The sequence below is a fragment of the Neofelis nebulosa genome, chromosome 18, assembly GCF_028018385.1.
Source record: "Neofelis nebulosa isolate mNeoNeb1 chromosome 18, mNeoNeb1.pri, whole genome shotgun sequence".
In the NCBI taxonomy this organism is placed as follows: Eukaryota; Metazoa; Chordata; class Mammalia; order Carnivora; family Felidae; genus Neofelis; species Neofelis nebulosa.
In genome coordinates this window covers 41,086,347-41,138,782 of record NC_080799.1, presented here as the reverse complement: position 1 = coordinate 41,138,782, position 52,436 = coordinate 41,086,347, and the positions used below count along the sequence as shown (strand labels likewise).

The 52,436-nt window shown below is 50.1% G+C and overlaps 1 protein-coding gene across 2 annotated transcripts; it reads left to right on the top strand.

Annotated features, from left to right (window-relative positions):
* Window positions 1–6,846: 6,846 nt before the first annotated feature.
* On the top strand, window positions 6,847–52,191 carry SEC14L5 (SEC14 like lipid binding 5). Of its 2 annotated transcripts, XM_058710243.1 has the most exons (16): window positions 6,847–7,091; window positions 7,849–7,962; window positions 23,412–23,561; window positions 23,963–24,094; window positions 26,729–26,857; window positions 27,514–27,706; window positions 31,688–31,800; window positions 33,618–33,807; window positions 36,363–36,451; window positions 36,543–36,613; window positions 38,075–38,246; window positions 42,890–43,024; window positions 44,072–44,206; window positions 44,568–44,795; window positions 45,700–45,878; window positions 48,425–52,191. In XM_058710243.1, exons 2-16 carry the CDS (start codon window positions 7,900–7,902, stop codon window positions 48,531–48,533), a joined length of 2,088 nt encoding a protein of 695 aa, XP_058566226.1. In that variant the 5' UTR covers window positions 6,847–7,091; window positions 7,849–7,899; the 3' UTR covers window positions 48,534–52,191. The 2 variants fall into 2 exon arrangements, with proteins under 2 accessions (XP_058566226.1, XP_058566227.1); XM_058710244.1 differs by lacking the exon at window positions 44,568–44,795.
* The last annotated feature ends 245 nt before the right edge of the window (window positions 52,192–52,436 follow it).

Here is a 52,436-nt window from a genome sequence, read left to right as displayed (position 1 = left end):
CCCCCTGCAACCTAGGAATGTGATCTTATTTGGAAAAAGTTCGTTATAGATGTAATTAAGTTAAGATCTCAAGATGAGATTTCCTGGATTTAGGGTGGGCCCTGCATCCAATGACAGATGTCCTTATAAAAGAAAGGCAGTGCTACCAGCACAGAGCCCGACGTGGGGCTCAAACTCACAAAACTGTGAGATCGTGACTTGAGCTGAAACCAAGAGTCGGTTGCTTAACTGACCGAGTCACCCAGGTGCCCCAACTTGTGGGTTTTTAAAAGCCACTAAGTGTGTGGTAATTTGATAGAGCAGTAGTGGGAAATCAATACAGAAGTTTCCTTCTTCCCAGCCCCACAGGGGGACTTTGTGCTGCCAGCAAGGTAAGTTGGGGCCTATGGAAGGTCATGAGTGAAGGCAGGAGAGTAGGGGCTGGGGAGTGCCCACTCTGCCCCCTCCACTCCCAGGCACGTCCACCCTGGACACTCTCCCATCTTAGGGACCCATAGCATAGGGCAGCCTGCTGGTGGCCTCCCACAGGCCAACAAGGTGACGCAGCTCCAGGGAGAATTTCTTGCACGATACTTCCTGACTTGTGGTGTGTCCAGGCAGTTAGTATCAGAATCGAGTTGAATTATAGGACACCCAATTGGTGTCCAGAGATTCGGAGAACTGATTGTTGAGCAGAAACCCCCCCGGCCCCCCACATTTGGTGTCAGAAGCGTCGTGACTAAAAACAGTTCAGCCATACCGACGCCTGCCACAACGCGGAGGAATCTTGACGACATCATGCTCCGTGAAGCAAGCTAGGCACAAAAGGCCATGTTGCATATGATTCCATTTATATGCAATGTCCAGAATAAGTGAATCCATAGAGACATAAAGCCAATCAGTGGTTGCCAGGGTAAGTTATGGGGGTGGGGAATGGGGAGTGACTGCTAAAAGTTATGGGATTTCTTTTGGGGTGAGGAAATGTTCTAAAAATTGGTGGTGGTTGTTGCACCATTCTGTGAATATATTAAAAGCCACTGACTTGTATGCTGTAAGTGGGTGTACTATATGGTGCGAGAATTATGTTTTAATAAAGCAGAGTTATCATTTTCCTACATTGCACTCTCTCAAATGCCACCCCTCTCAAAAACGTTCCATGGAAAATGGTCCTTCTCTTCTGACATGATTTATCCACCCACCCCCTTTTTTTTTTAACTTTTCCAATGTGATTTTGTTTTAAATGTTTACATATTTATGTTGAGAGAGAGAGAGAGCATGTGTGTGCAAGCAGAGAATCCCAAGCAGGCTCCACACTATCAGCACAGTGTCTGATGTGGGTCTCGAACCCACAAACTGAGATCATGATCTCAGCCAAAATCAAGAGTCAGATGCTTAACTGACTGAGTCTCCCAGGCACCCCTCCAATTTGATTTCTTTAATTATTAAGGTCAGCTATACATAATAAAAACTTACAGTGGCATCTGGGTGGCTCAGTCGGTTAAGCGTCTGACACTTGATCGTGGCTCAAATCATGATCTCACAGTTCGTGGGTTCAAGCCTCTCTCTCAAAATAAATAACCTTAAAAAAACACACACACACACAAAACACCTTACATTTTACTAACTGGAATTAAAATAAAAACTTGAAAAAAATGTACCATTTTAACCATTTTTAAGTGTACATTTCAGTGCCATTAAGTACATTCACAATGTTGTGCTGCCCTCACCACCATCTGTCCCCACAACCTTCTTTCTCATCTTGCAAAACTGAAACTCTGTCCCCATTAAACATTAACTCCCCATACCCCCTCCTCCACCCCCACCCCCACCCCCACCCATCCACTTTCTGGCTCTATGAATTTGAGGACTCTGGGCACTTTGTATAACTGGACTCAAACAGTATTTGTCCTTTTGTGACTGGTTTCTTTCACTGAGCATCACATCTTCAAGGTTTATCTACATTGTAGCATGTGGCAGACTTTCTTTTTAAGGCCTAACAATGCCCGCATTATCCCCACTTTATTATTTTAAGTTGAGTTATGTATTTTGAGAAGAGAGGGGGAGTGGAGAGAGAATCCCAAGCAGGCTCCGAGCTGTCAGCACAGAGCCCCGTGCAGAGATGGATTCCATGAACTGTGAGATCATGAGCTGAGCTGAAATCGAGAGTCGGTTGCTTAACCAACTGAGCCACCCAGGCGCCCCCATGTGATCCCCACTTTAGAGGAAGGGACACTGTCGTTATATACACTGCAGGGACACTACAAGGTAGCAGGGCCAGAACTCACACCCAGGCTGACCTGACCCCAGCACCCACTGCTCACCACTCTGCCACCCAGCCCCCTTCCAAGCACCGCACTGACTCCCAGTGCACCCTACCTTTGCTCCGTCTCCCGGCCCTCCTCACTGAAAGCTCCTGGGGCTCAGATATCCTTTTACTCACCTTTGGACCTTGGCCCCACCTTTAGGGCATGGTGGAGTCCCAAAGCTTGTGTGGAAGTGACTAGACCTGGGGGCAGGGTTGGAGGGTCTAGGTGGGCAGGGTCTGTCTGTGTAGCCTCCAGGATCAGGCCCCTCCAGACTCAGCCTCTTGTTCCATCAAAATTGCCCAAAGACAGAGACCACTGCAAAGAGTTGTGCAGGTTACAACCTGCACACCTGTACATGGCCGCCCTGCCAAGGGCCCCTATGGCCCTCGAGATTACCAAATCCAGGAGGTTCCTGAGCTTCACTCGGAGGAGGGAGAAGGAACTTAGAGGCAGCCCCGGGACAAAAGAGATGTGGTGCAGAAAGCAGATTGGGGGTGGCCAGGGGCTGAGGGAGGCAGAAAGGAGGAGTGACAACTTGAGGGGATGATGAAAATGTTCTGGAACTAGATAGTGGTGGATAATTGCACAAACTTGTGAATGTACTAAAAACCACTGAATTGTACGCTTAAAAATGGTTAGGATGGTAACTTTTATGTTATGTGTATTTACCACAATAAAAAAAACAAAATGCCCCACCGTCTCCAGCTTCAGCATTGTCCCGGGGCCCTTATGTATTCCAGGGCCCAGATCAAGGGCCACTTGTGTCCCCACAAGGGTCTGGACCTTGGACCCTCTCACTCCCAATCCCCTTCTCACACCACCTGTTCTTGGTGTCTTACTGAGCTATTCAACTGAGGATATTTCCCTATAGGATGCATTCTGAGGACATCTGCAATTGAGCCCAGTGTTTTTTTTACTCAAATAAATGCATTACTAATGGTTGAATTTCCTGTGGCAGTGGCCTATCTGTGGGGGAGATATTCAGAGTTGTGAGGTGGTTTCTGACATCTTCAAAAATTACCTCACAAAAGGCAGCTTTGGTAGGAAGCAGCTGATAGAGGCTGAAGCTCCTGTCCCTGAGACTAACTTCTCAGAGCTTCCAATGGAATCAGTCCAGCCTTCTGGTACCCCCTTAGTCCAGAGCCAGATGCCTGGATATCTTTGCAATTCAGGCTGGAAAACCATATCTTCTGGGTAATTCAGCTATAGTCCCCGGCAGAAGAAGGCATAGTAGAACCAGAATCCTGGGTCTGAAGTCCTTAGTAGCTGTGTGACCTCAGGCAAGTTACTCAGTCTCTCTGTGCCAAACTTTCCTTGTCTTTAAAAGGAAGATTAAAATAGTTTTGATCTTAAAAGTTTTTTTTTTAATTTTAAAATTAACGTTATTTATCGGGGTGCCCGGGTGGCTCAGTCGGTTGAGCATCCGACTTCAGCTCAAGGCATGATCTCACAGTCTGTGAGTTCAAGCCCCGCGTCGGGCTCTGTGCTGACAGCTCGGAGCCTGGAACCTGCTTCAGATTCTGTGTCTCCCTCTCTCTCTGCCCCTCCCCTGCTCATGCTCTGTGTCTCTTTGTCTCAAAACTAAATAAAAACATTAAAAAATATAAAATTTAAAAATTTAAAATAAAAAATAAATTAAAAAAATTTAATGTTTATTTATCCCCAAGACAGAGAGTGAGTGTGGGAGGGGCAGAGAGTGAGAGGGAGACACAGAGTCTGAAGCAGGCTCCAGGCTCTGAGTTGTCAGCACAGGGCCTGATGTGGGGCTTGAACTCACAAACCGTAAGATCATGACCTGAGTGGAAGTCTGACGCTCAACCGACTGAGCCACCCAGGTGCCCCTTAAAGGTTCTTTCAAAAAAAATTTAGGTGAGGTGGCTGGCTGGCTCAGACCATGTGACTCTTGATCTTGTGGTCCTGAGTTCAAGCCCTGCCTTGGGTATAGAGATTACTTACATAAATAAAACTTAAAAAAAAAGATTAAAAAATTAGGTGATAGTCATATAACATAACCATTAACCATTTTAACTTAACATTAACCATTTTGATGCAAACAATTCAGTGGCATTTAGTGCAACCACCACCTCTATGGAGTTCCAAAGCATTTTCATCACTACAGAGGTTGTTTTTGAAGATCTAATGTTTGTAAAGCCTTAGAACGGTGCCTGGAACAGCCCGTGCCAAATAAGTGCTCGATAGATGGTAGGAATAATTAGTAAACAATGCTCACAACAGGTAACACGTGCTGGGAGGTGCTATTATTAATTAATTCTCTTCCCTTGAGCTGGAGGAGGAGGGAGTTAGGTTCTCACTCCACTTTGGGCAGCATTTTCCACTTTGAGCTCTCCGTACCCAGCCGGCTGGGCTGTCGGTTGTCCCCCACCCCGGGCTCAAAGTCCCATGCTCGCTCACCGATTGGAGGCAGGGGAGGCGCTCATGGTAGCAAGGAAACTTGGGGTCTCCCCCGCAGTCTCAGGGCCTTCCCTCTGCTCCTGTGGCTCTTCCTGGCCCGCTCCCTGCATCTCCCACGCCCGCTCCTGCTCCCCCAAGCTGTCACCTTCTGTGGCAAAGGAGACACGTGTGTGGGTGGGTAGCCGGGAAGATTCTGGCAGAACGGAAGGGAGTGAATTGGAGTGGAAACACGCCCACGTCTGGGAGGAGCTCTGGCGAGCGGACCGCCCCCGCTTTTGAGCGCACCACCTCCCCCTCAGGGTCGACATTTTAGTCCGAGCCCTCTGGTATACCTAAGCACTTGGAAGGACACCCCCCGCCCCCGCCCCCACCCAACTCCAAGATCTGCCAGTCAGCACTGCCAGACCTGTCGACTTTGAACAATCGCTTGGGGAACTTGTTAAGCAGGTACATTCCTAGACTCCTCTGAGCGATGCCCGGGAATCTGCCTTTTAACGTGCACTCTGCTGTAAGGAGTCTTAGGAGCTGGAAAGTTTGGGACAGACTGCTCGGCCCCATCCTTCCAGGTGCAAGCATCCCACTCTATGAATACTTAATGCCAACTTAACGCTTTCCGTGCTGTAACAACTACGTGCTAAGGCTCACTACGCGCCCGGCACTGACGCCCAGGACAAGCATGCTGGTTTCCTTGCTGAGTGCGAGGTACAGCGAAACATTTCTGGACCCCATCTCCCCCCAAAATTCCCCTCGGTGTGCAGACCCTGGAGCCGTGGATTGTCGTTTGCTGCCACCTTGTGGCAGAGATAGCAACTTTGTGCTCCACGTCCATTCTTGTTCATCTTAGTTGAGAAAATGCACTGCACACTAACTATTGTGTGCCCGGTACCTAGTAAGATCATGGGGACCAGGGGGGCAGATGAATAAGCCAGACACAGTCCCTTTGTCACGGAGCTCACAGCTCCCGGGATATTTAATAACGCACAAATAAATAAAATGCGTGAATAAATGATTACAGAGTGTGGCTAGAAAGGAAACAAACAAGGGCTGGTTATCATAGGATGCAGAGACCTATGTATTTGCTAAACAGAGCACTGTCTGTCTCCCTGCACACCTTTTCCCTGCCCAGGACTGTGGGCCACGCGAGGGCAGGCGAATCTGTTGATTCCCCCTTGTGATGGGTGAAGTCACCCAGTGCTGACACATAGTAGGTGCTCAGTAAGTGTCCAGTGAATGAATACATGGGTTATAAGGCTGTCCAGAGCCAGCTTGTTGGCTCTTCCAGGCCGAACAGATGGGGAGCGGGAAGGGAGGGCTTTGGAAGGGAGGCTGGTTCTCTAGGGATCTTGGGAGGGCTAGACGGTTTGGGTGTGAGCCAAATGTCACCCTCCCTGGGAGGCGCCAATCCACCCTGTCTTAAATTGTACACTCGCTCCGTTCACTTCTTGGACCCCTTCCCTGCTTATTTTTTTTTTTTTTTGTCCTTGGTGTTTTTCACCATCTCACATACTGTATATTTGCCTTATTTACCTCACGTCCGGCCCCCAGGAATGTAAACTCCGGGAGGGCAAGGATTTTTGTGTTTTGTTCACTTATGACTCTCCAGCATTTGTAAGAACCTGACACTTAGCAGGTGCTTTGTAAACGCACACAGAGTGAATGAATGATGCATGGGCGGGGCTTGGGGCAGAACCAGAAGGTCTCTAGGTGTGGCCCATGGGAGGCGCGGGGCTCTGAGACTAGGCAACCAGGTCTGGATGGGGTTGGAGGTAAATCTTACGGAGAAGGGAGGGGCTGGGAGGGGCAAAGGTTCGCGGACCTTTCGCGGGCAGAGCAAGGCTCGGGGTGGGACCTTGGGGCAGGGTCTTTCCAGGGCTGGGCCGTTTCCAAGGAGGGGTGCCTTAGGGGCGGGACCAGTATAGGGGCTCGGCCTACCTGAAGCGTGGCCAAACTGGAGAAGGGCCGGGCAGGGGCGTAGTCAAACAGGGAATATATATATATATATATATATATATATATATATATATATGAGAAGGGCGGGCTAATGTCGGGGCGTGGCTAGGGAGGGACCAATCAGGGGCAGAGTAAATCTGGGCGGGGCCGTAGCAGGGAGGCAGGGGCGGGGCCAGATCAGGGGCGGGGCCAGGCCGGATTCTCCGCTGTCCCAGGTCCTGGAGCACTCCCGCCGGGCAGGTCTGGCTCCTGCCCTGCAGGCCCCTCCCTGGCTGGCCCGGCCCCAGGGTGAGCACGGCCGGACGCCCCAGGCTGGGCGGCCGCGGTCGGGCCTCGCCCCAGAAGCTGCGCTCCGGGCCAGGCGTCCGCGGGGGGGCCCGGCGGACTCAGCGCCATACTGACCCCGGGGCTGCCTCCCGGGAGGTTCCGAGGGCGAGGGCGAGGGTGAGCAGGGTTGCGGGGGCCTGCGAGTCCATACATGTGTGCATGCTTGTGTGTGTGTGCATATGCATACCAGTGTATGTACAAGTGTGTGGACGTTTGTGCTCACCAGGGGAATCGTGTGCGTGTGTGGAATTGGGTGGTGTGAGGTCCAGGGAGCTGAGTGTGTGGGCAAAGTTGCATGTGTGTGCAAGGGTGATCCTGTGTGGGAGGTGGGTCATGCATGTGTGTGTGCGTGTGTGTGTGTGTGTGTGTGTGTGTGTGTGATAGAGACATTGCATGTGAAATTTAGTGAAGACTGTGTATGTCAGGGTATCTTGGAGGAAAATGGAAGGGCAGGTGCAATGATACTTGGGGGGGGGGGTCTATAGAGGACGTCTGTGGCAAGCTGTGGGGTGTGTGGGTGGATGGTGAACTGTGAGAGTGTAAGAGTTGCAAACGTGGGTTTCCATGTGACTAGCAGTGAGGGGTGCTTCTGGGGGCCTCAGTGTGAAGGAGTGGAGACCAAGGAAAGTTTGGGAGTACTGATGGCTCTTGGAGGGATGAGTGTGGCCTGGAGCAGTGGGTAATGGTCAGGGCAGGTGTTTGGGGCATGGCCCAGAGAAATTTGGTGATCACATCAGCCCTCTTGCTTTGAGGGCTGGGGAGATGTGTGGGCAGAGCATGAGAGGGCGGGCTTGTCCCTTGTTTGGGGAAGCAGTGGGCAGGGTTATGCTTCAGGTGGAGGGAGCTGCTACCTTACCAGTCACCTGTCACCCAGGTTTTGTGCTCACTCCTGCCTGGGTGCTTCTGTTGGCGCTCCTGCGAGAACATGGTGCAGAAGTACCAGTCTCCTGTCCGCATCTACAAGTACCCATTTGAGCTGGTCATGGCGGTGAGTGACCCCTGGTTCTCCAGCCCCTTGCGTGATGTTTAGAGGGACACAGGAGGTCAGCTGTGCAAGAATGAGAGGGAGCCCCTCAGACTCCCAGATGAGAAGGTAACTGGTGAGTCCAGTTTCTCCCTAGTGACCCTCCACCCAGCCACCCCAGCCTTCTCCACATCTTCTGGAATCCTTGTCCACTGACCACATCACAAGATCTTTCTTTCTCCTTGCTGAAGCAGACTTGTTCTCTCATCTCAACCTCCTCTGACAGAAAACAAGGATATCATGGGCCAAACCACTGCTGTCACTTTGTGTAATGCTAATAATAGTAATAGTAAATGTACTAATGATGATGAGAGTAGCAGCCATTCACTGAGGGTTTCCAGTGCCAAGTCTTTACATATATTGTTTCATTATTCTCATTTTACTTCCGCTAAACTGTAGCTTGGACAGGTAAAGGTGGCCCCAAGTTCTGCGGCTGATAAGAGGTGGAGCCAGCGGGGTACTCTGGAGCCATGATTTTTTTTTTTTTTTTGCCATATCCCCCTCCCTCCTGCCCAGGGTCTTCCTTCAGTTTGCACATCCCCTCTCCTTTCCTTCAAAGAAGCTGACAGGAGGCGAGTGAGCAGCAGGGGTCCAGGAACAGCCATTTTCAGGGTAGCTTCAGACTGACTGTATGTAAATCAAGTAGCCACTTGCTCCCAAGCTCTTAGCCTCCTGGATCAATAATCTTTGCACCATGGGGCAGATGCTGCAAACAAGCAGATGTAGCTTTCCTTCTTGGGGCCATCCTTCTGCCTCTCAGAGGTCCCCTTCCTTGGGAAAAAAGGGGCAATGCTCTGGGGTTGTGTTAGGAGTGAATGAGATAATGTGCAGTGCCTCTCACCCAGTGCCTGACACACAGTAGGCACTCACTAAATGTGGTTGTCCCTGTTATCACACCACATGGTGTTATAAATGATTGTGTTGAAAGTGTAAGAAACATTGGAATCCCCCCACATCCTCCCTATCCTAACCTATTACTTAATTTCAGCCTTTGATCCAAGAACTTTCATATCAATTGGTACCTCCATGGATATGTGTCCCGACTGGTCTTATTCTACAAATCTACTTACATATGTGTTTATAGTCACATAATGGGTTAAAAAAATTTTTTAACATTTATTTATTATTGAGAGACAGACGCAGAGCATGAGCAGGGGAGGGGTAGAGAGAGGGAGACAAGGAGTCTGAAGCAGGCTCCAGGCTCTGAGCTGTCAGCACAGAGCCCGACGTGGGGCTCAAACTCACAAACATGAGATCATGACCTGAGCCGAAGTCAGTCGCCTAACCAACTGAGCCACCCAAGCTCCCCCTTAATGGGTTTTAAAACATCACTGGAATCATTCATACATGTTGTGCTGTTATGTGCAGATGGTTCCAGGGCAAGAGGCAGGGGCTAGTATTGACTAGCTGGGTGACCTTGGGCAAATTATTTAACCTCTCTGAGCCTCCATTTCCCATCTGTAAAATGAGGAGTACCAATCCTGGTTTCCAAATCCTGGCACTGTGCATGGATTAAATGAGTCAATATACATAAAGCTCCCAATGCAAGGTCTGGTACAGACCAAATGCTGTTACTGTTATTGTTGCTGCTGCCTGTGGCTGTGTGACTTTCCCGTATTTGTAATGAGGGTCAGACACCAGGGGATGGCGAAGAGTTAGAAATGCTGGGTCCTTGCTACTGCTCTACTGTGCTCTGGCTGTGTGCTATTTAAAAGCCACTGAATGTATCTGAGCCTTGATATCTTCATTCATGAAATGGGGATGGTTATATGCACTTCATAGGGTTGTCATGAGGATTAAAGATTTTATATATATATAGGTGATAAATACATTTATATATACATTATAATGTGGAAGGAATAGGGGGGTGAGGGGCAGGTGCCCCATGCAGGTCTTGGTCCATACCAAATAGACAATAAATGGCAGCTAAATATAAATATTTGTCCGGTAAGGTTCCAGGCACCCTACTTAGTCTAAGACCCTAGGGTTCATTCATTCATTCATTCATTCACTCATTCATTTAAAAAAAGAGAGATACTATCCCAACCCTTTTGGGACAACCCACAGTCTAGGGACCTATGGTTCTCTACCATGAAGCTGAGACAAATAACTGTAAAATGGAAGACTAATCCTTTTTTTATAATTGCATGAGCTTAATAAATGTAAATTTAATTTAGCATATTTGGGATTCTCCAAAATATTTACAACCATTACACTTTAAAACATGCCCGCTAAAGGAGCACTGAAAGCTGTATTAATAAGGCTGGTAAAGTATTCACATTGAGTTTACTGGAGTATGTTAAGCATATTTTGTAAGCTTCCTGTTCCATAAATGGATGCAGGACTCTGCTTACTCCTCTACCTGTTAACAGTCCCTAGATGTTGTTGCATAGAGGCTTGTGGGCACAGCAGGAAACAAGGTTTTCAGATATTCATTTTCTGTATCTGCATTAATTTAAGTTATTTGGGACAACCATGCCCATGTTTCCTTATCTTCCATACAATCCTTATTGGTGAAAGGGCCCCAAGGCTCTGCAATGTTAGTGACAAAGCCACTTTACCGACTGTTTACAAAACATCATTGTCCCCAAAATAGCTGCATAACTCAACATAACTTGCATGCTGTGTGGGCACAAAAGGGTTTTTCTGCACTTAATGTCTGTCATTGTTTCTCAGCTAAACACTTGCTCTCAGTTTGGGTCAGATGCCAGGGAAGTTTCGGATGAACTCAGCTATTTTCACTGCATCCGAGTGACTAGATGGGCTGGCCTTTGGTTTTTCTGTTTAACAAAACTGACTTGAGAATTAAAACATTGCTTGTTTCAGAAGGCCACCAGCAACAAACACAAAATGACTAAAACTGGGCTCAAGGAATTGGTTATAAAATAGCACCGAGGCAACATTTCCAGACCCAGGTTAAACAATTAAAAAAAAATTTTTTTTTCTCTTTCATCTCAAAAATGTAACTAATCCAGTGAATGGGCGTCTCTCTCCTTGGGCCAAATCCCCTGGCAGGAATTCTGTTTCTGAAGGGTGGGATTCCAGGGACCTTTGTTTTCTTCTTTCTTGACTATGTTCTGTATTAATTTGGTTCAAAACAGTCAGCTCGTATTATCTTGGTAAACAGAGGGAAACAATTAAGACAATGGAGGCAGCTGGTATAAGATTGGAGAGGGTCTTTGGTCCCTTTGTATGTGGGGTCCCTGAAGGTGGTGATGGGGGTCTTTGTACATAGAACACAAAGGCCGTGTCTTGCACTTCAGACTGTGGTCACTTGAGCATCGAAGGCCACTCTCTGGTCAGCCTACAGCCTGTTGTGAATGGTTTCTGGGTTCTGGCCTCTTCTCCCAGATGGATGGTTGCTAAGAGGCAGATCCATCATCTGGGTCCCTGATCTAGTTTCACACCTGGAAAATGGAGGTCATCAAGGCTCCCATTCCTCATAGAGTTGAAGTGAGGATTGACTGAAGGGACAGGAATGCCCGGGCAGGGCCTGGCACATTGTTAATGCTGGTGAAATATTGTTTAGGGTTATTGTTATTATTTATTGTCTTCATAGCTTTATTGAGCTATAACTCATATACCCATTTGAAACGTATGGGTCAGTGGTTTTTAGGATTCATAGAGTTGTGTAACTATGACTACTGTCAGTTTTAAAACATTTTCATCGACCCAAAAAGAAACCCTGTACCCATCAGCAGTCCTCTCCGATCCCCACACCCCAGCACCTGACGACCACTAGTCTACTTTCTGTCTCTGTGGATTTGCCTGTTTGGGACATTTCCTATAGGTGGAACCGTACAACATATGGCCCTTGGTGACAGGTTTCTCTCATTGAGCATCATGTTTTCAAGGCTCATCCATGTTGTATCATATCAGCACTTCATCCCTTTTTATGGCTGAATACTATTCCATTGCCTGGATCGACCATATTTGTTTATTCATTCATCATTGTTTCCTGTGTTGGTCTGTTATGAATAACACCGCTATGAACACAGATGCACAAGTTTTTGTGTGGACATATTCTTTCCAAAGAAATCCCTGCCATGAATTGTAGTGATTATTCGGCAGGTTTAGGCAAATTTTATTTTTAAAATTTGATTTAACAAGCATGTTCACGTCCCAGACACTGTTTTGAGCCCATCCAAATATTAAGTCAAGTACCTCTCCTAAGCATCCCATGAGACAGGTTCTGTGGGTGGCACCATTCTACAGAGGAAGAAACCGAGGCATGGGAAGGATGAATGGATTACCCAAGGCCACAAAGCAAACATGAGATGGCTGGGGACTTCACTGCAGGCAGTTTAGCTCCAGAATCCACATTCCCAATCATGAGCTCTGCCATTTGTCAGAGCTGAGGATCTCAACTTTTTGAGGTAGATCTGGGCGCAGGGAGCAGTCTCGTAGGGATGGTTACCACCAAAGCTGTGCCCCGAATGCCTGTATTCCATCAGGACACCACAAAGGGGAGCACAGCCAGAACCCACAGACCCTGGCCTCCTGGGGGGCAGCAGATGCTGACAGAGCCTGAAAGCAGTTACCAACCCAATGCTCTGTGTGTCCAGCCCTGAGACTTGCTCAGAGTCAGGTAGTTTCATAGCAGCCTTAACTGCAGAGGAAGGAAAAACAAAGGCTTTCAGAGCGTAAGGCAACTGTCCCCTGGTCAGTGTATTCATATGCTAGAGCTGCGTAACAAAGCACCACAATGGAGGTTGGTTTAGAACAACAGAAATCTAGAGGCCGGACATCCAAGATCAAGGTGTCAGCAGGACTGTGCTTCCTCTGAAGGTGCTTGGGAGGGGCCTGTTCTGGGATTCTCTCCTGGCTTCTGGCAGTTCTTTGGTTTGTGGGAGCATAACTACAAACTTCACCTGGCATATTTCCTGTGTGTGTGCCTCTGGGTCCAAACTTCTGTTTCTATAAGGACACTAGTTGTACCAGATTTATAAGTACCCTCCACTGACCTCAATTTTAACTTGATTGACCTCTGTAAAGACCTTCTTTCCTAATAGGGTTACATCCTGAGGTACCTGGGGCCTAGAACTCCAACCATACCTTTTTTAGGGGGACGCAATTCAGCCTATTTATGCTCACTAGCTCAGTAAATGACATCATCAGTAAATGGCAGAGATTTTAATTTAGGGAAATCTGACCCCATAGCTTGCACTCACAGCCAGACACTCCAGATTCTGGCTCTGACGTTCAGTAAACACCTGTGCACCAGTGGCCGAGGCAGCTTCAGGAATGACCTGGCTGCCTCTTGTCCGGGCACTGCCCTGGGATCCCAGTGGGGCTCCAAAGCCCCGTGACTTGAGCTCATCTCAGATTCTGCAAATCTAAAGAAGGAACATGGCTCGGGGTAGAATTTCTTCAGCAATAGGCTTTTCACACAGAGGAAGGGTTATGGAGGTGAGGGCTGTCATCAGCAATTAAGTGTTAAAATATTTAAAGACCTGGCCTTTTGTATTGATAAACAGCTTGTAATTTAGCAAATGGGTTATTAATAAGGAGCAGCCTCTGGAGGTAAATCCTTGCAGCTCAGGCCAAGGGTAGTTACAGTTGGACTGGTTGTTATGGACGTAGTTTTAATAAAGCAGCAGGGGCCTCATTTAAATGAGTTTAAATTAGTTCCCTGGAGCCCATCATATGATCCTGTTGCTAACAGATTAAGGGAAGCGACATTTTCCACCCTGGATTGCTTACAGGACCTGGGAGAACAGAAGTGATCCATCACCCAGCAAAGTGATCTTCTGTTTTCAGAAGTACATTTTAGGTCCTTACTCATTAGTTAATGCAAATATTAATTCACGCACATGTTCGTGTATGCATCCTACAAATATTTTTTTTTATGTTTATGTATTTTTGAGAGAAACAGAACGTGAGCAGGGGAGGGTCAGAGAGAGAGGGAGACACAGAACCGGAAGCAGCCTCCAGCTCTGAGCTGTCAGCACAGAGCCCAACACGGGGCTTGAACGCACCAACCATGAGATCATGACCTGAGCGAAGCCAGACGCCTAACCGACTGAGCCAGCCAGGCGCCCCCCTACAAATATTTTTTAATGTTTATTTATTTTTGAAATGAAGAGACAAGGTGCAAGAAGGGGAGGGACAGAGAGAGAGGGAGATACAGAATCTGAAACAGGCTCCAGGCTCTGAGCTGTCAGCACAGAGCCCGATGCAGGGCTTGAACCCACGAACCACCAGATCATGATCTGCTCCAAAGTCAGGTGCTTAATGGACTCAGCCACCCAGGTGCCCCTGCATCCTATAAATATTTATTGAGTTTCATTGTATCCCAAGCAGCATGCTGAGTGTAGGGGCTACAACATAGTTGATTCCTAGCACTTGTTGAAATGCATCATGATTCTGTTGGTTTCCTTCCTTGTTTATTTATATGGGCCTTTCTCATAAAAGTAAGTTTCAGGAAGGTGGAGACTATGTCTATCTTGTTCTGGTTCTCCCGACATAATCCCTTCCTGCCCTCAGAGAGCTTGCAGTGGTGTGGTGTGGTGTGTGTGTGTGTGTGTGTGTGTGTGTGTTTCCCAGAGAGAGAGAGACAGAGAGAGAGAGAGAGAGACAGAGGAACCAGGCAAATGCTGTGTAGCTATGTATGTAGCTACGTATGCTAATTCATAATAGGGAATGAACAGAGTATTGTAGGAACAAGGGAAGGGGACAGTTAAGGGTCTTTTAAGTCATTCAGGCTGAGCCTTGCCAAGGGGTGGAGGGCCCACTGTGTGCAGAGAAGGAGTAGACCTTCTCTCTGAAGAAAGAGATGTGGCTCATATGAGCTCCAGTGTGAGTTAGAAAGTGATTGGCAGGGTCAATTCAAGTCTGTTCAAGGACCTTGGGAGCTTTGGAAGGTTTAAGCATGCGTGACACGGTCAGATTTCGGGTTTAAGTAGATCGGAGGGGGTTTTCCATCCCAGAGGCCAGGAGAACATGGAGAAGCAGAGGTGACAGAGGCTGGGCACATTCCTGAGACACTTGAAAATCTAAAATAGCGTTTCCCTCCCATCAAGATCCTGACATACCGCTAAATGTCAGGACGCTCTAGGCGGGCGTCTGCCTCTTTGTCCCTCCCTGAACCACCAAGGGCACCAGCTGATCCTAGAAATTTGTGGGCACAGAGTGTGTTCGGAGGAGGAGAGTTTCCTCCACCCTGCTCCCCATGCGTGGGTGAGAATCCACAGCAGGTTTTTGTGCAGTTGCCGGGCGGGGCAGCCAGGCTGTGCGTTCCCCTCGGTGCTGCAAGAGACTGGGCGTTCCGATGGTGTGAGCTCATGACAGAGGGACACAGTCCTGGACAAAGTGACATCCAAATCCAATCCGTGAGAAGAAGGGATAGAATTGGAGCAAATAACACCTGGGCCCTACTAACTGCACCCATGCTGCAGCCTTAGGACCAGGAAACTGAAATACAGGGAGAAGTGTTCCCTGGAACCTCGTTGAGGGCTGATTCTTCGGCCAACAGCCGTGGCTGTACCCCTCTCCATGACTGCAGAGGGGAACTACTCAGGGGCTTATTCATCTGTGTGAGAGGCACCTTCCAGGACTCAGCTTTCTGCCGGTGGAGCATAGACAGCAATCCACAGGCACAGGTTACCCTCTGGGCCTGCGGCAGTGTTCTGGCAAGTGTAGACAGTAGCGGGGGGCCCTGCACTGTTCCCCCTACTCTTCCAGGTAGATACATGTCAGTGGTTCCAACTTCTTGCTTTCATTCTCCAACACCAGCTCCTTCCTCCTCCTCAGCCTCCTTTCCTTCCTTCCTTCCTTCCTTCCTTCCTTCCTTCCTTCCTTCCTTCCTTCCTTCCTTCGGCAAATATTGGCTGGGTGTCGACAGCATCCCAGGTGTTGTACGAGGCACTGGGGAATCCAGGGATGAAGAAAACAGACACAGAGAGAGAAGTGTTGACTATAAACAAACACAACATGCACACATAATATCCTATTTCAAATCACAATCAATTCTCCCGGTAGGGCTGATAAACCATCCAGGAGATGGCTTACTCTTTTTTTAAATCTTTTAAAAATGTATTCATATTTGAGAGACAGAGAATGAGCAGAGGAGAGGCAGAGAGAAAGGGAGACACAGAATCTGAAGCAGGCTCTAGGCTTTGAGCTGTTAGCACAGAGCCTGAGGTGGGGCTCGAACTCACAAACCGTGAGGTCATGACCAGAGCCAAAGTTGGTTACTTAGCCGACTGAGCCCCCCAGGCGCCCCTCTTTTTTTTTAATTTGTGGTAAAATATATATAATGCAAAATTTCTCATTTATCCATTTTTTAAAAAAAGCTTAACCTTTTTTAAGTGTGCTGTTCTGTTCAGCATTAAGTGCATATACACTGTTGCACAAGCGCTCACCACCACCCATCCCGAGAACTCTTTCAGCTTCTCAAACTGATACTGTGCCCCCATTAAACACTAACTCCCCATCCCTCCTGCCCCGCCAGCCCCTAGTACCCAGCCTTCTACTCTCTGTCAATGAGTCTGACTACTTCAGGAACACATACAGGTGGAGCCATATAGTATTTGTCCTTTTGTTTCTGACTTCTTTCACGAAGCGTGATGTTTTTGAAGTTCATCCATGTTGTAGCATGAATCAGTGCTTCCTTCCTTTTTATGGCTGAATAATATTCCACTGTATGGACAGACCACATTTTGTTTGTCTATACATCTGTCAATGGACATTTGGGATGTTTCTACTGTTTGGCTATTATGAATGATTCTGTAAAAGTATCTGTTTAGGGGCGCCTGGGTGGCGCAGTCGGTTAAGCGTCCGACTTCAGCCAGGTCACGATCTCGCGGTCCGTGAGTTCGAGCCCCGCGTCGGGCTCTGGGCTGATGGCTCGGAGCCTGGAGCCTGTTTCCGATTCTGTGTCTCCCTCTCTCTCTGCCCCTCCCCCGTTCATGCTCTGTCTCTCTCTGTCCCAAAAATAAATAAAAAACGTTGAAAAAAAAAATTAAAAAAAAAAAAAGTATCTGTTTAAATGCCTGTTGCTTTACTTTTGTCCATTTAAAAAAATCTATGACGTGGGGCGCCTGGATGCTTCAGTTGGTTAAGCATCTGACTCTTGATTTTGGCTCAGGTCATGATCTCACATTCGTGGGTTTAAGCCCCCTGCTGGGCCCTGAGCTGACAGCATGGAGCCTGCTTGGGAGTCTCTCTCTCCCTCTCTGTCTCTGCCCTCCCCCACCCCTCTAAATAAATAAATAAAATAAACTTAAAAAAAAACCAACTACGATGTGATGTCTGGCACTGTGCTAAGTGCCTTAAACATATTACCTCCCTTTAATCTTCACTGTAGTCCTTACAAAGTAGATATCATGATCTTTCTCATTATCTTCTCTCTCTTCTTTCTTTCTTTTTTCTTTCTTTCTTTCTTTCTTTCTTTCTTTCTTTCTTTCTTTCTTTCTTTCTTTCTTTTCTTCTTCTTCTTCTTCTTCTTCTTCTTCTTCTTCTTCTTCTTTGAGGGAACTGAGTCTCAGAGGAGTTAAGTCGAGGTTGCCCAGCTGGCACATGGCGAGGTTGCCCAGCTGGCACAGTAAACCCTGTGCTTTGACTCTGCTGTCCCACCACACTGGGGCTTGCCCCTTTGCTATGTCCACATGTCTTGGCTGCAGGGTCCTTGTGACCCTTTGTCTCCATCTTTTGTGTCTCCAGAGCTAGCTTTAATTAGAATAGCAGCAGCTTGTTCAGCTACAGGACCGTCCAGGTGTACCTGTTTTTATAGATTGTATACAGCCCTCATTTCAAAAGGCTCCAGAGTCACGTTGCCCAGGTTCTCCCATGCCCGCTACCCCTTATCAGCTGGGACGACACCACTGCCGTAGGATATCTCATTCACCAAGCTCTAGCTCAGCAACTTGGCCAAAGTTGAGGGAACCGATACGGTGGAACGTTATTCAACTGTGAAAAAGGAAGGAAACACTGACGCATGCTACAGTGCGGTGAATCTCATATACATCATGCCGAGCAAAGGAAGCCAGATACCAAAGGTCACACACTGTATGAATCCACATACATGAGATGTCCAGAAAAAGCAAATCTACAGAGATCGAAAGTGGGTTAGTGATTGCCTAGGTCTGGGGTGGGGGCAGAGGGGACAGACTGTAATCGGTAGCGAATTTCTTTTTGGGGTGATGACAATGTTCTGGAACGAGAGAGTGGTGATGGTTGCGCAACTCTGTGAATGTGCTAAAACTCACTGAACCGAACACTTTAAAAGGGTGCATTTTACGGTATGAGAATTATATCTCAGTTTTTAAAAAAAAGTTGGGGGAGCTGAGAGGATAGATTCTTGTCTGTCGTGGGGTCTCCCAGGCTTCAAGGGGGCAGGTGGGGTCTTCAAGGAAGGCTCCTGAGGAGTGTGACAGGGGAGGCAGATGCCTTGCCTGAGGTCACGCAGTGGTCAGTGCCCCGAATGCAGCCTGCAGCGTGGAAAGAGAAGACAAAGTTAATGTGGTCCGGATCTTCTTTCCACTCTCTTAGTGGAAGGTTTGGGATAAGCAGCTTCCAGCTTTTTTTGAATTTGCATGAGGAAGAGCAGGAAGGAAGGGGGGGGGGGGGAGGAGAGGAGGCAGCAGCTGTCAAGTGATTAGCAGAAATAGCTTTTCTGTACTTTATAGAATCTCACTCTTTTTTAAAATTTAAATTTATTTAACAAATGCTTATGTAGAACGAACCATGTGCCAGGCACTGTTCTCAGCACTTTACAAAAACGGACTCCTTTATTCCCCCCCCACACATCCCACAACACAGCAAGGTAGCTACTTTTGTTATTCTCCTCTTAACAAATGAATGCATTAAGGAGCTCAGAGCTTGAGGACTCCTTCAAGGCCACACAGCTGGTAAGAGGCAGAGATTTGGACCCAATCCCCAGAGTCCATGTTCTTAATGGGTATGCAATGCTGTCATTCATTCACTCATTCATCATGTAAATGTCTACTGAGTGTTAACTATGTCACTTTGACAAGTTGGCGGGGGGGGGGGGGGGGGGGTGGTGGTGGGAGGGGAAAAAAAACTCACTGCCAGGGGCCGATGACTTCTGATGTCAGAAACGGGTACAACAGAGGGCTCATTGGGAGTGGGTGACTCCACTTGACAGATGAGGCTGAAGGGAGAGAGAGGACATGCTGTGCTCAAGGAGGTAGGTTCCTGGGTGTAGGCAAGTCTGGCTAGGAGGCCAGCCGCCCATCTCCACTTGCTAAGTGTGTCACTGTGGAGTTTTGCAGGATGGAGGCCCAGGGGAGGCAGTCAACGGAAGTTTCCACTGGTCTCTGCCTACCCCAGCTGTGGCCCTGCATGGGCGGGTTCTGGGCCTTGGACCAGCTTCCTTTCTGAGCCAGGAGGCTTGGGTGTCCTTCTCCAGCCACCTGGCAAAAGAACTGTAACTGAATCCCTTCTGCCACTTTGTGTCCCTGAGGGGGCCAAACCATGTGTGTATTCGGCATAGAGAGACTCAGGCCTGATTTGTGGGAACAGGAGTCCGCAGAGAGGATCCTGTGGACTGTTTGATCCTCTAAGCCAAAACCAAAGGTGCCCCTGACTCACAGGTTTTAGGCCAGCAGGACTCAGCATTTCCAGACTCTGGACACTTGTGATGTAGCTAAAGTCCCCTGAGGGGCAGGGCAGAGTGGTTCAGGGCTGAGGTCTGGGTCAGACCGGTTGTGCTCCAACCCCACCACTTACTGACTGTGTGATGCCTTCCCAAACCTCCACTTGCTTATCTGTAAAATGGGGAAATTCTAATTCCCATCTCGGGCCACTGCAAAGAAATGCAGTTAGCGCCCTAAAAATATCATAACAACAATGTCTGACACTGGACCTCACAACCCCAGGGACTCTCTGGCTGGAGATATGCCACTGGATGGACCCTGTATTTTGGGGCCCCCGCCTTCTGGATGGAGCCTGAGTTCTGGCCGTTCACCTCACCAGTGCCTGGCATGTCTCCGTCGATGCAGCAGCCATTACTTACTTGAGGAAGGTAGCACCTTCCCTTTCAGGGTCAGGGACAGTTGTGCCCACGCACCCATCTGCTGCCGCCCAGCCCTCTGCCCTCCACTGTTATCTGGGGGCTCCAGATGGAGCTCTTCTGACAAGAGGTTTGTTACAACAGGAAGTCAGCCTTCCTTGGATGCATGCGTTGAATCCATGGCCTGTCATTCCCCTCCCAGGACACCTTTCTGGGGCTTTTTGGATCACCAGCAAGTTTAAGTTATTTTTTTCTTTGCTTGTGAGCATTTATTAGCCCTAGTGTGTCCCAAGAACTGAGACAGGCATGTGTGAGGTCAGTGCTGTGGAAAAACATGTAGCCCAGGCCTCTGGCACACAACACACAAGCGAGTACATGGCTAAAGGATGTGAAAAATGGTATTGAGGAAATGAATGGGCTAAAAGGACAGAATAGGGAAGAAGACAGTCTTGCAGGGGAGAAGGTGGGGGAAGATGTCCCACAAAGAAGGACCAGCACAGATGAGTCCCTGAAGCCAGAGCATCTCTTCAGCCCCCCGGTCCAGCTGTCCTACCTCTCTGGAAACCCCAGTTACTCAAGCCTTCTTCTTCCTTCACTATCAAGTAAATTGATTAGTGGTCCAAGCAGACGGAATGGCCAGTGCAAAGGCTCTATGGTAGGAACAGGTGGTGGGCACATGAGTGTCCCAGGGCTGACATTAAAAAGTACCACAAAAATAAATAAGTAAATAATAAAAAGTACCACAAACTGGGTGGCTTAAACAGCAGAAACTTTTTTACTCCACAGTCTGAAGGCTAAACGCCAGAGATCAAGGTGTTGGTAGAGTAGGTTCCCTCTGCAGGCTTGAAGGAGAATCGGTTCCATGTCTTTCTCCTACCTTCTGGTGTTGCTGGTAATCTTTGGAGTCCTTGGCCGGTAGAGGAATCACCCAAACCTGTGCTTTCATCTTGACATGGTGAAGACACTATATGAGTGTCTGTGACCAAATGTCCCTCAGTCATATTGGATTAGTAGTCTCCCCCCCACCCCCACTCTAGTATGACCTCATCTTAACTAATTACATTTGCGACGACCTATTTCCAGATAAGGTCACATTCAGAGGTACTGGGTAGGACACATGAATTTTGTTGGTGGCGGGAAGGGGGCACAAGTGAACCCATAAAAATGTGTTTTAGAAAGAACAAGGTCGGGGGCACCTGAGTGGCTTAGCCAGTTAAGTGTCTGACTTCGGCTTAGGTCATGATCTCATAGTTTGTGAGTTTAAGCCCCGCATTAGGCTCTGTGCTGACAGCTCAGAGCCTGGAGCCTGCTTCAGATTGTGTGTGTGTGTGTGTGTGTGTGTGTGTGTGTGTGTGTATGTGTGTGTGTGTGCCCCTCCCCTGCTCACACTCTGTGTCTCTCAAAAATAAATAAACATTTAAAAAAGCAGAAGAAAAGAAAAATAGCAAGGCTGGCGTGGCTGGAGCGGAGTGAAGGTGGCTAGTGGGAGAGATTGCCTGGAGCCTGGCTGGCCACAGCAAGGAGTGTGGGACACATTCTGAGCATCTAGGCCTGTTCTGACTATGTCATTTCATCCGGGGAGAAGGAGAGACTGTAGAATAGTCAGAGGAAGTGCAGAAACTCAAGGGCCGTGTGGCCGCCGCCAGTAGGAGTTGAAGTACTAAGTGTGGAGAAGGGGGAAATTGTGACCACAGGGCCCCAGGGACAATGCCTGGCTGTTTCCCAGCTGCCCAGGAGAACAAGCGAGCTGCTGAGCAAGGTGTTCCTGAAGGAGTAGGGTACTGGGCCACAATGGGATTCAAATCCACATTCACCAGTTTTCATTGTGTGACCTTGGGTTAGTTACTTGGCCTCTCTGGGTTCCAATTTTTTCATTTGTCAAATGAGGATGCCATTCAGAGGACGAAATGGAAGAAAATACACAGCTGGAGGAGCACAGTGAAGGCTCCTCGAGTGCCAACTGCTCTGAGACAACATCTGGTGACCTCCTCACCATCCCATTTTACAGATGAGGAAATAGAGGCTCAGAGAGGGCAAGTGACTTGCCCAAGGTCCCTCAGTGAGAAAGTAGAAGAGACATGAACTGAGCCTGTCCAGTTCCGAAACACGCACCCCTTTCCTTCCACATGCTTTCAAAAAATGTCAACATCCCTCTGCCTGTCACAGAGGTGGGCCCAGGCCAGCGCCTCTGGCTCCCTCCTGCATTGGATCCCAAGGAAGTACTCAGATAGGGCTGGTCAGGAGCAGTTTTTGCAGACCTGTGTTCTGCTGCATTTGAGTCTTGTTGCCTGGGGAATGAAAATTCTGGTTGCCTTCAGTGAACCGCCCGGCGAGCTTGAGCTTGGGTTTCATACTCTGGGAGGCAAGCTTGGGATATACCCATTTTCCAGGTGGTAAAAGAGGCTTAGAGAAAGAAAGGATGTGCCTCTGTCGGGAGGAAGTAGAACTGTGGCCACCAGCACAGAATTTGCCCACTTGGCTTTGTCCGCAGGCTATGCAGGCTTCTGATAAGTGCCTGCCTACTGCGCACTCTCCCCTGGGGAACAGGGGCTCCTTATTCTAACCCTGGTGTGTCTGCTGTGTCTGTACAAGGCAAGCAGCTTCAACATATGGCAGGAAGATGCACTGGGCTGGCCTTGTGGGGCCTGGGGTGACACTAAGGGCACCAGGCACAGTTCCATCTCTTCCTTGCCCCTCCCCCGCCTTTGCCCTTCTGAGCTGGGAGGAGCGGGGAGGGATGGGGGAGGAGGTGCTTGTCCTCAGATGCCTGCACTATTTTTGGAGCTGCTTTGATCCTGATTCCGGGGCACGTGGACTGTGACAGGCTCTTGGAGCAGACCCCATTTGCATACAGTCAGCTATGGATGCCGGCTTACCCCGGAGGCTCCTACCCTGGCACTTCTGGAACGGGGCACAGACTCTCGCCCTCCAAACTGGATGCCTTGTATTTCTTTTGCTTTCCTAACTGCCAGGGCTGGAACCTCCAGGACAATGTTGAACAGACGTGGCCAGAGTGGACATCCTTGCCTTGTTCCTGATCTTACGGGGAAAGCATTCCATCTTTTGGCATGGAGTATGATGTTAAACTGTGATTTATCAGGTTGAAGATGTTCCTTTCTATTCTTCATTTGTGGAGTGTTTTTATCATGAAGAGGTGTTAGATTACGTCCAGAGTGTTTTTCTGAAAGATGCCTTCTTTTAAAATGTTCCAGGCAAGCTCACTTTTTCTTCTGAGGGTGAAGTCTCAAATGCAAATCCAAAGAGTGAGTTGCAAATCATTGCTCAGGCACTGGTGTGTCACAGCTCTTAAACAGGTGTCTGCTCTTGTAAATGAGACCACAGCCCAGCAGGAGGGAGGAGGCTAGAGCCCCCAGCCCAGCAGGAGGGAGGAGGCTAGGGCCCCCAGCCCCCTTGACACTCACTCCCCCTCTGCCCGTAGGCCTATGAGAAGCGCTTCCCCACCTGTCCGCAGATCCCCGTCTTCCTGGGCAGCGAGGTCCTGCGCGAGTCCCGCAGCGCAGACGGGGCGGTGCACGTGGTGGAGCGGAGCTGCAGGTTGCGCGTGGAGGCCCCGCGGCTGCTGCGCAAGGTGGGTGGGGAGGGGTTCCCAGAAGTGCCGGGGGGGCCCCACGGAGGAGGGGACTGGAAAGGGGGGGATCTGGGGGCGGGCTCAGGTGGTGAAGCCAGTGAGTATGCATATGAGTGTAGGTGCTGGTGGTACATGTCCTGGGGTTGGGGTTGGGGCCTGCGGAAAGGGGGCGGTCGTTCTAGGTCGGAGGGCCGGTCTGGGAAGGACAAAGGCCTAGGAGCTAGGGACTGGGGCTGGGGCTGCTGGGCAGGCTCCGGGTGGGGCACAGGGGGTCTTGGGGTTTGTGGGTGTTGGGCTGGGTACGGGATACTGCCGGCTGGTGGGCAGGCGCGGGGTCTTGGGGTCTTGGTGAGTCTCGGTATCCAGCAGCCCCACCCCCTTCGCTGCTCCTTCCCTTGCAGATTGCCGGCGTAGAGCACGTGGTCTTTGTGCAGAGAAACGTGTTGAACTGGAGGGAGAGGACCCTCCTCATTGAAGCCCACAATGAGACCTTCGCCAACCGCGTGGTGGTCAACGAGAACTGCAGCTACACTGTAAGCCTGCGTCCCGCCCCCTTCCTGCGTCCCGCCCTCTTCCTGTGTCCTGCAGTCCACGCATCAGCCTGGCTGCCTCTCCCCTGCTCCCAGGGCCTTGTCGGATAAATTGCAGGACACTCACTTACATCTGCAATTCAGATACACAGCTGATACTTTTTGTTTGTTTAAATAGCCTCAAATACCGCTTGGGACATACTTACCAAAATATTATTCGTTGTTTATCTGAAATTCAAATATGGCATCCTGTATTTTATTGGGGAAAGCTGGCAACCTGCCTCCCCCTCCCTCTTCTCTCTGTCCTTTTCTTCCTCCTTGAAAGGGAGGCTCATTTACGTTTGTTTTTTTTTTTTTAATTTTTAATGTTTATTTATTTTTGACAGAGAGACAGATCATGAGTAGGGGACAGGCAGAGAGAGAGGGAGACACAGGCTCTGTGTCCGAAGCAGGCTCCAGGCTCTGAGCTGTCAGTACAGAGCCCAACGCGGGGCTCGAACCCACGAACCATGAGATCATGACCTAGGCCAAAGTCAGACCCTTAAACGACTGAGCCATCCAGCGGCCCCTATAGTTTCTTCATCTGTAAAATGGGGTTAATGATGACACCTCCCACATGGGTTGTGGTGAGAAGTAGGGGAAGAAAAGTATCTGAAACCCCTTAGAAGAGGGCCTGGCACATACCAAGCCCTGTATGTGTGTTACCTTTTCAGATCATTAATAGTAATTATTATTATTCTCCAGTACACACTGACTGAGCACCTACTATGTGCTGGGCATCCGGCCAGAGCACGGACTAGTCCCCCTGACCTTTGTTCTCGCAAGGACCTCCATTCCAGTGGCAGATACAGACAAGAAAAAAGGTCAACGTAATCTTACAACTTCACAAATACTAAGAAGGGATCCAGAAGACAGGATTAGGGAAAATAAGAGGAGAGGCACTCTGTTAGGTAACAGTGTCCCACTGAAGCCACCAAGCTGAGAGCTGGTGGATGAGAGGGCTGGGAACAGAGTTCTGGGGTGGGAACAGCATGTGTGAAGACCCATAGGTGGATGAGTGAAGTCTGAGAATGGGGGCTGCAGGGGCAGGGTCCTGCTGCCCCCGGGTTGGAGTGAGGGAGGAGTCTGGAGGCGTTTGCTGGGATGGAGCCCAGCTCTGCCACCTCCTTGCTGAATGATGTTGGGCAAGTTGCTTCCCCTCCCCAGGCCACCCCTTGCATACCTGTCAGCAGAGCCCGCCTCATCCGGTGCTGGCTGGAGCCTATAAGACAATGTAGGTAAAGCTCCTTTAGCCTGTGCTAGATCCCGAATGCTAGTTTTCATGATGATAACTCCAGTGTTGTAACTATGGTTCATTAGAGCCTTCCCTATGGGGGGGGGGGGGCATTGCCTTGTGTATCTGTCCCATCCCTAGCATTTGGCATGGTGCCTTGTATACAGCAGGTGTCCAGTAAATGCCCATTGCTTTTTCTTTCCACACCTCCAACTCCTCTGGGAATTGGACCCAGAATATTCCAATGCTTACCTCTAGGGAGTTGTGTGGGTGGCAGCTTTTTATAAATCACTTTTAGTGCATTTATAATATGTATTTAGTGCATATTTCTCAGCATGAGTTCTACCAACCGCTGAATTAGCGTCACTGAGGCTGCTTGGGAAATGCAGGTTTTCAGGCCCTGCCCTGGACCTATTTGGCCCAGGCATCTGCATATTTAAATTTTTTTTTTAATGTGTATTTATTTTTGAGAGAGAGAGAGAGAATAAGCCGTGGAGGGGAAGAGAGAGGGAGACACAGAATCTGAAGCAGGTTCCAGGCTCTGAGCTGTCAGCACAGAGCCCAATACGGGGCTCGAACTCACAAACTGTGAGATCATGATCTGTGTCGAAGTCGGATGTTTAACCGACTGAGCCATCCAGGTGCCCAGCATCTGCATGTTTCACAGACTCCCTGGTAATACTTCTTCCCAGGAAAGTTTGAGAGGGACTAAGTCTGGGTCTGCATAGAAGCTCTGTCAACAAAGTTTGTCCATGTGTGTGTGTGTGTGTGTGTGTATTTGTTTACAATAAATATGTAACATAATAAATACTTTAAAATATATATTTAAAATATGTAATAGTTATATATAACTTACATATAATTATATATTAAGTACATTAACTCATTTATAAAGTTTATTTTGAGGGAGAGAGATAGAGTGAGAGATAGTTGGGGAGGGGCAGACAAAGGGAGAGAGAGATTCCCAAGCAGGCTCCACACTGTCAGCACAGAGACTGACGTGAGGCTCGAACTCACAAACCATCAGATCATGGCCTGAGCCGAAACCAGGAGCCAGTCACCCAACCGACTACGCCACCCAGGTGCCCTTAAATATATTACTCATTTAAATATATCATTATAGAACAGTTTTTAAGGGACAGGCTTGCAGATGCCAGACCCACTTCCTTCCAGCCCCTCATGAGAAGGCTCTTTGTTCTCTAACACTTGGCATTGTTCTTCGGGTGGGGTTGCTGCCCCCCCACTCTGGTATTGCCATGCTGTCCACAGCTGCTCTGGTTGGGCCCAGATCACCAAGAGAGCCCTGAGGGGGGGCACTGCATCCCCCACAATGAGACTTGTCACTGCGGCTGCCTGGCTTTCAGGTCCACCCCGAGAATGAAGAGTGGACTTGCTTTGAGCAATCCGCCTCGCTCGACATCCGGTCCTTCTTTGGCTTCGAAAGTGCCTTGGAGAAGATCGCCATGAAGCAGTACACAGCTAACGTCAAGAGGGTAAGGGGTGGGCTCCATCAGTCACAGGGAGGAAGGTACACAGACCTCAGAGCCTGGTTCAAAACCTGCTCTGACACCTGACAACCCAGGTGACATCGGGCAAGATCGATCCTTAACCTTCCTTGGCCTCAGTCTTTTCATCCATAGAGTGAGTATCCTAACAATGACCATAACACACAAGATAATGAGTGGAAACCACCTGGCCTGAAATGGGGGCACCATAATCATTATCCAGATGCTCCCTGATGTTTGGGGCTTGTGTAGTGAACTCTGGACAGAGAAGGGGCATTCTGTGGTGCTTTTTCCTGGTTAAAATTGGTTGCTGTGTAAGGCTCTCAGACCTGTCCCTGAGAGGCCTTTTCGCATAATGAAACGGGTGAAATTCATTTCAACAATGTATTTTAACCCACATGTTGCCTATAGAAAACCTACCAATGAGCTATTTTACATTCTTTGTTCCATCCTAAGTCTTGGAAATCCGGTTCATATCTGACGCTCACAGCACATCTCCATTTGGACCAGCCACATTTCAAGTTCTCCCTAGCTACGTGTCAGGGGTGGGGCTGCAGCCAGGTGGGGGTGACTCCCAGGCTGATGAGGTTATCCCTACTCTCCTGCCCTGCGGCTCATATGCCTCTGGTCTCTCTGGCTTCCAGGGGAAGGAGGTGATTGAACATTACCTGAACGAGCTTATCTCCCAGGGCACCTCTCACATTCCCCGATGGACGCCTGCCCCCGTCCGAGAGGAGGACGCCCGCTCCCAGGCTGGGCCGAGGGATCCGGGCTCCCTGGAGGTTGATGGGCCCATCAGTGCTCCAGGCCCTGCGCCTGAGGTGGTGGTTACAGACGGTAGGTCCCTGTGGCTGAAGCCAGCGGGCCAGGCCTGTACCCTTGTGCCCCCCACAACTGCCCCAGTCCCTGGAAACCTGCTTTGTGTTTGCTCACTCCGCGCGGGAAGAGTTGCTGCGGGTCCCCTTGGGAATGGGTCTACGAACTGGAATGACTCAGCTTGCACCCTTTCCCGCTGCTTTACCCTCTCTTCCTTCCTTCCGGCCCAAGAGCCAGAACTGGTTTATTTCTAAATCAGGAATTGACCTGATCTGGTGCCTCAGGGCTGCCCTTTTCTCTGGTTTTATTACTATTTTTAATTATATGAGTAATGTATGGAGATGGTAGAAAGAAATATTCAAACTTCTTGGAAGATATAAATGAGGAAGTAAGACTCTTTTCTTCTCTCTGGAGGCAATACTAATTTTGTGGTCGTATTTCGTAAAACTACCTAGCCATATATATGTACATACGTATACACACATGTGTATATACAGGCATGCATACCTGTATAATTTATGCTGAGCCAACATTACACATTCTGCTTGATGTTTTGCTTTTTTTCATTTACTAATGTTGCTTGAACAGCTTTCTATGTCAGTGCATCTGTTTTAGCACTTTGCGGTATTTCATGGTGTGGCTGCACCATAACTCATTTATTAATAAACATTTATTATTGGGGCACCTGGATGGCTCAGTCAATTAAACATCTGACTCTTGATTTCAGCTCAGGTCATGATCTCACGGTTTGCAGGTTCAAGACCCATGTTGGGCTCTGCACTGACAGCATGGAGCCTGCTTAGGATTCTCTCTCTGCCCCTCCCCTGCTTGCTCTCTCTCTCTCTCTCTCTCTATTTCTCTCTCAAAATAAATAAATAAACTTAAAAAATAAACATTTATTATTATTTTTGTTAGTTTATTTATCTAGTCTTCTCTTTATGGACGTGAGGTTTCCAGTTTTTAAAACATAGAAATAATGTAGTGTATCTTTGTACTTAAGTTTACTTACTTGTTTTGAGAGAGGGAAAGCCCCAGCTGGGGAGGCACAGAGAGAGAGGGAAACAGAGAATCCCAAATAGGCTCTGCACGTGAGTGTAGAGCCTGATGTGAAGCTTGAACTCATGAACCATGAGATCATGACCTGAACTGAAGTCAGACACTTAACTGACTGAACCACCCAGGTGCCCCATTAAGATTTTATTTTTAAATAATCTCTACCCCCAACGTGGGGCTTGACCTCACAACCCTGAGATTAAGAGTCACAGAGTCAGCCACCCACAGAGTCAGCCAAGCACCCCTATAGCATAAAATTTTTACAGTTGAATTGCTGGGTCAAAGGTTATATGCAGGTAAAATTTTGGCAGATTTACCAGTTAGGCCTTCAAAGATTGGTTGTACTAATCAATGTTCCTCCAAAAGTGTGTAGCTGTGTCTATTCCTGACTTCACTCTGGCTCCCCACGAGACTATTATTAAATGTTTTAAACTTCTGAAAGCAAAAAGTGACCTCTAGTAAATTAGTGATTAGGTCTTTCCTCATGAATGAGGCCAAATATTATTTTCTCATGCTTAGTGACTCCATATGGCTTTTTTGTGAATCTCTCTGTTCTTGTACTTTGTCTATTTTCCTGTTTGCCCATGGATTTCTTTCTTTTTTTAATTAAAAAATTTATTTATTTATTTATTTTTGAGAGGGAACGAGACAGAGCACGAGTGGGGGAGGGGCAGAGAGAAAGGGAGACACAAAATCTGAAGCAGGCTCCAAGCCGTCAGCACAGAGCCCAATGTGGAGCTCAAACTCACAAACCGTGAGATCATGACCTGAGCCGAAGTCGGAGGCTTAACCAACTGGGCCACACAGGCATCCCTGACCATTGATTTCTCATTGCTTTGTAAGAACTCTTCATATGTAAGGCAATTAGCCTTTTGTCATATTTTCGACTTTTATTGATAATGGGAAATGTTTACAATATAATTTTAAATAAATTTAAAAAAACCCTAGGACACAAAACTACACATACTCCCTGAGTTCAGTTTTAGCTCTGTGCATTTGTGCTCATGATGATTCATTCTTTTGGGGTCACTGAAATGTCAGGCTTGGCTTTCTTAGAGATATGCCACATAACCAGTAAATTACATCTGGGGCATTGTGTAGGGAGAACAAAATTCATTCATTCACAAATATTTATTCTGTACCAACTCTGTGCTAGCTGGCTGCTGTTGTATGTGAACTTTTAAAATATTTAAAAAATTAGGGGCGCTTGGGTGGCTCAGTCCGTTAAGCGACTGACTTTGGCTCAGATCATGATGTCACAATTCGTGGGTTTGAGCTCCACGTGGGGCTCTGTGCCGACAGCTCGGAGCCTGGAGCCTGCTTTGGATTCTGTGTCTCCCTCTCTCTCTGCCCCTCCCCTGCTTGTGCTCTGTCTCTGTCTCTCAAAAGTGAATAAACGTTAAAAATTTTTTTAAATATTAGAAAAATTAAATCTTCTGCCTCTTCTTGCACACATTGTCTGGTGGTCATGACTTTTACCCTAATTTTGCACCAGGCTTTTCCTTCCTTCGCCCTCTGCACTGTGCTCAGGATGGCTGGGGAGAGGCAGAGTCACCCCCCTTCCACCCTGCTCTGAATCACTGAGCCTTTGTGCTCAGGAGAAAGGGGCCTTCACAGCCGGAAGGATAGAGGCCGGAAGGATGCTGGTATCTCCTGTCTCCCTTGTGTTCTTTCTCTCATCCTGTCCACCCCTCCTTACCGTCTCCAGCATCTCCCCTTCTGACCACTCTGTTTGGGGGGTCTGGACGCCACCTGTCCCCATACACCACCAGCATCCCTCCTGCTTCTGTTTACCCAGATGCCTGCTGACCTCCAGCCCTGGACTTTTCTTGTTTTAGAGGGAACCATTGGGTCCTGCTGCTGGAGGTACACACATTCCATTTGTTTTCGTATTGTGCCACCTGAACACAAAGAACAGGCTACACTCATGGGGGCTGCTCTTTGTGGACCGTCTACCCACTGCGGAGATGCTAACATGCTGGTGTGCCTCACCATGGCAGCATCTGCCACCTCAACAGTTAAGAGTGGGCAATGGGTGGGGCGCCTGGATGGCTCAGTCGGTTAAGCGTCTGATCTCGACTCAGGTCATGATCTCATGGTTCGTGAGTTCGAGCCCTGTGTCCGGTTCTGTGCTGACAGCTGCAGCCTAGAGCCTGGTTCAGATTCTTTGTCTCCCTCTCTCTCTGCCCCTCCCCTGCTCACACTCTGTCTCTCAAAAATAATAAATGTTGAAAAACAAATTTTAAAGAGTGGGCAGTGGGACCTCAGGTTGAGCCCAGCCTCTAAATGCCCGCACATGCTGACCCCCAAACAGTCCCATTGTGCAGGACAGGACTGAACAGTGTTTGGAATGATCCGTGCAGCTCCCGGGCTGTATTTTGGGGTTGGGGCTCCGTCTACAAAAGGCCTCTAGCCCACAGAGGGGCTGGGAGGTGGGAAGGCAAAAGGAACTGTATTTACTGACCATCTCTTGTATGCTCGGTGCACCACATGCATCCACTCGCTACTTAACCTGTCTTGGCCTCAGTTTTGTCTTCTGTGAAGTGGGGACAGTAGTGTGCCTGCCTCACTGGGGCGTCGAGACAACTCACTGAGATGGTGCATGTCTAGAAATATGAGTGCATATTGTTAATTATCTTCAGAGATTGGGTAGCTCCAGGGGGTTGGAATTAGCTTGATGTCCGAAGTCAGAGGAGACAAATCACTTGCCACTGTGAGATCCAAGCTGGCCCCACCATGAGTTTTCAGAAACCCCTTGGAAAGGGCCAGCAAGACCAGAAGATGTGGAGCCCATGTGGCTGTTCTTGGGTGAAAGGGCCACTGTACGGCTTGGAACTGCATTTCAGATCTGAGGTGGCCAATGAGGCGAGGGTTCCAGAAAGGGTAGACCATGTGGTAAAGACAGTGGCATCGCCCTCTGGTCCTGAACGCCTCCACCTTCTCCTGCAGGGGACAAGCTAGATGCAGACTACATTGAGCGCTGCCTGGGTCATCTCACACCCATGCAGGAGAGCTGCCTCATCCAGCTGCGACACTGGCTGCAGGAGACCCACAAAGGCAAGGTGGGTGCAGAGCTGGGGCCTACCAGACCATGTTCAATGACAGCCACTCACCCCAGGCACTGGGGGAGGAAGGGCCAGGTAAACAGGCTGATGTAATCAGCAGTTCTGAAAACTTGTATTTTGCCTTCTTTTTATCATGTATCGTCTCATGTATCTGTAATGCATGTTGTGCATACCGTTGATTGCAGGGTTTCTCATCCTTTGCACTGTTGACTTTTGAGGCCCGACAGTTCTTTATGGGGTGGGGTGTGCCCTGTTGGGTGTCGCAGCATCCTGGCCTCCACCACTAGATGCCGGGAGCTCTTCTTCCCCAGTTGTGACAACCCAAAATGGCTCCAGACTCTAAGCCCCATAACAGGAATGTCCACCATGCATGTAGGTCCCAAGCATGGACTTGACCTTCAGCTCTGTTGAATGAGAAATTTGAGCTTGCCCTTCCTCCCTATCCCCTCCCCACGCTGCCTGTGTGTGGGGTGCAGACAAGGAAGTTGCTTTCATGTTGGGCTGTGATTTAACCTGTCTGCTCGTTTTCTCATCTGTGAAAGGGGGATAATGCTAGCATACATCACCTAGACTGAATTACAAGGGACGATCCACATAAAATGCCTACAGTCATGTCTGGCTCGGATGAGCACTCAGGGCAGGGGAGCCTTTACTGGGGCTGGATTTCTCTTGCCTGTCAATATTTGCCCGAGGGAAGGAAGGCGAGCTGGCAGGGACTTAACTTGTCACCTCGGCCTATGAATTACACTCTGGGTTATATGTGGTAGGAACACAGCTTGAGTCAAGGCAAAAAAAAAAAAAAAAAAAAAGAGGAGGGGGCTATTTATTGGCTCATATAACAAACTGTTGAGAGGGATGTATTAATTTCTTAAGGCTGCTGAAAGAAAATGCTACAAACAACAGAAACTTATCCTCACAGTGCTGGAGTCCCGAAGCCTGAAGTCAAGGTGTGGTCAGGGTTCTGGAGCCTGCCTTTTCTCCAGCCTTCTGGAGGCTCTGAGAGACAGTCTGTATCATGCCTCCCCCTTCCTGGCTTCTGGTGGCTGCCACAGTCCTTGGCTTGTAGATACGTCATTCCAGTGTCTGCCTTCACCATCACGTGGTCTTTTTTCCTCCATGTGTCCTGTGTCTGTGTCCAAACACAGGAAGGCCCACCTACTCCAATATGACCTCACTTTATCTAATTATATCCGGATAGACTCATTTCCATATAAGGTCCCATTCTGAGGTTCTGGGTAGACATGAATTTGGAAGGGACATCATTCAGCCCAGGGGGCCATGCAGCCTGTCTCAGGGATGTCCCGAATCAGGACTCCCATGCGGTCGGGGCCGCTGAGCTCTTGTATCTGTTTACTTCTGCTTCATCCCCGCCAGACTTCCTTCCTTGTTGAGCTTGGAGCTGGGGCTCCCCATAACCTGCAGGCTCACCTTTACCACTGCAGAGAAAGGGCTTCACGTCCCGTTCCTCTGATTTAAATAGTCTAAATGCTCTGATTGGATTGTGCCACCGCTGAGGCCATGGGAGTAGAATGCTGACTGGCAACACCAGCTAAAACCGGCACTGGTGCTGGGGCGTGGGGAGGACACGTAGCTCCCCAGAAGCAAAGAGATGCCTGAAGAGGGAGAAATGTCTGGCAGCCCAAACTCACAGATTTTCACTACAGCCCGCCCCTTGGCTGTGTCGTTCGCGGTGGAGTGTGCGGTCCTTTTCCCAGCTATATATTTTGCAGAGAAGACAGGAGAACTCATTTTCCACAGTCTTCTCTACTGGGTGAGGGACTACCGTTCTACAGGCTTTACCCTTCTTGTCTCAGATTCCCAAAGATGAACACATCCTTCGGTTCCTGCGGGCCCGTGACTTCCACCTGGACAAGGCCCGGGAGATGCTGCGCCTGTCCCTGAGCTGGCGAAAGCAGCACCAGGTGGATTTCCTCCTTCAGACCTGGCGACCCCCTGCTCTCCTGGAGGAATTCTATGCGGGGGGCTGGCACTACCAGGACATAGGTGCGTCCCTTTACCTACAGAACGCATAGGGGGCCACTTTTCACATTGGGATCTTATTATTTTTCCTTTTGACTCTTCTGGGCATCTGGAGATGCCCTTGGGGTTCACCCAGCCATGAGGAAAGTAGGGCTGGAAGAGACATGTGGGCTCGAGGCAACATTTCTCCATGCAGAGGCAGCGTTAGCCCACCCTTACTTCTGATCATGGGGACCCCCACACATAATGGCTGCATGGGCATGCATCAGCACCCTGGGGATGCCATAGCAAATTACAACAAACCGGGTGCCTTAGAGATGTATCTGCCAACAGTTCCGGAGGCGGAAACCCCAAATCAAGGTGTGGGCAGGGCTGTGCTCCCTGTGGCAAATCTGTCTCTGCCTCCTCCAGCTCCTCGTGGCCCCAGGTGTTCCTTGGCTTGTGGCTGTATACCCACACTCTGCCTGTCTTCACGTGGATTCCTTCTGGGTGCCTGTGTGTCCTCTCTTCTTATAAAGACCTCAGGTCACTGAATTTAGGACCCACACTGATCCAGTAGGATTTCATCTCGAGGTCCTAAACAATCTGATCTGCAGACTGTTTCCAAATAAGATCACATACAGAGGTTCTGGGTGGACGTGAATTTTTGGAGGGCACTATTCAACCCGCTACAAATAAGTTCTCTCTCAGTTTTGTTTTGTTTTTTTTTAAAGATAGGTCTTTTCTGTAGTTTTTTTTTTTTTAATCTTTATTTATTTTTGAGAGAGAGACAGAGTGTGAGCAGGGGAGGAGCAGAGAGAGAGGGAGACATAGAATCTGAAGCAGGCTCCAGGCCCTGAGCTGTCAGCACAGAGCCTGACGCAGGGCTCGAACTCACGAACCGTGAGATCATGACCTGAGCTGAAGTCGGATGCTCAACTGACTGAGCCACCCAGGCGCCCCTCTTAGTTTTTTATTAAACTGCCCTTGATGTAAAAATTTGTATATATTGATTAGGGTGAGTGTTTGACTCACCTAAAGGACCGGTTGGGACACTTCAATATATAGTCAATTACCATTATTCATGGATTCCATATTGTGAATTTGCCTCCTCACCACAATGTATTTGTAACCCCCAAGTCAATACTCAGGGTGCTTTTGCAGTCAATTATGAACACGTGTAGAGTGGCGAAAAGTCAGAGTCATCTGACCTGTGTGTCCCCTGCTGAGGTTGAACAAGATGTGCTTCTTTTTTTCAGTTCTTACACTGTTAACAAGAGTCCTTTTTAAAGTCTACTTAGTGCTACATTTTTTTTTTTGCATTTTGGGGTGATTTTGGTGCTTAAAATGGCCCCCAGGCATAATACAGGAGTTCTGGCTAGTGTTTCAAAGCACAAGAAGGCTGTGACTCATGGAGAAAATGTTAGATAAGCTTCCTTCAGGCTTAGTGTGATGCTGCTGGCAATGAGTTCAATGTTAATGAATCAACAATATATACTCAATAAGGTGTCCTTAAATAGAAACACACAGAGAACAAGGTTATGTATTGATCAGTTGACAAAAATGTTGTGTCTAGAGGCTCGCAAGGACCTTACCCCATATTTTTCCTGGAAACGATGCTTTAGTACTTCCTGATTCAGTGTTCAAGGTGACTTTGGAAAACATCACTACAATGAATAACAAGAATCGATTGTATTAGTATGTAATTCCTTATTTTTCCTATTTGCTTTGGCTGATAGAAAGCTAAGAACCAACGTCATCCACTCTCTCCATACTCCTTTATAACATGGTTCATATTTTCTTTTTTAAAAAGCTTTAGGGGTGCCTGGGTGGCTCAGTTCATCCAGTGTCTGATTCTTTTTTTTTTTTTAATGTTCATTTATTTATTTTGAGAACAAGAGAGCCTAAGTGAAGAAGGAGCAGAGAGAGAGGGAAAGAGAGAATTCCAAGCAGGCTTTGCACTGTCGGCGCACAGCCTGATGTGGGGCTCAATCCCATGAACTGTGAGATCATGGCCTGAGCTGAAACCAAGAGTCAGTTACTTAACCAACTGAGCCATCTAGGCACCCTAAGCATCTGACTCTTAATTTCAGCTCAGGTCATGATCTCACGGTTCATGGGATCGAGCCCAGCGTTGAGCTCTGCGCCGACAGTGTGGAGCCTGCTTGGGATTCTCTCTCACCCTGTCTGTCTCCCTGCCCCTCCCCAACTTGCACGTGAGCACGTCTCTGTCCCTCTCTCTCAAATAAATAAACATTAAAAAGAATTAAAAAAAAATAAAAAGCTTCCAGATAAACGTGTAATGTTAGGACAGGTTTTCGGAGATGTTGCTAAGGCCATACAGAGTTCCCACATGCCCCTCACCCAGTTTCCCCTGTGATGTCAGTCTGTCTCCTTGACTCTTGAACACGTTGCTTCTGTCACCGTAACTGGCATCAATCCCTCTTGGGAGTGGGTAGAGCATTCCCAAATAAATGGACAGGAGGGGCAGGCTGAGCCACAGCCTGGCACCGCCTTCTCCGAAGAGAAGTTTGGGCCTGCCCTCTCACCAGCACTCCTGAAATAATGTCCCTTCTCTTTATGGGGCCTCCCCTGCAAAGACGGCCGCCCCCTCTATATCCTGCGCCTGGGCCACATGGACACCAAAGGCTTGATGAAGGCCGTGGGGGAGGAGGCACTGCTGAAGCATGTGAGTAGGGGTCCTCTCTCCCCGGACCCCAGGGCTGCCTGTGGGGGGAGCAGCCAAGTGAATGTTTGCCAGCACATTCCCTACTTTCCAGGTTCTTTCCGTCAACGAGGAAGGACAGAAGAGATGTGAAGGGAACACAAAGCAGTTTGGCCGTCCCATCAGGTAAGAACCCCCGCCAGGAGCAAATGCCCCTGAAAGAGTAAAAACAGCCAAGCTTCACTGGGCATGGACTCAGCACTTTACAGGAATGTCCTCATTTAATTTGTTCAGTGATCCTGTGAGGCAGGACCTGTTATTGTCCCTGTTCTTTATGGAGGGGGAAACTGAGGCTCAGAGTGGCTGTGCTCATCCCAGGTTGTTGCTAAGTGGGTAAGTTACTGTCTGCCTCGGTCTCAAGGATGTTACGCCCTGGGCCTTGCTTTTTGAGGCCAACTCTGCCATTCCAGGTCCCTTGACTCTGCCTCCCAGGCAGGCGGACTCAACAGGTGTCATGGCAATCCGGTAACCCTCGTCCGACTTCCCTAGACTCCTCAGTTTCCCGCATGAGTACTTAGGGTGACATGAACCTTCTGAACTATAGCTTGCTCGTCTGTAATGTGGGAATAACATCATGAGTCCCAAGGCGTCTTCATGGATTATCAAAAGCCACGTCTGTTGAGAGAGAACACAAATGTGTGTGTAACACTTGCTGTGCAGCAAGTGCTCGTTGAAGTACTTGCCTCACATCCTCCTTATTACAGTCTGGGAGGGAGAGGCCAGTGGGACCTGCCACTTTTTATCCCCAGATGGCCTGATCTTTGTGAAAGTCGAGTCCCTTTGCTGTTTGGAGCCTTTCCTAAGGGGATGTACATTGGCTGGGCTGGGAAATCGATCAATAAATCAGGGTCCTGATCCAAAGTGGAATTCACCTGAGATGGCTCAGATGACAGGGTGTCAGGAGGGACTCCTTACAGCGGTGTGGATGGAAGGATCAAAGGCAGGATGGAGGGGCTCCCAGGGATTAGACACTGCAGTAGAACACTCATTTTCCTAATGAATTAGTCCTGAGGAAATGGAGGCACAGAGAAGTTAAGTAACTTGGCCAAGGCCACACAGCAAGCGGCAGCGCTGAGATTTGAATCCAGGCCGTCTGGCTCTGGAGCGAGTGAGTGCTCTTGGCGCTTACACTCTATTTAGCAGTCGGAGCCTTTTCAACGATTGGTAGCAATGACTTGCTTTGAAGGAGTGCACTCTATGGCCTGTCCTTGCAGAGAACTTCACATATACTATCTCATTTAATCCTAACAATTGCTCGAGATGTTACTGCCACTGCCACTGTCCTGATGAGGAAGCTGCCTGTGTCACACAGCTCTCGGGGGATGGAGGTGACACTTGAATTTGGGTGACTAGCCTTAGAGGCCATGCACTGAGCCTCCTCACCACATGGCCTCCCCAGCCTAGGGTTGGGGTGGGGAGTAGGATCCACAAGAGTGTCCTACGGCCTCCGCCCCTCTACTCCCACCCTGGCTTCCTGAGCCTCTCTGTCCTGTCTGCCAGCTCCCGAGGCCCCCCACCAACCGAGGCTGTCGGGGGCCCTGGGATGTGGCAGAGCAAGCTGCAGTGAGGGGGTCATCTCTGCCGCAGCTCCTGGACCTGCCTGGTGGACCTGGAGGGTCTCAACATGCGGCATCTGTGGCGGCCGGGGGTGAAGGCCCTGCTGCGGATGATTGAGGTGGTCGAGGACAACTACCCTGAGACCCTGGGCCGGCTGCTCATCGTGAGAGCCCCCCGCGTCTTCCCGGTGCTCTGGACGCTGGTGAGAGCAGGCGCCTGGGCCAGACCCCTCCCCCGTGCAGGCTGAGATGGGGTGGGGGAGTTCCCTCTGCCTGCTGGTTCAGTGTCATTTCTTCTTCTTCCTCCTTCCTCCTCCCTCCTCCTTCCTCCTCCCTCCCCTTCCTCCTCCCTCCCCCTCCTCCCTCCTCCTTCCTCCTACCTCCCCCACTCCTCCCTTCTCCCTCCCCCTCCCTCCTGCCCCCATATTCCTCCTTCCTCCTCCTCCCTCCTCCCCCCTCCTTCCTCATCCCCCTCCCCCCTTCTCCCCCTCCTCCTTTCTCCCCCATCCTTCCTCCTCCTTTCTCTTCTCCCCTCCTTCCTCATCCCCCTTCCTTCTTCTCCCACCTCCTCCTCCCTCCTCCCTCCTCCCTCCTCCCTCCTCCTTCCTTCTTCTTCCTCCTCCTCCTTCTTCCTTCTTCTTCCTCTTTCCTTCTTCTTCCTCCTTCCTCCCCCCTCCTCCCCCCTCCTTCCTCCTCCCCCCTCCTTCCTCCTCCCCCCTTCTCCCCCTCCTTTTTTCTCCCCCATCCTTCCTCCTCCTTTCTCCTCCTCTCCTCCCTCCTCCTCTTCCCTCCTCCTTCCTCCTCCTTCTTCCTCCTCCTCCTTCCTCCCCCCTCCTCCTTCTTCTTCTTCCTCCTCCTCCCTCCTCCTCCCTCCTCCTTCTTCCTCCTCCTTTTCTTCTTCCTTCTTCCTCCTCCTTCCTCCTCCTTGCTCCCCCCTCCTCCCCCCTCCTCCCCTCTCCTCCCCCCTCTTCCCTCCTCCTCCTTCCTTTCCCTGCCTCCCTCCTCCTCCTTCCTCCTCCTCCTCTCCTCCCTCCTTCTCCCTCCTTCTTCCTCCTTTTCTTCCTCCTTCTTCTTCTTCCTCCTCCTTCCTCCTCCTCCTCTCCTCCCTCCTTCTCCCTCCTTCTTCCTCCTTTTCTTCCTCCTTCTTCTTCTTCCTCCTCCTCTCCTCCCTCCTCCTCTCTCCTCCTCCCTCCTCCTCCTCCCTCCTCCTTCTCCCTCCTCCTCCTTCTTCTTCCTTCTTCTTCTTTTCTTCAACATTTATTTATTTCTCAGAGACAGAGAGAGACAGAGCACAAGGCAGGGAGGGGCAGAGAGAGAGGGAGACAGAATCCAAAGCAGGCTCCAGGCTCTGTGCTGTCAGCACAGAGCCCGGCACAGGGCTCGAACCCATGAACCGTGAGATCATGACCCAAGCCGAAGTCAGTCGCCCCACCGACTGAGCCACCCAGGCGCTCCTGGTGGCATATCTTCTAAATAATAGCTTTGCTGAGATGTAACTCATCAGGTTCACTCTTTCCAAGTATAGAATTCAGTGGTTTTTAGTATATTCCCAGAGCTGTGCAACCATCCCACCTTCTAGTTCCAGAACATTCTCAGCACCCCAAGGGAAACCCTGTACCATCAGCATTCCTTCCTCTCCCGGCTTCCCAGCTCCTGGCAGCCATCAGTCTGCTTCCTGTCTCTATGGATTGGCCTGTTATAAATATTTCACAGAAGCGGAATCATACGAGGCATTTTGCATCTGATTTCTCTCACTGAGCATAATGATTTCAGGTTCATTGTGGTGTAGCATATCAGTACTTCATTCCTTTTTATGGCCGAATACTATTCCACCATATGGACAGACCATGATTTATGTATCTCTTGTCCTGCTTTGTGGACACTGGGTCACACTCAGAATTGTATAGCATTCCTGGGGCTCCTGTGAGCTGACTCTGAGGAGTGTTGGGATCCTGTGCTGCAGGGATTTGAAACCTTTTTGCCCAAGACCCACAGTAAGAAATACATGTTATGTTACAACCCAACGCAAACACACACACACCTGAAATAGATCCGCAAGCGATGGTTACATTAACTATGTGCAATATCCTCTTTTCTCTCTCTCTCTCTTTTTTAATGTTTTATTTTTGAGAGAGAGACAGACAGAGCATGAGGCGGGGAGGGGCAGAGAGAGAGGGAGACACAGAGTCCGAAGCAGGCTCCAGGCTCTGAGCTGTCAGCACAGAGCCCGACGCAGGGCTCCAACTCATGGACTGTGAGATCATGGCCTGAGCTGAAGTCTGATGCTTAACCCACTGAGCCACCCAGGCTCCTCTCTTTTTGCTCTTTTATTCCATTCCATTAAAAATAAGCTAATCATGGAGGTGCTTGGGTGGCTCAGTTGGTTGAGTGTCCAACTCTTGATTTTGGCTCAGGTCATGATCCCAGTGTTGTGGGATCAGGCTCTACATCAGGCTTTGCAATGAATGTTGTGCTTGCTTAAGATTCTCTCTCTCCCCCCCACCACCCCTTTCTGCTGCTTGCACGTACTCTCTATTAAATTTTTTTTTCTCAGATTTAAAAAAATTGGCTAGCCACACGTGCTAAATTGATCTCACAACCACTATCGGGTTGTCACTGACAGTTGAAAACCACTGCCTGGGGGCTTTGCTACTGGTCCACAGGCCAGTGCAGAGTGCCAGCCCCCCACCCCTAGTCCTGCAGACCCTGAACATACCCGGTGCCCCGAGGATTCAGTGCCCAAGAAAGCCTGGAAAGAGCTGCTATAAGTTGAGGTTCAATCAGGATAGAGATTTGAGAGTTAAGTGGATTCAGTGTTTCACTAAGCACCTACTGTGTGCCAGACACCTTTCCAGGCCCTGGGGATTTGGAGTAAACAAGCCAGCCACTGTATCTCTCCCCAACTGTGACGGGGCGGGGAGAGATAAAGCAGATAACATCACACAAGGAAATGCTTCATGGTTCCCTGTGACTAGGGCGTGAGGCCTACAGGGTTCGTGGAGAGGCTGAATCAGGCAGGGGGTAATGCAGGTGGGTAATTTAGACTGGGAAACTGAGGAAGGTCCCTCGGAGGAGGTAACAAGTGGCTGAGACCGAAGGAAGGAGCAGGAGTCCTTCAGGGAAGGGTGGGGAGGACAGGTGGGTCAGGCAACCCACACAGTAAGCACAAAGGCCTGGAGGCAGGACTGTACGTGATGCTTTTGAGAAATTGAAAAACCAGTGCAGGGTGGCTGGAACGAAAAGGAGCAAAAAGGCCGGTGGCCCTGGCAGAAGCTGGGAAAGTGCTCAGGGACCAGTGCCTGCTGAATCCAGGCTGTGGCAAAGGTGGGACTTCATCCTGGGGCAGTAGGGAGCCATGGAGTGTTGTCAGCAGGAGACGATGTGAGCAGACTTCTGGGACAGAACGTTCTTTGGCCACTGTGGCTACGTCAGGGCCTTGCTGGGGTTGGGCTGGAGAGCAGGAGCTGCAGGAGGGACAGGCAGGACCTGCCACTGGAGCTTTTTATCTTGAAATATCCTGAACTTTGTGAAAATTAAATTCTTGCTGTTGGGAGACTTCTATGAAGATGTGTATTGGGTAGGGGTGGGAGCCAGTCATTCAGGGTGCTGGCCAGAAGTGGGATTCACCCCAATGGCTTAATGGGGACATAACATAAAAGAACTCCTTGCAGAGGTATGGGCAGGATGGAGAGGCCCCAGGGACTAGACCCTGCAGTGATCCCTGACACCCGGGGGTGGGGGTGGGGGGTTGGTGGTGCCACGGGAGGAGATGGCATTGTTACCAAGCCTCATGAGAGCCGGAATGTGGCAGGGGGTGGGGGGGCCCAGGGGCAGTGAGGCGGCAGGGAGTGGGGGAAGAAGTACCCTGGCCTCTCTCTTTGTTCCCACCTCCTGCTGCTGTACCCCCTCCTCTGCCCAGTGGCCACACCAGATGGAAGCCAGTGGCACGGAGCCAGGTTGCCGAGGACGGCAGGTGACTGCTTCCCCGGGTGGAGGCTGAAGGAGAGTGACCACACAGGTGGGATTCCCAGTTCCTGTAGCATTCCTTGCTCAGTTGGCTTGTACCTTGCCAATGCTAAGTCCTTCCTTCCTTCCCCAACTGTGTGTTGAGTCAGACACCACACCAGCATCGTGGGTGGGGGGGTAGGGGTTGCCATGAAAAAAAAAAAAAAAAAGGATTGACATGCAGTTTCGAGTTCGGTGTTAAAGTATTTTCCATCTGGGGCAAACAAAATAGGATCATCCAAAGAGTAGAATATTATTCAGCCATAAAAAGGGATGGAGTAATGATCTGTGCTGCCAGGTGGATGAACCTAGAAAAAACATCATGCTGAGGGAGAGAAGCCAGGCACAAAAGGCCACATACTGGAGGATTCCATTTCTATGAAACGTCCAGACAAGCAAATCCATAGAGACAGAAAGCTGACTGGTGGTTCCAGGAGCTGGGGGGAGGGGAGTGGGGCATGACTGCTAATGTGTATTAATGTGTAAAAGGAATGGGGTTTCCTTTTGGGGTGAAGAAAAGTCTTGGAATTACAGGAAAGTGGTAGTTATATAACATAGTGAATGAACTAAAGCCACTGAATTGTTCACTTTAAAAGGGTTAATTCACTTTAAAAGGGTTAATTCTCAGTTGGAAGAGCATGCGACGTTTGATCTCGGGGTTGTGAGTTCGAGCCCCATCCATGCTGGGTGTAGGGATTAGTTAAATAAAAGCTTGAAAAGAAAAGAAAAGAAAAAAGAAAAGAAAAGAAAAAAGTTAGTTCCTTGTCATATGAATTACATCTCAATAACAAACAAAAAACCAAAAATACCTTTCCATCTTGTCTCATCTCCCCCACTTCAGATCAGCCCCTTCATCAATGAAAACACCAGGCAGAAGTTCCTCATCTACAGTGGCAGCAATTACCAGGGCCCCGGAGGCCTCGTGGACTACCTAGATAAAGAAGTGATCCCCGACTTCCTTGGGGGAGAGTGTGTGGTGAGTGTGTGGCTGCAGGCCCTGGGCTGTGGCCTCGGGGTGGGGGTGGGGGAGCCAGGGATTGCTGGGGCAGGGCTGCAGAGGGCCACGGAGGCTGGAGTGGGGCACTCTGTCATGTGTGTGGGTGCTGGTACCTGGAGAGGCCATGCTTTCTCTTTTGGGGGCAAGGCTTGTTTTAGACGCTTCCCCAAAGAGAAGTGAGTATTGTCCAAAGGAGGGGCCTTAGCTTGGTTTTTCAAACATAGTGATCCAGATGGAAGTTTCTAGAAGACCAGAGACCAGGCCAGTCAAAAGTTTACCCCAGTATTCCCTATGTACTTCGTTGCTAGGCAGCAGTCAGAGTTTACCTGCTGACTTTGCGCCCTCTGCTGCTGAGAGAGGTGACTCAAACATCCCAGTGGCCTGAACCCCAGAGCCTGTGTATCCAAAGGGATTTATTCCCAACTCACATCCTCACGGAGTGGTTAGATGGGCCAACTGCTTCAAGGAGAGGCAACCACAGACCCCTTTTACTGCCTCCCCTTGGGGCTGAGATGACACAGGCAGGGGTGACCGTGGGTCACAACTGTCTTATCTCATCTGGCCATGGGATGAGGGCAGGCCAAACTCCAAGCATACATGATTTCTGAGTAAAAAAAGGCATTTCCTAGGAATTCTGCCAATTTGAATCTCTCCACTTGTTGAGATACATACATGTGATTTATGTTTAACAAATGGGCCTGTAAGAACCAGCATGGTAATAAGAGACTTGAGCCTGGGGGCCCTGATAAACATGGGTTTGTGCCCAGGCTCAGACACTTTCTGCTGTGTGATCTCAGGCAAGTGGCTTGACCTCTCTGGGCTTCCATTTTCCTCCTCTGTGAAATGGAAATAGTAAGAGTTCCTACTGCATTGTGGTTTTGGAGATGAGGTCATGGGAGAGCCCCTGTACTGTTCTCACTTTGGGGTTGCTGTTGTAAGTGCAGTTTCAGGGGTCACAAAGTACCCTTCTGTGGGTCAGCCAGGCCGGCTGGGTCCTGACCTGCTACTTTCGTCTTTATCCCCCAGTGTAATGTCCCCGAAGGAGGGCTGGTCCCCAAGTCCCTCTATCTGACAGAAGAGGAGCAGGAGCACACAGACCAGCTGCGGCAGTGGAGAGAGACTTACCAGTCGGCCAGCGTGCTCCGAGGGGCCCCCCATGAGGTGCTGGGACCTGGCCCGGGAGGGCCCGCCGGGTTGGGGTGGGGTCTTAGGTCAGGGTCCCCCGAAGCAGACCCTGAGACAAGAGTTCTTGTGCTAGCGATTTGTTGAGGGTGAGCTCTGAGGAGAAACCTGTAAGGAGAGGTGGGACAGGATGGGTACGGGGAAGGATGCAAGCAAAGGGGCGGTGCAGCCAAGTCCCCTGATCCCAGGGGAGCACTGGGCTGTGCAGAGCATGGCAGATGGGCAGATGAAGACCCAGGTGGGCACCCACAGCACCTACTGCAGCTGACCTCCCCATCCCGGCTCCCCACTCCTGGTGGGATTCCAGGTCGGACCCTCAGACCGTGCCCTCCCCATGCAGGTTGCTGTGGAGATTCTGGAGGGCGAGTCAGTCATCACCTGGGACTTTGACATCCTGAGAGGGGACGTGGTGTTCAGCCTGTACCACAGCAAGCAGGTGCCCAAGCCTGGACCCCAGGAGCCTGGGGCCAGAGCCGGCGGGCAGCTGACGGACAAGGGCTGGGTCCTAGGTGTGGATTACAGCCGTGTGGAAGCCCCCCTTGTCTGCCGGGAAGGGGAGAGCATCCAGGTTCGAATTCCTTTGTTCATTCATTCGTCACTCAGGATTGAGTGTCCACTGTGTGCCAGGGTTCTGGGAGCACCCAAGTAGATGAACTGCATATGGACTTTGGCCTTGGAGCCCCTGTGGGATGGGTGGGGAGAAAGACAGAATCAGACAGATCCAGGACTCTGGGGACCTCCCAGGACCCCAGCCTCAGAATCCCTGTGACTCTTGTCAGAGATGCAGATTGCCAGGGCCCAAGCCAGGGAGAGGTAACTCAGACCCTCTGGGTGTGAGGCCTGGACCCTGCATCCCTCACCCTCTCCCAGTGATTTCTGACGTGTGAGCTTCAGAAGCTATGCAGCAGAGACATACTAAGTCTGGGAACGGAACTCAGATGCATTGTGGAACATGAACACGAGGCCCCCTGCATTCTCCACTCTCTAGTGCTTGTAAGTCTCACATCGCTGGCCTCGCTCGCTCTCTCACCCGTACCGCACACACAAGCTCTGATGAGCACTGCAGATCTCTCTGAAGGTTCCCTGAGCAGCACACTGTCTTGCACCTCACACACCAACACCCCTAGCCCTCATTCTCAGCATCCAGGCCCTCAACTAGCTCTAACCAACCTGCCAGCTCCCTGCCTGAATCCCTGCCTGGACCTCATCTGCAAATCACGCTCAGCAGAACAAAAGCCCAACAAAGTCCAGGCATTTAATTAAACCGCACCACTACAGCCCTCTTCTCCAGGCCTCCACTCCCACCAGATTTAGAGGGAGGCTCTCAGCCCCCAGGGATATGGGGGTAACAGCAGAGGGGCCAAGGATGACTTCGGGAGGCCCTGAGAGGAAGACTGGCTGGTGGATCCGTTTAGTAAGGGGCTCCGGTCCCCAGGAGGACCAGAGCCTCAGGCCCGGCTGCTGTGTTTCAGGGCTCCCATGTGACCCGGTGGCCTGGCACCTACTTGCTCCAGTGGCAAATGCACAGCCCCCCTGGCAATGTGGCCTGCAGCATCCCGGGTGTGGAGGATGTCCTGACGGCCCTGCACAGCCCTGGCCCCAAGTGCAAACTCCTCTACTACTACGAGGTGCTGGCGTCTGAGGACTTCAGGTAGGAGGGGCTGGGGAGGGGGAGCCTGGGCAGGAAGGGTCCTGACTCCCCTCTAGGCGAGGCCCACAGCACTCCTGAGGCCCCTTCCTTCTGGGCTGGGGGCACTAGATTCACCTCCTTCACTTGTCTTTGAGCTCATCCAGGGGCAGGTCCCCAGCATTGGTATTGTTAAAATTCTCCAGTGGTTCAGCACGTGTGTGAGCAACCAGATTGAACACTGTGTCCAAACTCTGCCTCAGCTGCAGGATCTCCCTTTAAAAAAAATGTTTTTTAATGTTTTTATTTATTTTTGAGACAGAAAGAGACAGAACACGAGCAGGGGAGGGGCAGAGAAAGGGAGACACAGAATCCGAAGCAGGCTTCGGGCTCTGAGCCATCAGCATAGAGCCCGATGCGGGGCTCGAACTCATGGACTATGAGATCATGACCTGAGCCGAAGTCGGACGCTCAACCGACTGAGCCACCCAGGCGCCCCATGGATCTCCCTTTTAAATGAAATCCTGGACAGAAGCCAAACATACCAGATTGATTGGTGGGGGAAGGGGAGCCCAAGGCCTTCCTACTTGGACCTCCCTGTATTCCTAGAAACCCATAAAAAAAGGATTTGGAATGTTCTAGAACATTCTAGAATAGTGTCTCACAGACACCTCTCTCCAAGTGTTGCTTTCAGAGAGACAGGAAGTGTAGTGGTTAAGGCCTCCAACACTTCCTGATTGCTCTGTGACCTCAGGCAACTCACTTAAGCTGTCTGAGCCTCAGGCTTCCCATCTGTTACATGGGGACTACTGAAATCCTAGGTCATGGGGTTGTCATGAAGATGAAATAGCTGGGGGAAGCCTGCCCTTCACCAAGGCCTACAGTAAGCCCTTGATAGCAAAAATGAAACTGAGGGTGAGGACATGGAGAGTTTCTTCAAGGCCTTACATTTTATCTTTTAAAAACGAATGTGATTTTGCATCCTGCTTCATGACCTATCTATGCTTGTGTCCTTCTAAAAATAATGCTTTATATTCTATACCATGGAGTCAAATTGAGGCTCCAGGAGGGTGTCACATCTGTATCCATATCCTGGGTGGAGCTCCAAGTATTGTAGGGGCACATACAGCCCCCTGTGAGAAATACTGGGCCACTGTCTTTACTCCAAGAGAGCCCCACAGCCTGGGAGGGCTGGTGATTTCCTCTTTGGGAAGTGGCCTGCTTTGGCCGCTGGGCACCAGTGCAGGGGAGAGACATGCAGACACAAGCATTGGGGGCTGCTGGCCCCCAGGAGGGCAGGTGGAGGCCTAGAGGGGGACAGAGCAGATGCTGCTTACCAGCCTGTCTGGTCAGCTTGGGGTAGCCTTGCTGCCCTGCCCTTCAACAGCCTTGCAAGAAAACCAGTTCAAGGGCTATTTCCTGGGTGTCCTCAGTAGGCAGGCATTGGGCTGGGCCCCGAGGGACCAGACAGATAGGGCCTGCCATCGTGGAGCAGGAGACCACATGATCACACCTGTGCCTAACAGGAGCAGCGGTGGATGCCATGAAGGCATTCCAGCCTGGGGTCCTTGCCCAAGGTCAGATAGCTAGGAGGTGTCAGAAGCCTCAACACAGGGTGTTGTCAGAGCCTGGCACAGGCCTGGCACAGAGCCTGGACAAGGGGCCTGGCACAGGGTGGGCATGGGATGTGGGGGAGGTACCTGGGAAGAGACACTGGAGTTGAGACCTAGGTGGCGTGCACATACATCATCTGGGGGGGGGGGGGGGTTGTCACAATGCAGATTCTGCAGCTCTGGGGCGCAGAGAGTCTGCAGCTCTAACAGGCTCCAGGAGGGGCTGGTGGTGCTGGTCCCCACACCACACTTGGAATAGCCAGATCCTAAGGCTTCACTGGCCAACCAGGTAGCTACCAGCCACAGGTAGCAATTTAAACGTAGCTATTACAGTTCAACAAAAATAAAAAAATCAGTTCCTCAGCTGCACGAGCCACATTCTGAGTGCCCAGTAGCCCCATGAGGCTGATGGCTGCTGCAGTGGACAGCACAGCTGTAGGACACAACTGTCATGGCACAAGGTTCTCCTGGAGAGCGCTGCTCTGAAGTCTGGAGTAGAAGTTAACTAGAGGAAGCAGGGGGCAGAGAAAGTGCTTCTGGCAGCAGGTGGAGACCTTCACAGGTTCCCAGACAGGGGAGGCGAGTGTCAGAGATGCTGAAAGGAGGCTGCAGGGGTGGGGTGGGGTGAGGTGAGGCTAGAGATAGGGTCAGAAACTACCCGGGCTATGCTAGATCCCCAGGTCAGGGAAGCCCCTGAATGGTGTGTAGCAGGCTGGGGCTCTGTGTGTGGGGTTGGTTGGGGGTGGGGCTGGAAAACGGGTGGAGCCTCGTTTCTCACCATAACTCTGCTTGCGTTTTGCTCTACACTTGCCCTGTGCGCCTGGGGTGGTTACCAGCCTGGTAGAAAGAACCCTGGGGCCTCATTTGCAGCATCACCAGCTTTTCCACTGCTGTGCGTGGGCCCCAGGGCCGTGTCACCCCAGAAGGTAATGTGCACACAATGCCCTTCCTCCCCAGGGGCTCCATGTCCAGCCTGGAATCCTGCACCAGCGGCTTCTCCCAGCTCAGTGCCACCACTTCCTCCTCTTCTGGCCAATCCCACAGCAGCCCCCTGGTCTCCAGATAGCTGGGACTGAGCCCTGTGGGGAAGCCCACTCGGCTCCCACGTTTCAAGTGTCCGTGAGGTCTGGGACCACGTGGGCTTCCGCCCTGGGTCTGGACACTAAGTGGGGGCATCTGGAGCCGATGGCAATGATCCAGCTCATGCACTCTTCAGGATGCAAGACAGAACCATCTCCTTTGGGCTTCATGTGAGGAAAAGCCAAGGAATGGTTGGGCCACCTTTGGGCCTGCCTGGTCTGGGAGCTCAGGGATGTCATCAGGCTCAGCACCCCCTCTCCACCTCTGGCTCTTTCCCTGGGGCAGCCTCCTTCTCAGGTGCCTTCCCCACGCAGAGGGCCCCATCACCATTAGGCTCCCTCTCTCCTCCCAGCTCAGCTGTGGAAGAGAACCTCTCTCCCCCAAAGTTCGAACCAACCTCCCAGAACTGAGTCTAATCAGTCTGTCTGGGTCCCACACTAGTCCTTGAACCAATCACAGTTGCCAGGGGAACAAAGAACACAGACTGGCCAGTAGGTTTCTGTCTACGATCTGGACCAATCACCATACAGGGATGGGGTTTCAGTGATTGGCCTACCTGGACCACATGCCTGTTCCCGAAGCCAACCACCTGGTTTGAAAATCATAAGGGGGTTGCCTCTAGGAATACTGGGGTACCCGACAGGAAGAAGAGGGAAAGAATGCTGGGTAGGCAGAAATGATTGGCGTTCACATCTGATTCCCTAGCAATGCCCTGTGTCCCAGATGTGCATGGTGAACAGTTATATGAGTTACAGGCTCCACTGTCTGTGGGGAGCAGCCCACCCTGGATCTGAAATCCATTTTCCCAGAGCTTGGCTAGGAAGGAAACCTGACCACCATTGACTTGAGGAGGGTGGAGAGGCCCAGGCAGTGATGAAGTGGCTCTAGCTATCTTTAAACTCCTCTGGAGGTTCTTTTCCTTCTTCGGAGCAGTTTAATTATGAGTTTTTTGGTTGTGAGTCACAGAGACCCATACAAAAGGGTAACCAGTCATGAGCACATGTAATTGGCCAGTCCAGGATCTCTTGCTTCAGGTAAGGCTGGATCCAGGACCTCAACATGGCATCAGGACTCCCCTTACGGGGAGGAGGAGGCTGTGACTTTGTTGTGTCTGCCCTATGGCAAACCCGACCCCTGGAACCTGCTACTGATAGACGTTCCCTGAGTTCTGCATGGGAGAGTTTTGGGTATGCTTGGGGCTTGAGGACATTTCTCCTTTCCTTTCCTGGGCTCCCAAAAAGGTCACAAGTCACAGGTTACCAACTGGCCGACTGCAGTCTGATCTGGCTTTTGTTTTTGCCTATAGAGAGATTGAAAAATTAGAGCATTTCACACAGAGATCAGGATGTCTAGCTTCCCTCAGGCATTTGGGACTATTGGCAAAATGGGGCCACTGTTGCCATGTAAAGGCAAGACAACTGTATCTCCTGGATGGGGGCCACCCCAGTCCTCACCCGTCTATCAACCTAGTCCACATCACTCACTCACATCAGCCTAGGAGGGACCTCACTGATAGGGCTCCTGGGGGGCCAATGTGGGGCTGAATGACTCATTGTTACTCTTATCTCATAGCCTTGCTTATAGCTGGGGGGGGGGGGGTCATCTCTGGCCAACACCTGCAGTCACTGGGCCTTGCCTAAGGGGTGGGTGTACAACCATGGGGTCCACGCCTCCATGCAGTCTCAGCGTGACAGGGCAAAGAGCAAGGACTTCCTTGCATACCACCCTCAACCCCAAACCTGGAGCAGAGGGAAGGAGTCACTTTCTAGAGACATCCTTCTCCCTGCAGGGAGGGAGGCTCTTCCACTTCTGTTTGCTCCTCAGGTATAGGAACAACACCCAGAACTGCATCCTGTATCCAGGTGTGTGTGCACATGAGGGAGAGAGGTAGGGGGAGATTGGAGACATTCTCATAGCTCCCATGTCACCAGACATTTATTACTGAGCATCTGTGATATCTTCACCTGTCTTGAGATGAATTTCTAGCTTGCCTCTAAAACCCAGGTGTGCCCTAGAAGCATTTTTGAGTAGGCTTCCCTGGCATTCCCCACACATTAATTGTCTAGGAATGGCACCAGGGAAGGATGGAGAAGCCTTTCCTTGACTTGGGGTTATATGTGGCTTGACAGCTGTTACCTGGATCTGCTGTGAGCAGTCCAGCCTTGGCAAAAGGGATGGGACTCAGACCCTCTCATTTCTCCCCTTGAGAGCTCCTTCTTTCTCCCTTGGGAGAGCTGCAGCTCAAACTTCTTAAGCAACAAAGGGAATTTTCCCTGGGTCCTGTAACTGGGATGGCTAAGGGTGTGCTTGCTGAAGGTATTGCTGGCTCCAGGAGCCCAGTGTCCCCAGGCCCATGTGTTCATCCTCTCAACCTCACCCAGGCCTCCTGGCTCTGTATCTCTTCTCACACTGGCCTCATCCTCTCTTCCACCTGGTGGGAAAGGTGGCTGCCAGAAGCCCAAGCCCACAACCACAGGGCTCACAATCTCTAAGGCTGAGAGAGACATTCTCTTTCCATCTCATCCCACAGAAGGCTCTGACTGGCCCTGTTCCAGTCGAGTGCTTGCTCCTACGGATGTACCAGCCACGGGGCTAGGGGTCCTGTGATTGACATTTCCTCCAGAAGCAACAGTGGGATACAGGTCACCCCAGGACAAGGGGAGCTGGGCCAAAGAAGCAGCAGACGGCCATGGTGGCATCTTCTGCAGTGCCCCTCACTTGCTGGAGGTCTCTGGGGTCCACGCTGGAGCATCATTAATCAACAGGTTTCTCCTACCTTTGGGAGGCTTGAAATTAAAAGTCTAAGGAAGGGCTGCTGAATTCCTGACTTCTGTATTTCCCTAGACCCCAGGGCTAGAAGCTCCTTGGCTTGGCTTCTTTATCTTGTTCATTAACCTGGGGTGAGCAGGACAGAAACAACCCACTAGCAATAGGACCCTGCCCATGCACTGTGTTTAGAAGCCTGGGTCTTAAAATTTAGACATGGTGAGGTTCAAGCCCCAGCCTTCTTTTCAGTAGCTGTGTAACCTCCAGCAGGTGACTTAACTCCCCTGTGCCTCAGTTTCCTCATCTGTAAAATGGGGGCATGCCTACCTCATTCACTGGGCTGTAGTGGAACAAAAAATACCAGCTGTGGAGTCCACAACCCAGTGCCCAGCACACAGAAAGCACACGGTAAGTGTCAGAGGTTATGCTGATGACTTAAGGCTTCTCGCCCAAACACTCCAGACTCCTTCCGGAGCATGCCCGCCTGTCACTGTTTTTCACGGGACAGAAGGCTCAGCACCATGTGCATCCGGAGGAAAGCGGGTGTCAGGATATTATTGCCCTCTTATTTCCCATTTAGAAACTGCTTGCGTTTTCTGGGCAAATCCACTAAAATGGAAGAGCATCATTTGGAGTGCTATTTCCCCCAACTAGCTGGAGAACGTTCTCTCTATAGGCTGAAAGAAGGGGATTCTGGGACATTTTCTCCCCCCCTACCCTGCACTCTGGAATTGCTTCTCCTGTAAGACGAATTGTTTGATGAGAATATTTTTCATTCTGTTCTACACACTCTATTTTAGTCAGTAAAACCTGATGTTCCTTGTTCGCCTGATCATTTGCTCTAACCAAAAGCATTAAACGTTTTAGATTTGGGTATACCTCAGTGGTCTACTCCCTGAAACCCTAGAGGTCTCCCTGGGCTTGTTCAAGAATTACTCCGCTGTTGTTTGTAAGACACAAAAGCATTTTCTTTTTTTTTTTAATTTTTTTTTTTTCAACGTTTTTTATTTATTTTTGGGACAGAGAGACAGAGCATGAACGGGGGAGGGGCAGAGAGAGAGGGAGACACAGAATCGGAAACAGGCTCCAGGCTCCGAGCCATCAGCCCAGAGCCTGACGCGGG

Coding starts and splice junctions, on each gene's coding strand:
- SEC14L5 (XM_058710243.1), top strand. CDS start 7,900: ATGGTGCAGAAGTACCAGTCTCCTGTCCGCATCTACAAGTACCCATTT. Junction 24,095..26,728: donor ACGAGAACTGCAGCTACACT/GTAAGCCTGCGT, acceptor CCTGGCTTTCAG/GTCCACCCCGAGAATGAAGA. Junction 31,801..33,617: donor AGGAGACCCACAAAGGCAAG/GTGGGTGCAGAG, acceptor TTCTTGTCTCAG/ATTCCCAAAGATGAACACAT.